Below are 72,089 nucleotides of genomic sequence, written 5' to 3'. Positions count from 1 at the left end.
TCTCATTTCGTTTGTCTGTGCGGTACATGGGTCATACCAAACCTGGGCTTGTGATAGTTTTAGGAAGGTGTGGGAGGCTGTTAAAATTGAATACAGCCTACATGCTGAATGTAAAGCAGGCCTGGTGTGATAAAGCAGTTTCATAATGATGAATTCACCTATTCTGAATAAGTGACTCTCACATAGTTTGATTTATAGCAGAGAGGCAGTTTAGGGTATTGTTTCAGTTGGTTGGTTCAATCAAACTCATTTCTATTCACATTCTTTTATGCAATACAAGAAGTATCTACACTCATCCCTTCTTTGATCCACAGTAATGTGCAATACCTCATTTAGTACCACTTCCATTTAGTGTCTTTTCCATTTTCCACTGTCTTTTTTATAGACAAAAACACAGCTTTCCTTTTAGATTAAAGTTTTAGTTTCTTTCCTGAAACATTTTCTAACTTAGTAAGCGAATAAAAGGTCCTTTACTCTTCTCCACTCTGGGCCCAGAGTCAAGAGCATAACTGTTAATTTATGATTTGAGGAATGGAAATGGGATGCTGTTTTGAGCTCTGGGGTTGGCTGGCAAAATGCTCGGTTGCTAGGAAGATACCAAAACCATTTTCATTCAGTATTGTACAATTATTAGTTGGACTGTAAAAACAGAAGTTCTGTAGTGGTTAGCATACATACATACATACAAACAAATAAAGTTAGCTTCATTCAAATTTTGTTTACATTAAGAGCTAAATACTGTTGTAAAATCACATTCTACACTGTGTAGCCACTGTGTGAGCAGCCCTCCTAATTATTGAGTTCAGGTGTTTTTACAGGTGGATACAATTTAGCTCAGCTTTGCAGTCTCAATAGACAAACACTGGCAGTAGAATGGGTCATACTGATGAGCTCAGTGACATTAAACATGGCCCTGTCATAGCTCCATAAAGACATGGTTTAATTAACCGTGTGGAGGCTGTTTGGAAACAAATTCCCACAAACACACTCCAAAATTTTGTGTAAAACCTTTTTGGAAAAGTGGAGGCATTTACAGCTGCAGGTGGTGGGGTGGCAACTCCATATTAATCCCCATAGTTTTGGAATAGGATGCCCAACAAGCTCATGTAGGTGTGATATATCGGTGTCCATGTACTTTTGGCCATATAATGTATCTGCACATTATTCCTTTCATGAGAAAACATTGTGAATTGCTTTATAAATAGCCTTTGTTCATCTGATTACCACCGCTATAAGTTAGCACCAATGCTACCTGTATGGGATGTGTAGTGTTATGGTAGTGCACATTGATATTGCACAGCAGTAGGGTGACATTTGAGGATTTAACAGACAGTCAGGTACATATAGCTTCAATTGTATTTTATACTTTTAGAATTACTCTTTCACCCGTTATCTCCTGTTACAGAGAATATCGAAGCACAGTGAGAGAACCTCCGACTGAAGACAGATACAGCCCAAGGTTAAATAAACAAACATTAATCAGCGCTGCCCTTTAAAGGTGCTATTGCATCTGTTAGAAATGTGTTATTTTTGAGAACATTAATTGGATTTTTCTTTTTTACTCCATTATTAATATTTGCACCATATATTTAGTGAGGATGCATCCCCCTACACTCTCTTAGATTACGCCTTGCACTGAGTAAATGTACTGGTGCGATAAGGTAAGCAGCAGCGCTATGTTCTGCAGAAGCGCCCCCTCCCCCCCTCAAAGGGCAGGCCTAATGTCATCACACCATCAAGCCTTATGTTACTATGGGAACCTCTCCAGCTGCCGTATTGCTCAGGTGAATGGCTAGAGACATGTGTCTCCAAAGCGCTGTATGTGTCCTCCACTGATCCTGCTAGTGCCATTACCTTGAACTGAGTGAATGTCATCTGTTGGTAATTGATGAAAGAATCTCTAGAGACCTTGTGTTCCGTCGCAACCACATTGAAAGGACATTAAAGCTCTCATCTGGCTTTTACCATTCACCCTTCTATTTTCTGTACCCTCTGTTTCGTTCTTGATTGCAACTGAGCAGGTTTGATTATGAAGCATAGCAGCCTGTACTGTTAAATCTGTCCACAGAGAAGTATAATTTTCAGTGTACAGTGTACTTTCCCTCAGTCACTTTCCTTTCTCCCAGTGTCAACGTTTTACTCTATTGCAACACTCAACAGACACCATAGCCTGCCTAAGACCTGTCAACACCATTAATGACCTGCTGCTTTACCTGATTACAGGTTAAAATAGCTTTTCAGCGCTGTGGCTATGGGCAGTGTTTGAGTGTGTCCCCTGAATGACTCCACTCAGGGCCGGAACTCTGGAGGGGCCACCTGAGCCGTGAAGGACATGGTGATGAGGTGTGTCACCTGCTGCAGAGCTCCCCCCCTTCCTCTAGCGCCTCCTAAGAGAAAGGCCTTCAGAAGAGGTGCTAGATGGAATGAGATCCTGACACCCAGCAAGGGTGACGATGGAAAGCCTTTTTGCCCCCCACAGACCAAACCACCATGACTAATAATACCAAGAATATTTTGATGTGTGAACCGCTGTGATGAGCGCTTGCAATTTGACTTTCTTCTTGTCTTATTTATTTATTTTAGTCATCAAGCTTTGACCATGCTGCCCAAAAGGCTTTAGGCTGCATTCACAAGGTTATGTTTCAATGAAAAATTATACCTCTTACCACTGATTTCAGTTAAAATGGTGTGTTGATAGACAGTGGACAGTAAGCAATGGAAATAAATGACACCAATTTCTGTTAAGAGAGTTCACCAAAGTTGAACATTTGATGGAGCATACGCTGACGTATGGAGGGCTTCAGTTACTCACAGAAATTTCAAACATCAACAACCACCACTAGTTTTCGCTTATGAGCTTAAATGTTGAATGAGTTTCCCCTCTCACATTTATCTCCACCCACAAACATACTCAAAACAGACAAAGTGCGTCAATGCATTTTTTAATGGATATGAAAATGTCTTGTGAGCACAGCCCTGGTTTGCTGACTTCACAATTTAGTTGCATCAAATCTGATTGCCTGGCCCACATTCACCAATATTTCAAGATTGATCTTAAAAGTGTTCTTGGGAAGGATCCTAAGACAAAGTCAAATGTCAGAAAAATGTCAGATTGATGACATGTTCCTAAACCAGCTTTGTGCTCTTGAGTGTGTGTAGATTTGGTTCTTCATAAGAAAGGTTGGTGAATGAGGCCCAGTGTTGACTTCCACTGTGACTAGTACAGTCTTAATTCAGTGTTTATGAGTTTTTCAAAGTATTCCTGAGCTCATGTAGTGATATCCATCACAGAAACATACTAGTTTTCAGTACAGTCTGAAGGTGATGGGTAGTCATTTGTGGTTTATAGTCTCGTCCTTTACGCACGGAGATTTTTCAAATTTCTTGAATCTTTTGATGATATTGCAGCATAGAGGGTTCTCAGAAGAAACTCAAAAACATTCTGAAAAGGTTCTGGTTCATAACTCGGCTTTAATGAAAACTTGGCAACAGCATTTTGGTCACTTTGACCCCTTCTGCTAGTCTTAGTCCACCCAGAAGTGTCTGAAACGCGTAGGAGTGTGTTGCCTCTTAAGGGCACCTGGATCCTGCATCACTCCCTCACTGAATAGCTAGCTACTTCTTTGTTTACAACTCTGCCCTGGGAGCTTTGTTACCACACACACCTGCCCTTCAAAGTAAGAGTCCATGCCAGAGAACCTATAAGCCTTTCTAGTAAGTTAAATAACCTCAGATGCACAAATATTTTTTTACTTATAATCTAAATATGACATTGCATGGCCTAATACCACAATATTTGCACTGTAGAGGGTTAAATACCTAAAATCCCTGCAACTACTCGCTGATAAACATTATTTTAAACTCTTGGATTATTTGACATTTTTAGCAAAGTGGTGAGCCTCAACCATCCTTGCTAATAAAGAATTGGGCCTTCCCATGCATGTTCGCATTACCTGTTAATAATGTTTCAAGCTTTTTTTTTAACATTTCGCAACCTTCCTAGTCTTAAATTGCCTCTGTCCCAAACATTATATATCTTGTGTTCACCTTATTTTTATTGAAATACAGGTCAAAGTAGATGAATAAATCACAGCTTTCTAGTTTCATTTACATTTTAACTACTGTCCCAATTTTTTTTGTAATTGAGTTTGTAAAAGCAATTAAATATTTTGGGTAACATTTCATTTTGTCATTAATAAAATAATCAGAAAACTGCCAAAACTTTACCAAATGTTTTGGTAGTGACTGTTTCGGTAGTAACAACCTTAGCTAATTTTCAATATAACTAAAAATATGTGACGGTTGTACACAAAAAAAATCATATTTTTCTCACTAAAACACAAAAAAGTTTACTGAACTGTGGAAAATATATACACTATATTTCCAAAAGTATTTGTTTATCTGCCTTCACACGCATATGAACTTGAGTGATATCTCATTCTTAATCCATAGGGTTTAATATGATGTCGGCCCACCCTTCACAGTTATAACAGCTTCAACTCTTCTGGGAAGGCTTTCCACAAGGTTTAGGAGTGTGTTTACGGGAATTTTTGACCATTCTTCCAGAAGCACATTTGTGAGGTCAGACACTGATGTTGGACAAGAAGGCAGTTTCTGCTCTAATTCATCCCAAAGGTGTTCTATCGGGTTGAGGTCAGGACTCTGTGCAGGCCAGTCAAGTTCTTCTACACCAAACTCACTCATCCATGTCTTTATGGACCTTGTGTATTGGTGTGCAGTCATGTTGGAACAGGAAGGGACCGTCCCCAAAGTGTTTCCACAAAGTTGGGAGCATGAAATTGTCCAAAATCTCTTGGTCTGCTGAAACATTAAGAGTTCCTTTTACTGGAACTAAGAGGCCGAGCCCAACTCCTGAAAAACAACCCCACACCATAATCCCCCCTCCACCAAACTTTACACTTGCTGCTCTAGAGTCTCTAGAGTCCAGTGGCGGCGCTTTATACCACTGCAATCGACGCTTTGCATTGCACTTGGTGATGTAAGGCTTGGATGCAGCTGCTCAGCCATGGAAACCCTCTCCATGAAGCTCTCTACGCTGTTCTTGAGCTAAGCTGACGGCCACATGAAGTTTGGAGGTTTGTAGCGATTGACTCTGCAGAAAGTTGGCGACCTCTGCGCACTATGTGCCTCAGCATCCACTGACCCTGTTCTATCATTTTGCGTGGCCAAACGCTTTCGTGTCATTCCCAATCGCTTCTACTTTGTTATAATACCACTGACAGTTGACTGTGGAATATTTAGTATTGAGGAAATTTCACGACTGGACTTGTTGCACAGGTGACGCCCAAACACGGTACCATGCTGGAATTCACTGAGCTCCTGAGAACGACCCATTCTTTCACAAATGTTTATAGAAGCAGTCTGCAGGCCTAGGATCTTGGTTTTATACACCTGTGGCCATGGAAGTGATTGGAACACCTGAATTCAATGATTTAGGTGTGTGACTGAATACTTTTGGCAATATAATGTATTTTGATATTGATTTTCAGAACTAGGGGCACATTTACATTAAAACCATGAGATCTAATTGCTCACCATCGCTCTTTATGTTCCAGTAGTGACAAAAATGTGGGACAACATTGTTTGAATAAAGTTTTTAAGTGATTTATCTAAATCTACCAACGTTAAAAGAAATAAAAAACATGGAAACCAATAGAAAGAAATTTAGATAGATAAAACTGCGGATAATATGTCTACATATATTAAGTAATATGTCTACAAGTTGAAAATGAGGTTTTTTGGTTTGAGTCATCCACTTCCCAATAGAAAGTATCACATAAATGATGATTTTGTATGTTTTTAGCTTATTATTATCTCTTTTAATGCTGTTAAAAGATTTTGCAGTTTAAACTGAAATGGTACAATAATATATGAACCATTTTAACAATTAAGAACAGGTTGATTGCCTGTCTAAACAAGAGGAAAATGTTTAAAGGAGGTAAAATATGAACAGATTTTAATACCATTCACACATTGCCTTACTCTGAATAACAAGTCTCAGGGTTCTCAGTATGGCACTTGCTGGCTGATGCTTTATTCCAAGCTCTGCGTCATGGTCTGAGCATGGGATACAGTTAAAGTTTGATCATATAACCAAGGAAACCTGTGCCCACCTTGCTGAGTTGTAACATCAGGAAACTAAAATAATTTAACTAAAAATAATAATAAAACTAAAAATAATTAGTCTAGAGAGACACTCTCAGACAAGGCCTATAGAGATTCTATAGGGAGTGAATGACTGAAATGCTGCCCACTGTTAAAAGAAACCACAATCAGAAATGTGTTATGTCCATTTTCTGCTTAACCATCGTGACTCGGTTTAGTATCCTCTTGTATATTTAGCACATGGTGGGGTGTGATGATGGTTCTGGTGTGTGTGAGTAGTCACTCTGTGTTAACTTACTGACCTGGGCTGAGTCATCATGACGCACATCATCAGGAAGTGCAGTGAGCATAGGTTACAGTAAACTCTGCATATTAAACACAAGACTGCTATGGGTCACCCGAGCTGAATGCATCACAGCATCCCTTAGCATAGCAGATAGCACTAAGCATAGCTATACCACACAGAATGCTTCACAGTGAGAGCCCTGATAAAGTCAAGCTAAAGTTCATTTACACTCTATTTGTATAAATGAAAAGGAATAAATCTTCTCACGTTTGCACAAAGTGTGCCTCTTGTACTTAAAAGAAGCAGAACATGTTCCTTAGAAACCCATTTAACACACAGATTGAAAAGTAGGTAAACACAAACATATGATAATTAGAAAACACATAATATAGATAGATAGATAGATAGATAGATAGATAGATAGATAGATAGATAGATAGATAGATAGATAGATAGATAGATAGATAGATAGATAGATAGATAGATAATGTAACAAAACTTACAAATAAAGCAAAAAAGGCAAGAATACAATTTATTGTGTTTGAAAACTAGTTGAACAAAAAACTAAAAAATTGAAAAAATAAAAATTGTTCTGTGTTTTTATTCTTTAAAATAGCTTAAATATTGGAAATATTTGAAAGCAAAATGATTTATTCCTAAAAATGAAGTGGGGGTTTTAATAAATTGTTGCCATATGACAACAATACATAATCGCAACATACCCCCATAAAATAAAAAAAAATAAAATAAAATAAAATATAAAATAAAATTTATCTCTAAAAACTTTATTTTTTTTAAACAAGAACAAACAAATCTTACACTTAATTAAATGTATGGCCCAATACTTACAAATGTTGGAAATTAATTTCAATTGCTATTTGGAATATAAGGTAATAACAACAATGTAATTAGACTTCCTGGTCATGTGATGTCATGAAGTGTTTGTCCTTTCAAAGTAAAAGACCCATTTTCCATAATTAAATAGGAAAACACAAATTTTATATTACTGCCTTTTAGAAAAATTGAAATAAAGTAATTGTTGCCATTTGGCAACACTGTGCAGTTGAGGGTTATGTGTCATTATTTGAATGAGAGGTTTAACTCAAGTTCAGTTCTGCCCTGTGTGTGTATGTATATATTGTGTATGTATATGTATATGTGCGTTCTGGTATCAACTTGTCAGTGCGTCATTATATTGGTGTGCATTTGCTTGTGTTCACAGGGGCATGGTTAGATGCACTTGACAGCTGTGTGTTTCTATGACAGCCATGTGTGTGTATGTGTGTGTACGCGCCCCGGCAGAGGGGCCTCTGTGAAGGTGTGTGTTTTAGTGCTTCCACTCTGCTGGGAGGCTGGCTCTCAGCTGTTGTGCAGCTGCTGTTTGTATTAGCTGCCCTCAAACCCTTCACATTTACCCGTTCCTCTCTATGACACATCACACTTCTGTTTCCAAAAGCCCCCTGCCTAATCAAAGACATCCACACACTGTACGGGATGAGTCAGGCCTGCGAACGCTGCACACAACTGCTGGTTTCATATTCCTGTAATGAGTAACCAGAGACTGGGGGAAATCTGCTGCTCTGGCTGCCCTCTTTGTTACCTGAGCACCCCCCCCCCACTCCAGTTATTAACATAGGGGCCTGGGAATTCAGGCCAGAATGCTGCTGCTCCTGCAGCACATGCTAAACAGAGCCCATCTTATTTGCTGCAATAATGGTGCCATTTCACTGAGTTAGTAAGACACTGAAAACAGTAATGCATTGATTTTACTTCATGTTAAATAATTCCCACATTAATAAAATACCACCATTTTTGTGACAAATCATTGTATCTCTAAAATACTAACTATATAGCAACCAGGGAAAAAATCATGTACATTGGGTAATTTTAGATCATTTTTGCTGGTCGATTCATCATGAAATTTTCATATAATACAAAAGACAGTTGGTGTTTTCAAATGGCTATCAGGTTTTGATGTAGAAGTGATCATATGTTTCTTGACTGCAGTCTTTCACTTTATCTAATTTTTAATGGTAATTGCGATGATGTGATAGACTTTATTTATGTGGAATTGAAATACAAATTTGAATCAAGTAAATTCAATTCATTCATTTAATTCAGTGGTTACAATAAACAGAAATGTGTGCTATTCTATAAGAAAACTTCTATTAATTCTGGAAAAAGAAATTGTGCATCAACATTTTGACTCAAATTAAAGCCCACATTTCCATGCTCCAGCAAGGACCTTTAAAAAAGCTTTAATTTATAAGATTTTAAAATAGACATAATTTCACCTCTTGCCCATTCATGTCAGTCATATACTAAGTAAATGTTTTATAAAGGATCTGAAACCATCACAGGGCCTGATTATGAGTTCTGATTGGAACCCCCACTTTCTTAGATCAGACGATGGTCCCCCAGGTCCTCAAAATTACCCACATGCCCTTGCAACTCTCCTGGCCGTGCGTCTCTAGGCCCTAAGAGGGATTTTGGATTATCCTGCCTGGCTTTAGGGATTGGAGTCACAATGTGCTGGATGGCAGAAATCTTAATTCTGCATGGTAAATAGATTATTGGGCATGTGAGGGGATGACAGCACGTTTGGGTGAAGATAGGTGGGTGTGGTCTTTACACAAATGAGCATGTTTCTTAGCTCCTACTGCTATTTCCCTCCTCATTATTTCCCTTCCTCTTTTTATTTTGCCCTTAGTGACAGTGAGGCTGAGACGAGTACGAGCGGAGAATGAAAGTCATGAGGTTGTGTGCTGGCACTATAGTGCTGTAAAGTTTGGCTGCAGTGAAAGGCCAGCAGCATTGGCCTCTTCTGCTTCACACTGTTTCCTGCTGAGGTTTTCTGGGGATTCACATTTGCTCCCACTCTCTTCTTTTCTCAGCACAAACTGTGCTCATGCTGCAATTTCCTTGGACATTCAGAACCAAAAGTAGCGATTTTTAACCTGGAGTGTGTGAAAAATGAGCAGCAGTGGGATTTTGTTTATATTAGCAAAATTATTTTTTTGCATCATGCATTGTGTTGGCTATGGTGTGGCTTCTGCTAATCAACAAGGATGTACCTGAACAGTACACTGTCTGAGGTGTGACTAATAGGGATGTGTCATGGACAGCTGTGGTGGAGTGCCTAAGAATGACGAGAACACTGATCTCAGGCGAGGACTGCAGAATCATCTTAACAGTCGTGCACCCATCTCTGCAAAAGAAAATAAACCCATTGAACTCCCTAGTCTTTTCAACTACTGTCATTGTAAAAAAATGTAAGAGGGCAAAAGTTGATTTGAAGTGAACATTGAGGTTTGAGGTTTGAACTGCTACACAGTATTGCTTTTGTTAATCTAACCCATTTATTTTGCTTTTGCTTCATTTGCCTTTCATTCTGCATTAAAGGTATTTATTGAAGTTGATTCAAAAACAAATTGTACAGCATATTACTGCATGAATTTTTTTTCTCATTTACTGTTACTTATTATTTAGTTATTAATCTTATAACTTATACAGTAACTAATATAAAACTACAAAACTCAATATCATAAATGTTGGGACAGTATTTGAAATGCACATAAAAATAGAAAGCAGTATTTTGTTCACTTTGACCTATATTGTGACAGTAACCGTACAAAGACAAGATATTTATGATTCACCTCATCAACTTCATTGTTTTTAGTAAATACTAGTAGATACATTCTGAAATTGATGTCTGCAAGATGTTCCAAAAAAGTAGTGACAGGAACAATTTAAGACTAGTTCGGTGTTGTGAAATGTTCAAAACCATCTTACATGGGCGATGCATTTATGCTTGGGTATAAAAGGAGCATCGAGGACAGGCCTAGTCCTTCATGAGTTAGAATGGATCGAAGCTCACCGCTCATCAGCACATTAGTGCTCATTGCCCAAGTAATTTGCACTGAAACATATACACTTTGGAGCAAGATGTCTTCTAGATGACATTCAGGGACATCCATACTTATTTCAAGCCTCATTTTGCACTTGTCATGTAATCAGAGAGTGCAGGCGCCACACTGGCCTGCCTGCAATTCAGCCCTGTCTCTCACTGAAAATATATGGCACATTAATAAGTGCAGAATATGACAACAAAGGCTTTGCACAGTTGCACAACTAAAGGTTTGTGTAATGGAAGAATGACAAAAATTCCTTGCTTTCTGTGTTTTCATTTCATATTTAAGGTGCACAAGCCAAAGGGAAAAATCACTGTTTTCTGTTTTCTTAAACATTTCACATACTGTCCCAACCTTTTTCGACTGGCGATAGTGTGGTTGGATAGTGTAGTGGTTAACACCTCTACCTTCTACACTGTAGACTGGGGTTCAATCCCCACCTGGGCAAAACACCCTACACTATACCAATAAGAGTCCTTGGGCAAGACTCCCAACACCGCCTTGGCCTACCTGTTTAAAAATGATCAAATTGTAAGTCGCTCTGGACAAGAGCATCGGCCAAATGCCGTAAATGTAAATGGAGATTTGTAATAGGTAAGTCATGTAGTTATGAGAGTACCGTTATGTAGTAGTTATGACACTCTTAAAAATAACGTTTTTCAATGGTTCTTTCCTTGGAGGTGCAGCCATAGGAGATACCTTTACATTACCTTTGAAAAGGTTCTTTACACTTGTGCATCTCATTTTTAAAAATTTCCTTTAACAAATCATCCACAGGTTCTTTAGGGACCCAAAAGTGGTTCTTTTAGCAGTGGTGGTCACCAACCCATCTGGGCATCTACCTTCCCAGTGCAGGTTTACACACATTCAAATCCAGTAATAAAGGACTTCTACAGGCAATCATTTGATGGATCAGGTAGAGTTGATTAGGATTGGAGCTAAAGTCTGCAGAAAGGTAGATCTCCAGTTGCAGGACTGACCACTGCTTCACGGCATTGCTCTACAAAACCCTTTCTAGCATCAAGAGTGTACACTTAAACACGTAAAACAATAACTTGTGGCGTATTACTCCAGGTTTCTCACTGGGAAAGGTAAAGGTAGAAAACAACGTCAATCTATATGACAGCTCCAGTACACCAATCACAAACATGACTGATGGTCAGGTAACTGATCTCAAGCATGCAACAATACACCTTAGAGCGCTATAATCAAAACCTATAGCCTCCCCTTGCCAACGGCTGAGGGAGTCTCTGTGTGCAGCCTTCTTCTCAGGGACGCCCCAGACATGGTTTAATAATGCATGTTAAAAGAGGGGAGAGCTCATAGCGAATTCTCTTTAATCTGATCAGCTGTCACATGTGACACTTCACCCAGCCCTATAGCAGGACTGGGACAGCAAAGCTTACTGTGTGAATGCAAACCAAAGAACTAGCCTCAGCCTGTGATGGCCTCAAAGGAAACAGCAGAGTGAAAGGCCCTGCGGCCTCTATCCAAATATGTCTACACCCTTATCTTCCTCCTTCTCTCTTCCCCTCTCTCACGCTCCTACACCTACACCCTATCTTAAAAAGAAGAAAAAATGGGAACAATTCATATTGTCTGAGGTGGATTCGGTCCAGGAGTGGTTTTAGGAGTCCTAACGGCTAACGGGTGTTATCTTTTCTCTCCAGGCCTTGTGAAATATGACCAGCGCAGGCATGATCACATGTGAAAAGGAGCCAGAGCTGAGTGGCTGCTGCTGCCTCTGCTGCGTTTTTGCAATCGATCCTTCCGGCAGGCCAGGAGTCCTCCCACGGGCTGCAGTCAGTCCGCATGAGCAGCTCCAGTGTGATTAGCATCATGGGACGGTGTGGAGCTCTAAAAAACAAACCCATTGTGGAACGCTCAGAGCATATGGCGTGTCCACCCACAGTGAGCCGGCAGGGGAAGATAAAAAAAGGAAGAAGAAGAAGAAGATGGATTGTATTCAGATCTCTAATTGGTCACAAAGTGTCGACAGCACTGTGTGTGTGAGTGTGTGTGTGTGTGTGTGTAATGAGTGGATGTGAGGGGCCGTGGGAGGGGAAGGACAGGAACGTTACACTCCATAAATAAATGATGAGCTTCTCTTGGAGACTGATGACTTTCCCCTTCTTCTTCTTTTTCTTCTTCTTTTACCCTCTGGCCCCTTCCCCCCTACCCTACAGCTATCTCCTCCCCACCCCCAAATTCCACTATGCTTTAATGGGATCTCTGAGCCTGACGCATCACAGGGCAACCCGTAACAGTCGTCACCACTTCTGTCATCCTCTGGTTCCTCCAATTCTGCCGTGCAAGAGAGCTGTATCAGATGTGGGGGGGATTTGCGATGACTCGCCGCTGTTATTCTGGTGGATGTGTTGCCATGGCTTTGAGGCATGCCTTCCATCACCTTCCACCCAGCCTGCGGTAGGTCTAGTGAGTCAGGCAAAGGCTGTGGAGTTTTTACAGGAAGGCCACATATTCCAGTCACGCCTCATAAAGCTCAGCAAACAGTAACTACATATTACCAAAGTCATAAACAAATGATTAAACTGCCTGACAAATGGTTAACTGCCTCTCAAACATGGCCCCCCAAAACTGTCTTTATAAACAGAGACCAGTCAAAAGATGAAATCCAGAGATCACCAACTGACAAATTTCCAGACAATGTAAGACACAGGCCTACTGCCTGGTACAGCAGAGGATTCTCTTCTAACCAATCCATGCATCATAGAAGATCTATATGAGTGTATACCAGTCACCCGCAGGGCCTTATAGGCTTTCAGAGAAGGACTAATGATTTCATGTGAAAAAAGGAAAAAAAAAAAATTTGTTCATTTTTGTGATGTCAGTTGTATTTAGATTCCGCAAATACTCTATTAATTCTCTTACTTCATAGTTAAATTTTGACTGGAAACCAAAAAAAATTAACCAACAAAAATGATCCAATCAGGATTTTCTTTACAGTATCTGTGTACATACACCCAAGCGAACTCTCCCTTTGGTCAGGTCTTCACGAACTGAACTGAAGTCCTAACGTGTCAGATAACATAGGAAGGTAGGAAGCTTTTTTTTTTTTTGGAAAAACGTTGATATACGTCCCTGACTGCATGTAGAAGTGGTAGCTTAGACCAGTGCGCTTCAGCCAGAGGAACATCACTGTAAAACTGCGACAAGTTAAACTTTATGTTAATATGTCTGTCACAGCCTTCAAATAAAACTTGGAATGTATTTTACAAGCTTCAAATGTCATGTTTAATCTGAAACAGCCAAAAAATGTTGATATGAATCACTTTTAGTTTAGCATTAACATACTACTAAATCTTCACTAGCGCTATGTATAAATTAGCAGTATGGTAGAGGTTCTTTATTCCTTGTTTTTTTACATTTTTTGTTTTGACATTTATGGCCCAAACTGAAGCCTTAGCTCTACTAGTCACAGTTTGCCACTGGTATATACATAGCACTGCGCAAAAGGCATCTAAGCACATTATTTAAAACAGGTTATCTTGGCAGTGTGTTTATGCTTGTAAAAATACCATATCTTATTAGAATAAATGCAAATGAACACAGTAAATAATAACAAGAATTTCTTGTTGGTATCTTGTAAACTAGTTTGAAGAACAAGGTTTGGCTCCAGATTTCTCCTGAGCACCAGCAGCCACTGCATAGATTTATTAAATGTCCATCACCAGCACGCTTGGTACTACAAAATGAAGGACTGAGTAGCCAAACCAGGTATTAGATGATAACTTCAATTAATACTGGGCTGCTGAGGGGAAGGCTGAAAATTTTTGAATGAACTCATTGACCAAATCGCTACTCATTTTATTAATGTTTTGTGATTATTTGTAATATTAGCGTTTTTCTGAGCAAATAAGCATTTACTGAGCAGTTCAATGACAACTTATTCTATAATTTTCTCATGTGCCTAAATCTTTTGCACAATACCATACATATGAATATCTCTGAACACAGAAGACTAATCTTCATTGTTGATTCATGTGATGTGCTTTGCTAGGAAAACAAGAGGCTTCAGCTCAAGGACAAGTTGTCAAGGAGATATCTCAAGATTGCAGTGAGTCTAAAGTACAGCTAAGCATTTGTAGTGGCACAAAGCCATTATCCTGAGGGGAAAAGGAGATCAACAGTATGCAGCATGTAGCTTAGTGCAGTTAAAACAATGCAGACATATATAGAGCCTAAATGATGAGATCTAATAAAGTTTAAAAATGATGAAATGTCATATTTAGTGTTGAGAATTGAAGTCAGACCCATGAACACCACGCAGATCTGACTCAAGTAATTGCTGTTTATTTTTTGTTTTTAGATTAGAGCCAGAATTTTTGTGTTGCACAAAATATGTACAAAAAGATTGTACTGTATACATTTGTTTCTCAACCAACATTTAATACTCTTTTGAAGCACAATGAACTGAATTTCAGAACTTTAGCAGTCCATGCTGTTCTCTCGTATAAAATACATGGAAAAAATGTCAACAGCCATTTTTCATAGCCAGACCCAGTTTAGCCTCTTGGAGTTCTGGGTGCATGGAAAGGCTTCTTGGGACCGCTTACGACCCACAAACAGGAAGTCCACAGATTTTCAGCATGTTCTTGACAATCAGTGCCACACAGGGACCACAAAGCCCCACGGGTTCTACCGAAACTGACAAGGTTTTAAAGCAGAAGGAAATGTGATCAACAAGCGAGTGCAGTCACTGATCCTCCTGAACATGCCTTACATGTGCTTTGATGCAGGAAGTAACCATACCCAACAGGAAGCATAATCCAGGAAAGAATGTTTCAGGTGCTGTAGTTGGAAAGAGAAGTCCAGAGAAGTCTATGAAAGGCCCATGCCTACTGGGAGTGCTGTTTGAGAAGCTTTCCAAGATTAGAACCTGTAACCATGCTGTTTGATTCCTTTAGGGTGTTCCTTCCTGAACAGAATTAAGACAAAACCTTCTCCACCTCCTGTCAAATCATAAAAAATATGAATATGTAATTGTAAACATGATAGAAAAACAACTATATCCTCTTTCCTTTTAGACATTTAAGTAAGAGGTCAATCCCAGCTCACCGCCCCTCTGCATGGAGTTAAGTTACACGTGGTTTGGGCTTAGAGCAACCAGCCACACACTAACTTGAGCTGCGGTCGAAGTGAGTTATAAAAACAACGGCATCCCTTATCTTTTTTTTTTTTACCCCTCTTTCTCTTTTTCTTTCACCAGTAACACCTTTCCAATAACCAACCATTGTTGTTAATAAAAATAACAAGGAGCTTAAAAATGTGTAAACGTAATAAATGAGATGCCTTTTCCCCACAGTTACACAGTGAACAACAGGCCGAATTCGTGACGAAAAAGAGGCTTCCTCCTCCCCAGACACCCTAAAGGCAGGAAGAGGGGGCAGGGAGAGCACTTTAACTGGCCCCATTTACAGGCTAACATTATCTGCTTTGGGTCAGCAGCATCTGCAATTATCCAAGATCTGTTTGTAATTTTAAAAGCACAACCGCATCAGTTCTTTAGAAAGATTCCCTTTTTTTAAGAAAAGAAGCTCCGCACAGGGGCAGACAGGGATTTCAGAAGCTTTTTGTGACTTAAGATGGAAGATAATGAGATATGTGGTTGGGAAGGCGACATGACTGGCGTCAGCTAATATAAAAGGAGACAAAGTGCCAAAATTTGCCATTGAAATGTACTGTGTTATTCATTTCCTTATTAAAAACAAAAAACTAAACAAAAAAAAAAACAACAGAAAGAAAGTGAGTGAGTCAATGAGTGAAAGAAAGACAGAAATGGAGAGGAATCAAAAGTGTGCTCCTGATGCTGCTGGAAGGTTAACTGGCGACGTAGTGTTTGGTAGAAGACTGGCTGTACAGCCCATAGAATTCGGGGTGCCTGTGGCTCTGCGAGGGGTCCATCCAGTCGCGCATGGCCAGGCTCTGCAGAGGCTGGGCCATGGATGGTGCTGAGGGCAGGGGGTGGGAGTACTCCTGCGTCCAAGGGAAAGAGCCCGAGCGCGGGTAGGGCGTGTGGCCGCGGTGACCTGATACTGAGGGCACACTGGAGCAGTAGCAGTTATCCACTGTGCACATGAGGATCTTGCGACCACCATACTGCGGCAGCACGGCCTGCTGTGAAGAACCAGCGTTGGGGTAGTGCGAGGGAGTGAAGACTGAGCCGGAATGGTGGGCAGCTGGAGCAGCGCTGCTGCTGCCACCGAGGCCCACAATGTGCTGGGCTGAGCTGCAAGGAGCCATTGTGGGTGGCTGGGAGGACGGACCATCGGCAGAGCTGGAACTGGGACCCAGAAACTGCTGCTTGCTCACAGATCCGGAGGAGGAGGACGAGTCTAGGAAGTTGCTGCCGCTCTCAGGGAAGGCAGTCGAGTGCTTGCGTTTCTCAGGTGCTGAGCTGTTCACACCACAGGGGTAGACGGGAACACTCTGGAGGAAGTGTGTAGGAGTAGAGAAGGGTGCTGGACACAGGACCACAGAGACAAAGGAAAGATTAGAACAAAACTGGTAGCCAGTTAGTTTAATTTAGCCAGCTATAGTTAACAAGACAGCCGTTTTAAAGGCTGCTTACACCAGTATTTTTTCTGCTTTGTTATCCTTAATTTTACAGTTATAAATGAGTTATTAATTTTTCCGGCAAAAAGAATTATATAAACATGAAAATTATAGGCCAACCAATACAATGCATGGTTTTATATAGTCTCAGTAATACGACAAAAAAAAAAAATACTAGCTACCAATTTTGCTAACTAGTGTGCTCCATGCACATCTGACTATACTGCTTTGTGCAACAGAAACCGTTTCAGGCAGCTTGCAACAAGCAACTAGTTGTGAAGCAAGCAATACAGCCTTACTGAGCACTGGCAAAAATCCCATTAAACTGTGTTTTGTCAAAATGCCTAAATGTAGAGATCACTGTTCATTTCAAATAATATATGGATTTTGCAGAGTGGGAAAGGTCATTGTCTTGGAATAAATAAGGTGTAGCTTTATTTGCATAATCCTGGGGTCATATTGCAGAAAAATCCTAACTCTGAAATTTGATCTAATCTGTTTAGTCACCATGACAACTTCAGTTATGACAGAATATAAGACAGCAGCTATTACAGAATAACAGTTCCCAAGTTTAAAATCTTATCCTAACTCCAGGTAAGAAAATAGTATTCCAGCAACTTCCTAACTAGACAAAATTCCCTGAATACTGCCCTAACTGGGTGACCTAACTTCTGTTTAAACTTCCATCTATGTTGTGTTTAGGCAGTGATAGACAGCATAGGTTACCAGCATAATGATGTTACATTTATTTATATTGCAAAAGTGTTTTGTTTTTAACTCTATTAAATACTTTTAAATCTCTGACACTGCAGATATGATTGTCATCATTCGCTCTTATTACCTTTGTTAAAGTTGATGAAAACTGGTCAGAGTTGAATGTGTGGCTGTTTATTAGGAGCTGTGCCGCACTGTAATTTAAATGTTTCAAATTTTTAACATTATATTGATGATGTGTTTTGATTTCAGCTGTGCCTGTCGCCGGTTGCTTGGTAACAGACATAACAGTTGATTATCGACCTCAAGCAGTTTAGGATTTCCTAACTTAAGATAAGATGCTGTAAGATAAGGTATAATTCCTAAATTAAGATAAGATTTGCGTCAGTTTCTGTAATACTAGCTCAAGTTTTTGGGCACAAATATCTAATTGACGGGCTAGGATGAAAATTTATTGGCTGTTTTGAGTGTTCCTATAGCCTACACCTACAGTAGCATGGTTTACATTACTCTAAGGCAGTGGCCACCAACCCTAATCCTGGAGATCATTTGCCTCATTCTAAACACAATCTGTCACAACTGCTCCAGCTATTTAACTTGTTCTTGACTGGCTGAATCAGACACATTAGTGTCACGTATGGAGGGCAGTAACCTGTTAGAGGCAGATTAGAACTAGACTCTGCAGGAAAGTAGATCTCGAGGAGGAGTGTTAGTGACCAATGCTCTGAGGAATTGACTCACATTTTCCTTGTTGTACTTCCCATATATTATCATCATGGAAAAAAGCAGGAAGAGTGACAATATGCTGCCTTAAGCTCTGTGACTAAAGTCAAGCTACTTGGTGACAGCAACAGAGAGAGAAAAAAAGGTGAAGATCTCTAGTTGATGAAAAAGATAACCTACATAGAGTCTCTATAAAGAAGTGAGATGATTTAGTGATGCACGCTTGCTGTAGCTGTAAGGCTTTACATACACCCTCCCCCACAAAAAAACCCTATTCTAACAGTGTGACCTTCCACATGCATACAAAATACATGTTATAAATCTCTATTTTGAGCTATATGTTACAACTTCTCATTAGATGAATGATTTTTTTCCATAATGCATTTGTGAGTGGAGCATGAACAAGTCTAGAATGAGATCAAAGCAATTTGTATAAAGCTGATTTCCAGGCATGAAGTACCTTCCAGCACTTTCCGTAGGCTCTTTTCCTTTTTAGAAATCTCAGAGAGAAAGATTTTGGAGTTAAGGTGGCCTGCTTTGTATGGAGGTAGTGCACTGCCAGTACATGTCTGAGATCTGTGAAAAGAAAAAAAGACAGATCATCTGACATTATGCGATATCAAATAACATCTGACCATAAATACACCTCTTGGCATTTTGTAAATGTTAATATGTGAGGAGCGACTTACCTATCCATGAGTATTTTCACGGATTTTGTGTTCTGAAAGAGAAATAGAACAGGAAGAGGCATTACAGGACAAGTAGTCTACAAGCTGTTGCATGACTGCCTCTTTGTCCGTGAGCATGGAGAAAAAAAAAATCTGGAAGCTCAGATCTTGTGACAAACACACGCTGTGCCGAAGTATTTCTCACAGGTATGGCCACATTCACACTGTGCATTTATGCAAGCGATTGCGAGCATGTGGGCGTTGGCGTGTGCGGGGGAGATTTACAGCTCAAGGCAGAGTGAGTGAGAGAAAGAAGAAGGGAAAAAATGAAGGGGGGTGAGCGAGGGACAGAGAAAAGATGTCTCACCTTCATGAAGTTGATATCGTCAGCCTTGTCAAACAGCACCTGAACGGAGCTGAGCAGTTTCTTGGCCTCCTGGCGCCGCTCGTTGAGCTGCAGGACCTGGCTGGAGTTTTCCTGGCAGAATTTGGAGCGCGCCTTCTCCAGCACCTCCAGCGTCTTCCCCAGGTCCTCTTCCAGGAGCTGCTGCATCTTCTGGTACTGCACGCGCACTTCCTCCTTCAGCTGCTCCACCTTATCCTGCACACAACACGAAATAAAAGCACACATGTACAACCGCTCACCCAAAAATGCACAGAACGTGACACAAAGAGGTGTCAGAAGTTGTTTTGCCAAGACTAAGCTTAATCTGTTGCTGGGAAAACAGTCCAAAATGTTTTACATACACCCACAATCCCACGCTATTCTCAAGACTCTCAACGTACTTGTTTTGAAAAGAAGTGAAGATCAGACTAGGCCTACATTCATAATCTCACTCATTTTAAAGCAAAAGGGAAAAGCAATTAAATGACTTTTCATGAGTGAAATACACTGCATTTAATACACCACAAAAAATATGACAAACAAATGATGCTTTTGATAGCAAGAAAAAAGCATTTGTTGGGCTGGCAACTGAACAAAGCTTTGATGGTTCAAAGGCTTTGCCTAAGCCCAGAGAACAACAGAATTTGACCAGACTTCTCCTCGATGCAATAGTACTTTGTATCAACTTTTTTCATTCAAAGTCTCAAAAACAAGCAAAACACACAGAGATTTTTTTCCCCCCAAAGATGAATGCAAGTAAACAACAAAGGATTGGGGGAAAAACAAAATGATAAGGCTTTGCCACAAAGACAAAACATTTCATTTTAAAACATATACACACACAGTACTGTGCAAAAGTCTTAACAGTATAATATTAGAATAAATTCAAAAAACATGAATGCAGTAAAAAAGGAATTTCTACAGCAATGTTCTTGATCCCTCCTTGATGCCCCCAGCCATTGCATGGGTTTGTTAAATTCCACCACCAGCAAACCTGATTCCACTTAAAGGGGCCATATCCAACATTTTGCTTATTTTTCATTTTTTCTCTTAGGTCCACTTATGACATATGTATGGGTTTACATACCAAAAAAACAGTAATAGTAATAATAACTCATTTTTACATGATTTTCATTTTACATGTCTTTTTAATGTCATATGTAAATAACCTCCCCTTCTGATTGGCTGCCCTATATTCTGCCTCATTTAAAAAGCACTCCAGGCTGATACACTCTTTATAACTTTAGTATAAATGGGTGGGGTTAAACTGCTATAGGCTGAGCAGATAAATCCATTGGTTTGGATTGGAGGCTGAACATCACTTTATGAAACTTCGTAACAATGTTGAAACACTACATCAAAATCTCAGAAAAGTGAGAAAATCTGTTTTTCTATTATATTGACCCTTTAATAAAGGACCGATAAGGTGTTGGATGATATCTATGAACTATGAATAATATTGGGCTGTCACAAGAAGAGGTTAAACAAACACACTGGCAGACATAAAATCTTTGCTTATTGTATTAATATTATTTGTATTTATTGTAATGTGTTTTTTTCTGTGCAAATAAACAGCCCAGTTAGCTTTTTAAATAAATGTTCAATATATAAAACACATCAACACACCTCTGCACATTTTAATGCATAATTACTGTTTATTTGCTGAATTTAAAGCATAAAATGTTGCTTGTTCAAAAGTTATAACACATTATACACACACACACACACACACACACACACACACACACTTTTATATGTTTTCACATTCATGCTCAAGACATGCATTAAACTTATGTATACAAGAAGACAGAAATATAAGTTTTGTGTGTGCGTGTCATTTTTTACCTCCACCTGCCGCTTGTCTGACTCCAGCTTGTACAGCTGCTCTTCTATGTCCTGCACTCGATAATCGATACGATCCTGATGCTCCATCAGCTTTTGCTGCAGGACAGAAAAAACAGAGAAAACTATCACTTTACTTGATCGGTCAACCTCATTTATAATCATACATATAATCAACATTTAAATGTAATTTACATATGGTATATAGTAAACTATTACTATGAACAGTATATACCTATAATATCAATTTCATTCATAGATGGGAATAAGATACACAGCCAGCACGAGGTCAATACCTAAAGGGAAAGCCTCGCACAACTGACCGACCATAAACACAGCATTTTTGGTCACTTCTGCAGAGCACCCTCCAATATCCCGCTGCCTGTCTCAGAATCTCTATGACAACCAATTCCAGCAGCCATATTACAGCAAATGAGAAAAACAAAAGCTGCCAACAATGAGACTAATTAATCTGAATCACCCTCCATTTTTGAGCACACAAGCACATTTGCCCATCTGATTCTGCCCCCTATTAGATGTCTGGACGGGTTTTAAATTGGATTCGGAAGAAGGCACTAACCCCCTGCATCCCCCATCCCCCAGCCAAATCAAAGCCTGTCAAAGCCTGGCTTTTATAATCCCCTCCATTCTCTCGCTCTCTCCCTCTCTCTCTCTCCCCCCATGGCTAAGGGGAAAACACTGTACCTAAATGCAAGACTCCACAAAACACTAGAGAAAATACCAGTTCATTTTCAGTCTGATAAACGTATATGCTGTACATGCAATAGGTAAGGTTTGGTTGGGAAAAGGGAATGTAGCTGTCATGACAACAAACCTTGCATGCACGTGTGTGTTTGCATAAATAAGCGTGAACACCGGCAGAGAGAGAGAGAGAGAGAGAGAGAGAGAGAGAGAGAGAGAGAGAGAGAGAGAGATCTGGCTGTCTTGTGCTTTCTTCGTTCCCTTGGTATCTCCCCCTTTGTTTGCACTGGTTTCAGTGTCAATGACAGATTGTCATGTTGGTTGTGCAGAGCGGCAGGCCCTGCCCCGTAATGCATGTGTCACGGCTGCAGGGTCACTGCTTTTCCAGGCAGCTTGTGAGGGAAAATGCATTCCTGGGGCCCCTGAAAGGGGATGGGCGATATCACTGATTTTCTTTTCGACCTGATAGTGAATAAAGCCAGGACTAATATCCTGATACCAATAAAGATACAGATGTTTTTAAAAGTCTTTAAGTAAAAATAGAAAGCACAACAATGTTAAGTACAAAACAATGAATATGCAGATATCAATAAAAACACATTTGAAAGTCATGCTCGTCTTAAATAAAATGTCCTATCTAATGTGTGCCTAATATTGCAAAATTGTACTTGCTTTAGATGTTAAATGCTTAAAATAACATAATATTAAGCCTATTACTATACATATGAATAGTGTGTGTATGTCCCTGCCCTCATTTATTCACTACTACCATTATTGTATATCCACTTTCAGTTTCATATATGCAAATTATTGGATAAAAATTCTCACAAGGGAAACATCAGCAGGTTTGCAAGCACTAAAACGGATTCATCCATCCATCCACACCTCTGAAAACCTCATCATAGGAAAATCATACAATTTTTTTGTTTCGAATCCATTAAACTTGTTACAAAAACACACATACTGTGATATGGTGTTGCTGCATGGACAAAAAAACTGGTCTTGAGAACAGCTGATGCTTATTATTGAGGAATCCACTCATTAGCAAAATATTCAGGACATAAATGATAGACATTATTCTAAACTAAGAGCTATTTCTGTGTTTTGTTTCCGTGGCTCTTGAGAAAAATTAATGATACCTCTGCCGTATTTTCTCTCACAAGCCGAGCCCGGTGCCGGCAGCGGTATCAGAATCAGAATTAGTCAACGGTTACTCAACAACCATAAACTGAGCACAGGAAATTGTATATCATGAGCTCAACAATAGCTGAGTCCAAGAACATGACAAATGCGCTCTGATTGTGACGGGAAGTTAAAGAAAATTACGGCTCTCCTGGTACCACGCATAGCGGTGGTTAAAGGAGGTGCTTTTCTGAAAGGAGGGTGAATTTCATTCTACAGTTAGAATAGGCTGCCGGTGTTGGTGTTCAGACGAGTGCATCCATATACTGTATTTCCATCTGTGCCGGTTCCTCCTATTTCAAAACCTCACAGATGTGCAGACACGCTCTGTGTGTTCCTTTTGTTCGAGAAGCTGAAGGTAACATCTAAAGTGTTTTACACAACCAACAGCAAATGCCTGTCTTTATGATAAATATAAGCATTTTAATTGCAGTGATGCAGCTCCTAATGAAAGGACTTTTGAAGCCATTTTGTAGGGTTGTTTTTGTTTTTTTTTAGCTTTTAAAGCTGAAGTACACAAGAGTTCAGGCACGGACCAGAATAATCTGGTTTCCGTGAGCCAGTGTGAGGGGTGCCTGTGAATTTCACAGCTAAATGCTGAAGAGAGTTGATTTATTTCTGCAATTTGTCAGTGAGTGCTCTGTGACTCAAAACAACCCACATACACGCAGAGCAAAGACAAAAGGTCATGCATCATTACAATGCAATGTTCTGAAGAACTGAATATTTGCAAGGAGCTTGAGCCACATAGAGCGTACAAAGTGAACTGTCGCTTGTACAGTACTTTCTATACTGTACTCATTCATAACTAGAGAGAGAATGGCACTTATAAAAAAAAATTGTAAAAAAGCACTACTTCCTGACTTTCCTCTAATGAATAGTAACCATGACTGCCTGCTCAAAACACATGTCCAGAGCCCAGTGCAGAATTAAAGAAAAGGTCAACACATTTCAGACTCTTCCTCCTCACAACAGCGGGCCAGTGGGAAGAATCCCATCGATCAGCCAGCTCAACTGACTTACAGCCTCTGGCATGTGCGCTGTGTATTCATGGATTGACAAAAGCTTTTAAGAGTAGATTCTAAATGGAAACTACATCAAACATGAGCTGTTACTGTCCGCAAGGACACATTCGGTCAGTGCTGGGTAGTACTGTTAAATTCAATATCTCAATATTTTCCAAACCCTATTGCATTTAATAATATTTTTATTATTACATATGCTGTGGTGCTGATTCAGACTTCTAGTGACCATATGGGTAGAATTTCTCCAGAATATCCCATCTTCTGTTTGGGTCCTTAGGCTTCTTAATGGCTTGCCCATAGCTCCTCTGATTAGCTCCATCCATCTACTGGATATATTACAACCAAAATAGCTCCAGTTTGTTTTTCTGGGCTACTAATGAGAGATGCGGCTTGATTTAGGGTCCAGGATCCATAGATCATGGTACACAATATGGCCAAAAGTATGTTTACACCCCCCTTCTATTTATTGGCTTCAGGTGTTTCAGCTACATTCATTGCTAACAGATGTATAAAATCAAGCACATAGCTTTGCAAACTCCATATACAGACAGACATAGACAGTAAATATGTTGCATTGAAGAACTCAGTGACTTTTAACATGGCACTGTCACAGGATGCCACCTTCACCACAAACCACTAAAATTTCCTGCTAGATCTGCCCTGGTCAACTGTAAGTGCTATTACTGTGGAATGGAAACACATAGAAAACGTATAGAGCGATGTCACAGAGTGCTGGAGAACATAGTGCATAAAAATTGTTTATGCTCTGTTGCATTAGTAACTACAGAGTCCCAAACTGCCTCTGGAAGAAACATTGGCACACTGTGTGCTGTGGGTTAACGTAATGGGTTTTCATGGCCAAGCAGCTGCACAAAAGCCTAAGATCACTACGCTCAATGACAAGCATCTGGAGTGATGAATCATGCTTTACTATATGGCAGTATGATGGATGAACTGGGGTTTGGCAGATGCCAGGAGAACACTTCCGACCGGAATGCACAATGCCAGCAGTAAAGTTTGGTGGTGGAGGGATAATGGCCCACAGCTGTTTTTCAGAGTTTGGTCTCGGACGCTTAGATCAAGTGAACGGTAATATTAATGCTATAGCATGCAAATACAGTCTAGACAATTATATCCTTCCAACTTTTTTGGCAACAGTTTGGGAAAGGCTCTTACTTGTTCTAGCATGACTGTGCCACTGTCCACAAAGCAAGGTCAATAAACACATAGTTTGACGAGTTTGGTGTGTTTGACACAAATTCTTTAATGACACTTGTTTCAATACCATCTATTAAATATAAAATATTATATTATTATATTATATATTAATATATTATGATCAGAAGACTGCAATGTTAGTGCTTCAGTTAATCACCAGTCTGCATTTTGGAACAAGCATGCTTTTTGGCTCACTGATCCGGATAAGGCTGACGACTTAGGCACTGAAATTTTATGTAGAATGAAAAAAAGTGATACTCGTGCTGAAATTATTTTATCAGTAACATAAAAGTAATTAATGTCAATATCTTGTCCTAGGCATAGCAACAGGGAATTCTGCATTGAAGCTTTTGTTAATAAAAATGAATGAACCTATACTTCCTGAGTGCTGGTACTATAGGCTACAAAGGGTCTCACAAATCTGACATAGTTTGTATCAGTTAGGCTGCTTTGTTTTATTTTATGTATAGAAAATGACATTTAAATACTTAAATACTGATTTTTTTTCCCAGCAAAATTGACATCCAGCATCACATTGTTATGGATTTAGACACATGAAAACATATCTTTGATGGTTTGATGATTAGCTCAGTCTCACACTGAGAATATGAGAAAAATCTAACCTCTAATCGCAGATTCATGTCAGTTATTAGCGCCTCTTCATTTAGTACTTTGTGTAACTTCCTTTTGTTTACATAACAGTAATGAGTCTTCTTCTATAATGCTTGATGAAATTGAGACTGGAGAATACAAAGCAAGGAATCCAAGACCACTCCTCAATACACAATTTCGCCAAATCCCCCAGGGTCCTAGTTTGATTCTGTGGTCCCTGTACCATTTTCATGTGGATTTGAATGTATGTTTTGGATCACTGTGCTGCTGGAAGATTCAACCAAGATCCAGTTTTAGCTTCTTAGGAGAGGCAGCCAGATTTTCATTTAAAATCTCTTGTTACTTTTTGGAGTCCATGACGCCATGTATCCTAACAAGGTTCCCAGGGCCTTTGGAGGAAAAACAGGCCCAAAAAAAAATTCTCAGATCCTCCACTATACTGAAAAGAGGGGATGAGGTTCTTTTTTGTACCCAGCATTTTTACACCAACCCCACCAGCTACTGCCAAAAGGCTCTTTTATGGTCTCATCTCATCATAGAACAGAGGGAACTGCAGGAGGTTATGTTTGAGTTTAGAAAAGACCTTCTTTTGGCATGTCTTACAAATACTTTGTTGGCATGTAAGTAGTGTCTAATTGTGGTTTTGAAGACTTGGTGGCCCCAAAATGCTACTGTGTTCTGCAAATCTGCAACTGTGATGCTTAGAGAAATATTTGTCTCTTTGATCATAATCCTTACTGTGATTGGGGGCAAAATACACATGCATCCTCTCCCAGGCAGTATAGTTCACTACAGTTCTGGTTGTTTAAAACTTACTGCCCTAACAGTGGATATGGGCATTTTCAGGCTTGTAGCTATTTTAGCCATTTCTTAATTTATGAACATCACCACACATTTATCTTATTTCATTTGAGCATTCTCTAATCTTCCTCGTGTTGATGAACGACTAAGAGAATTTGGCCTCTGTGTCACTTCATATTTATACCTAGGGGTGGGCAAAAACTTTATCATGATATTTTAAGAAATGTTCACGATAAACAATATTTATATGTTCAGACATCTAATCAGTTGGAACCAGTAGTGCCAAATAATAAAAAAGCCATCCATGAACTGAACTGTGAAATGATTTTTATTCAATATTTCACATATTGTGTTTCAGTAAATCCAGTTTTGCTCCCTTTATAAGGAAACATGCAGTTGGTCAGGGTCCAACAAGTAAATGATGATTATGACAATTATATATATTGTCACATTGCCCAGCTCTAATATACCCCAGCTAAATAAAACTTCTGGGTGGATGCCCACTTAAGGGTTCTTGGGACTCTTAAAAATGTTCCTGGTGAACATTTGATAGGAGGGGTCCCAATAATTATGCCAAACATAGTTTTCTTAAAAAGTGTATAATTTTGGTGAGACATCTTGGTTTCCTCAACAAATTTACTTCAATAAAAAAAGATTTGATATTTGTATTTAATCCTTGAATCGATCTAAACTAAAAATCAATGTCTTTGTCCAACACCAGTACCGATACACCAGTACAGATGATATATTGGCCAGCACCAGTAACCTCAACTAAACATTCTGATGCTGATATGAAAATGAAATTGACCATGAGATTCAGATCCAAAGAACACAGAACATTCAATATTTCGTGGCATTTACTTTTTCCCATGCACACAAAATTAAAGAGGTCGCTGGAGAAATGAAACAAATGTGTACAGTAACACATGAGGACTCTCCACAGTTCCAACAGACACACACATGGTGAACGTGCAGGGAAAATGGAGGTGGTATGACATGTATGTATGATATGTGAACCATCTGAGCAAGAATAAAGCCTGGCCAGTGTCCATATGAAACAACCCAAACTGCTCCCACACATTTGTGTCCACTGCAGCAGCAGCTTTGTCTACTTTAATCCCTGTCACACAGGCCATGGTTTGCATGGCTGATGAGCTTACACACTCAGACTTCCTGTGTGTGTGCCTGCTGATTTCTCCTTTGCATCTTCCTCATTTTCTTACCTGAGCAAGGACTATTTTGCCTTTTGCTTCTAACTCAAACAAAAAGGCAGCTCATTTCCAAGCCTCAAGCTCAGTAGAAAACAAAGGAGAATGAAAGAATCAGAAATTGTTTCCTTAGACTTTGCCATTAGCTGGGCTGAGCACAGCCAGCAAACAACAATAATTTCATAATCTCCATTCCAGACATCATGAATTCTGCAATCATGTTTGAAAATGGCAGAATTTCATTTTAAGTCTGAGACTGAAACTGATTGATAGCAAGCACCATATGCGTGTCATCAATGAGAAAACTTGACTCGCAGCAGAAAATACAGCCTAGCCACACCTTTGTGGTTATTTCATTTGCTTGAATAAATGAACCAACTCATCTATAACGCTTGCTCCACCTTCCCCCTTAAAAGATACTGATGTGTTACATGTTCAGGCAAAACTGTCAACTTGACGTCAAGGCCTTGCCTTTGATAAATACCTGTGATTCTTAAGCTCCAAGCCAACTAAATTCAGAACTGCCTTACTATTACAAGTGCAACACTGTCTGGACTTGTCTTGTTTGCAGATTTGATATTAATTCCCTTAGAAATGATCTTCTGAAATGGAAAAATTCTGAAACTTTCCACAGATGGATGGAACACTGATGGATAAGCTTTTGATAATCCTGCCAAAAAATATAACAATGGCTCGACTGAGAAATGGTTAAATTTATAGTCGATTGGCTCTCCAAACATAGCATCATAACACTGTCTTAACCTGAAAACATACTTCATCTCAAAGTGCCTGTGTTAAGAGTCAATCACAGATTTTATATCATCCTTGCTGACTCTTGCCTTGGCTCCTCTTCCTACCATAGCTAGCTGCAAAACGAAGCACAGTGAAACAGGGAGATGGAGGAGAAACAGATAGGGAGAGGGCAATGGCTCAGCAACACAAACCCCACTTCCTCCAGAGGCTCTCGTATGATGTCATCCCCCAACCAAGAAGAGAGAAGGCACTTGTGTTTGGAGGGAAGAGGAGAGGGAGAGGGGACTGGGGTCACACCCTTCCTGCCTCGGCCTGGAACTCACATCCTATCCCCCACACGAGGGCCAGAGACTACTGCGGGACTGCTTGAGTCACTCTCTCTATATATATATGTACTTGTGAAGGAAAGAACAGAGGGATGTGTGTGTCTTTCAACAGCAGCTGTGGGTAAAGCAAGCTCGTCCCCCTCCCAACCTCACCCCACCCCTATTTGCGGAGTCTTGGCCGCCTTAGGAGCCATGACACATTGGCCATCTGAAAAGCATTCCTCCACGCATCCAGGAGTTGGCCGTGCCAAGTCCAGCAGCAGCTCACCTCACAACAGCTCATTATTCTTTGGGAGGCAGCTGCAGAAACACCATGCAGTCCTCATACTCTCCAGGAGTGTCTTAGCTACTTTTTATCGTCTACATATCAATCATTGTATCATGCCTGAATAAAAACACAGACCTACATTTGTTAGGGCTTAATTTTTCTTGATAGCTGTGAGAAAACAAATGTCTACATTACAGTTGCTTTTGGTATCGGATTATCAGCCATGGCCTAGTTAAAAACCTGACTAACCAGAAAAATGGGTGTCTCACTAGCTAAATGTTTTTATTTTAAAGGAATATTATGGGGTGCAGTGGCCTTTTATAGTTAATGCTTGAGGTTGGAGTTTCCGAACAGAAGTGTCCTGCTTCTAGCCAATCAAGCTTATCCTTAACATAATTATCCGAACTGACACACCCGTGCCCTTCCCAAAAACGCATTCTTTGGTAACAACTGTTGCCAGGGTGGACTATAGAAAATTCCAAAAACCCACATATTCAGTAACTGTGTACATCCTTCTCTATGGGCCATGACAATGCTCATTTAGTCGCTACATATAGTTAAGTTTCCAGTTTAAAATGCTACCAAGCTGGACTGTGTTGTTGTGGTTAACCAGAAAATGAACTATCCTAACAACACACCCTTTCCTGTGCATCCAAAACAGACATAAATTTGAAATGAATAATGCACTGAATTTATGTGTTTTGAAACAACAACAAAAAAAGTTTCTCTTGGTGAAAAACTGCAGCATGATTTCTTAAAATGTCTTTATAAACAAAATAATCATATGGACAAAGTTATTCCGTGTTCTCTTTTTCAATGCTACATCTTTAAGAAACATAATGAGTCAGAATTGTTCACAGTGGTGGTGGTGGGAACCGGATGACTGAAGCATTTAATGGCTCCAAAAACTAAAACATACAGAGCTATTAGATTAAATGATTACTAACAAGTTGCCAGATGTCAGAGACACCGTTTAACAATATGAATTTTTAAAATCCACTCATGGCAGAAAGGTACATGAAGGGTGTGGTAATGCAAAACAGTACCCAAAAAGGTTTTCGGATTCACCACCATTTCACCACTATCAACACTGCACATAAAACTCGGAAGATGTGTAGGTGCACTGGTGTTTTTGGATAGTGAATAAAATAGATGTATTTGTGTTGTACTGTGACCCTTGCTTCGTCCACTAGAAAGAACTGGAGTCAGTACGTTTCACATCAAACCACCCTACATGACTGTTTACATCTCTGCGACTGGTTTATGAAGGATTTTTAATAAAATCAGTGGTTTTCTCTTTTAGGCTGAAGGAGGATTTTGCCAATGTTCTGTAAAAGCCAGCAACAGTTGCTACCAAAGAATCTATGGGAGGGGGCTAAATTAAGGGCGTGGTAATGCTGGACGAATCCATCTTCATCCGACAAGGATGAAAACATCAAGTGAGGCAACCGCCAGCTAACGTGCATAGCTAAATTAGCAAGGGAAGTTAAAAAGAGTGATCCTTGTATATAAATTTAACTGCTATTGTGGCGTCTTCACTGCCTTCTATAATGTAGTTATCTTGTACATTAGCAGTTTAAATCAGATATCAGCTTTGACCAGCTTATTTGCAGGGATGAAATGGCGAGCTAGGTTACCTAGTTACCTACAACCTTGCCTGCATCACTCTGATGCACCTGAAAGCAAAACAATGCAGCGTCATTTAAAAGCACAATCCACTCTGGTCCATGTTTTTAACTGTTTCTACTGACTTCTCATATTTCATAACAGACCTGCGAGCTAAAAACTTACCATTAACACGTGAACCGCAGAAGCCACATCACTGTGGATAAAAGGCTCATCTACATTTGTCTGATATTAACTCCCTGCTTAGCTGAGCTCAGAGCCTCCTTGAGTCAGAAAGCCAAGTAGGCCCGGTTTACTTAAAGGACTAGCTCAGTCAAAAAGCATCAGCTCCTCAGAAAAAACCCTCATGTTTTATCCCCAGCATTGCCTTCTCAGTGTCTTGGTCAGAAACATGCACTCGCACTTGGTGCACTAAGTTGCTCTCTTGAAAAAGATGGTTCTTAAAGGGTTCTTTAGGAAAAATAATGTTTCTGTTTCAAACCATAAGTCCTGTATAGAACCAGTTCATGCTTAAATGGTTCCCTGCAGGGTGCCATGGTTCTTCTGATCGGTAGATGTTGCATGCGGTTCTGTACGGCACCAAAAAGGTTCTTCTACTGCTACACAAGCCTGATATTGTGACAACAGCAGAACCCTTTCTGGTTCCATATAGAACCGTATACAGCACATTCTCCACCAGCCTGAAGAACCATTTCACCATGCGTTTTTCTGGTTTCTGAACAAAACCATTACCTTTACTAAAGAACCCTTACAGAACCATCTTTTTAAGAGCGTACCAGTCTGGATCCTTAGGCTGGCCTAAGGACACGTCCTGACGCAGGCTGACCCACACTTCAGCCAAGAACATTTGAAGAACTGCAGACTGACCACTCTACTCACCCTTATATCATTTCGTCGTAGTTCCACGTCGCGGAAAGCGTGGCCTTGGATCGCCGCACATCTGGAGAAGCAGCAGTACTGGCAGACGGCCACCTGTTCCGCCTCGCAGTGATACAGTCTGTATTCGTCGTGCTGCGGGCAGCTCCAGGCCCGCACGTCCTCGGCGTCCACCAGCAGGTGCCCGGGGTTCGGGGAGGGCTGCTGGAGGTGCGTCTGGATGTGCGACTGGCAGCAAGGCGCGTTGCAGCGGAGGCACACTTTCTGCGCCGGGAGAGGAGGTCCCCGCCTGCACAGGATACACTGCAGCACCGCCGGGGCTTTCTCGGCGTTCAGCGCGTTGAACTTCTCCACGATGTTAGTCAGCTTGATGTTTTTCTCCAGGTTTGGCTTCTGGTTGTAGGCGTGGTTGCACTCCGGGCATCGCACCAGCCCCGTGTCTTTGGCCCACGCCTCGCTTATACACCCGCGGCAGAAGTTGTGTTTGCAGGGCAGCTGGATGGGCTCCACGAACACATGCAAGCAGATCGGGCAGATCAGCTCCTCCTCGAAACAGTTTTTCCAGTTCTCAGCCATCTCAGTCGTTTGGGTAGACATCCAGGCCTGTTGGGTCAATTATCCCTGATGAAAAAAACCCATAGAAACCATTAAGAGTTTCTGTTGGTTCGGGTTGCGTTCCCAATGTAATGGTTTGAGAGGTGACCAATGGCTGATTCTAAACCTATTGAGTGGTTTCCTAATGGGATCTAAAGGTTTTCTATAGGAAACGATTTGGAAACCATTAAGCCAGTTCCCATTAGAAAGCAAAACCTTTAGGGTTTAATCCTAATGGTTTCTAATGTTTTTTTTTTCAGCAGGGATGGCTATCCTTTGAAACAAAAAAAAGTGGTTTAAAACGAGCCTCGAGTTTGATGCACCCCTACAGTCATTCTTGTAGCCCGTTCTAAACAACTTGGCGTGTGGCTCTGGTAGTCCACGCAGGCGTAGAAGTGAGAAGCAGCAGCTGCTGAAGAGCCTCCATGAACGTGAACACGCCAAAGGGAGCGCCTCTTCCGCCCCTTCTTCTCCAACTTGTCAGCAATCAAACTCCACAGCACAGCAAGAAATCAGTAATCCTGATGTTGCAACGCGATTGCGACGAGCGCGTTACTGCAAACTTGCGCTGATGTGTAAGAGACCAAACCGGAGACGTAGGTTACGTGGCTCCCCAAGTCACGAAGGCGACTGCGCTCCGAGGAGAAACGTCCTTCTGGCTGTATGTCTGTGTTTGTGTTTATTAGATCAGAGCCGAAGTGCGCAGAACAGAACCCTGACATTCCAATCGATTGTGAGGTCAAATAATAAATACATCACTACAGGGGGAAAAAGAACGTCTGGAAAGTTGTTGAACGTTCTGAATGCGTCACTAAAGCGCATTCAAGATCAGTTCATAGCAGTTAAACCTCCCGATCTGACGCCCAGAGTGCAATGAAACAACTCAAACATCCTTTAGCGCGTCTAAAACGTCAATGAACGATGCGCTGGAAGTTGGCAGCGTTATTAAATCTGCATTGTCCGCTGCTGCATAGTCTAAACCGTTTCTCTGAAAACGGGGTCAGCCTGTAAATGTGAACGAGGCATGCATAATCATTTACAAAGTTCAAACTCGCATGTGACCCCTCGCTGTCCGTGCCTGGAGTTCAGAAAGATCTCCAAATCCTGTTTGAAGCGCTGGGAACCGCACGAAAAAGTACCGAAAGCCCCGCTCAGAAAATCACATACGAATTCAGAGCTGAGCCCACAGCATATGACATTTGCCCCGGCTTTATAACAGGCCTACTGTGTATCTGAATGCTGCACACGGTGCGATGAAATACTAGCCTGTGGGAGAAGTGCGCCTTTATCTCACCCCTAAGATAAAAAACGCAGCACTGCTTGTTTTGATCCAGTTCGTAATTATAAGGAAGTCGGTCGCTAAAACGAGAACAAACTGCCGCTGCGGTCTACAGTCGCGATGCGATTTCAGTATAAACGCCTGAAACCTTCCTGCGCATTTTGGCAGCGCTTTTCTGAAGCTTTTCTTTTCTACCGCTCACGCTTTACGAGCGTTCACACGAGTCTCGTTTTAACCGAACCGAGTTTTAGGCTCTTCTCTATCTGTAGCCGTTAAACGTTAAAGGTTGTTCCGAGACGTTCAGCCTGTCCATGGTTCGTCAGGCACCGCGCTTACCTGCCCTGCTCTGATAGCCCCGCTCCGCGCTCATTCTTCTTTTAGTTAAAAATAGTCGAGCTGTTTTTTTGTGTTCGAGCGAACTCGCTTAAAATATTGATGTATAACAGCCAGATATCCACCTTCCTCGGTCTTAAAGGGGACGATATCGTTTCGTCCTTGTTATCGTTTACTGTCATCAGCCATCTTGTTTTCCCGTTTAAAGCGCATTTTAAACGACGTATCTGTTTATTTCTCTTCTCATCTGTGCAGTCCTTTCCTGAAGCTCAGTCAGTTCAAGCCTGGAAATATCCGAGCGTTTCGGCGATCGCCCGTTTTGAAAAGGCGTGTTTGTGATCGGGAAGTCCTCCAGGCGTCCGGCGGGTCTGCGCTGTATTCCAGTCTGCGTCTGTGTTATTATTTATGATTTCTTTTCTCTCTCTCTCTTTCAAGCAAATCCTTGATGAGAGGAATGCAGGCACAGGACTGCAACTCAGGATACAGTTCACATTTACACCCCCGTCCTGCGTCACGTGATCCGCCACGGACCTGCTACATTTCAGGGGGCGGGGCTTGTAATGGGAGGAGGAGCCGTGCTTAAAAGGGCAAGTCCTCCACGCTTAAGCATCTTTTCTCGAGATGAAAGCGCCGAGCAGCAGTATTAGCGGTGTTTTTGCAGGATCTTGATGCGTGTTTGCCTGTATTACACAAGCAGGAAGATTTTGTTTAGCATTTCCAGTTTGGTTGGTGACACAGAGTTTGGCTACGGAGCCGCCGGGCTACACGTTTAACTCCGTGCTAGGTGGAAAGACGTGTGTCGTGGGCCCCACTGTACAGTAACTCAGTATCTTATCTATGTCTCAAACGTATAAGATCCGACCTTTTTTGCCGGTATTCTGTACGTTTGTTTATAATTTTGGTTTGTGTTGGTGCCATTGATTTGGCTATGGGAGCAACGAGGCTTTCCATTTAAAGGGGAAACTCCATGGTCGAGATGAAAATGTCAGTGGTCCCCACCACATAGTTACAGCTAGTCAGGTCATATCGGATAACCCCTACATGCTAGGCCATTATCACTTATTTTAGACAAAATATAATCTAGACGATTTGCTGAATATTCTTACTGGCGGTGAGTGCCTTCGTTCTACTTATCGTCTGTAGTCAATTTTCAGTTCACTAATGATGTGCTGTGTCTCTGGGTATTAGTAAGGTCTTATTTATGGCACTTTTACTGCTTTGAACTTTTTACATCTCCAAAGAGGCAGTCATATTACAGAAATACTTCCTACTTGTGACTGCAAACAGCAGCCAAGCCTCTGTGTGTGTGTGTGTGTGTTTATGTGTGTGTGTGTGTGTGTGTGTGTGTGTGTGTGTGTGTGTATATATATATATATATATATATATATATATATATATATATATATATAAATATATATATATATATATACACACACACACATCCTAGCTCTCATTGGGTGAAAGGCAGGAAACACCCTGGACAGGTCGCCAGTTTATATATATATATATATATATATATATATATATATATATATATATATATATATATATACACACACATACATATATTATATATATATATATATATATATATATACACATATAAACACAGTATGTTATCAACTACATATATATTATCAGAACTAGTATCCAGTAAGTAAAAGCACCAGAAAATGACAACAGTATACACACACAAAAAAAATAGGGTTCATTTAGTTTATATTGGTGATTTTACTGAGTACTGTTTCTAGTTGAACTTTCATGGCAAGAAAAAATTATTTGCTATGATATTTTAACACACAGTCTTAATTTTACAATATGAATTGTAGTGAAACTGTATTACTCTGAAAATAAAGGTTAATTAATTTACATAGTCAAAATTTACAAAAGTACACATGCTTGAAAGGTGTTTTTAAATAGCAGATAAGCATGGTGTACATTTAGGCTTGCAATTTGAAATGAAACATTTAAACAGTTTGTCTTATAAAAAATAAAAATTCAAGACAGAAATTTTGATTTTTTTTAGTCTTCTACGCTGCTTAGGGGCTCTGTATGTTTTGTACATTGTAACATGCTTTTCTGTAAGTACTTGTGAAATAACTTATTCGTTGACCAGAAAAAGATGTGTTTTTCCTTTCATCTTCAACAGGACATGTTAAAATTACATAATTTTCATTGGCTTAGAGCTGCAGCACCACCTGCTGAATAAAAACTCACTTGGGATGCAGGGGACATGACCATTCATCAAGGCACTAAGTATAGAAATGGTATGATTTACTCTAAATTAGTGTAAATGTATGCAAGACATATTTAACAGTGCTCTAGCAGCAGATTAAAATAATATAACCACACATTACATTTATGTAAATAAACTTTAATGTATTTATGGGTAACAAACACAGGCAGCTTAGTGATTCAAGTGAATATAAAAGACAATGTACTATTCTTGAACTCATCTCTTAAAAAATGATGCACATACTCAGCTCTATTTTACATTTTGAAGAAAAAAAAAAGGAAGTAGTGTACTTTGCAACAACATAATTCTCTCTTCACACTTTAAGTTTACATCTACATGGAGGCATGGAACAAAACAGGAATGTCATGTGGAAATATTAACCATAATATATTGATTAAGGGAATCAGGAAGGTCATGGTAAAATGGGCTATAGCTTGCCTATACACCCTATACAAGAGAACGGTAGTTAAATACTGACTTTGGTATAGACGAAGAGTCTCATAACTAACAGCATTATCAAATTATATCAAGAGATATAGTGTTTGCTTACAATAGCTTCAAACAGGCACTAATGTGTTTCACCTTCGAGGGCAATTTAAACCAGACCTTGCAGTTCAGGAATTTGTCGGCTGAAATGGTTGGCTTTGTCGTAGTTTGACTCATTAGTGTACTTTCCTTCACATGAGAAGCAGGTTTGTGATGGTAACAGTTGGCCATCTCTGTTCATTTTCACACTACACAGACAAGCAGCTATAATCTGTTCTTGCAAAACCCCACGCCATTTCTTACAGCATGCTTCTTTAACAAGTAACCAAATGTTTTGTATTTCCTTTCAAAATGAAGTGATAAATGACTGTTTTTGAAAAGGACAGAAAAGGCAAATTCACTGGCTTGTTGTGAGAGGAAGTTCATTTCTCTATCACTGAAAATAGGCAGTTTCTTTTTGATTTGCAATCACAACTTTGGCATAATTAACCATTATACATAACATGATGGTTCTATAAAATTATTAAATAATGTGATATATAAAGAAAAGGTTTCTCCACTCTGAAAGGAACCATTATAAAGGTATTTTCTTACAGCACAGAACATCCATTAAAGGGGAATTCTATCAATTTTACAAAATGTCTGTTTAATTAAATGGTTAAGATGTAAATAAAGGCATTAAGAGTGGGATGATGTGATATGCTCCATTTTAGAGAAACAAAGAGATTGAAAAATGTTCATGGTGGTGGTGATAGGAACCAGACATCCAAGTTGTTTAGTCATTACATGACATGGATATAAATACTTTGCCTAATGCTGGACACATTAATTTACAATAGTTCTGAGATTTTGGTCTAACATACTTTAAAGGGCAGACAGGTTACAGACAAACTATTCTAAGGGAAAACATAATTCTTTCAGATTTACAAATATTTTACCATCATCCACACTACATGAAAACTCAAGACATGTATATGCTCGGATGGTAAATAAAATGGCTATATATCTGTTAGAGACAGCTCGTTGCCCATCACCACCACTGCAAAGAAGGTCAAGTCATTAAGTTTCTTTACAATGTACCATTTCTTATCAAACCACTCTGAATTACTGTTTATATCTCTGCAGATTTTTTAAAAATAAACATCTGTGGAATTCTCCTTTGACCATCATCAAAAGTATTTTTGGGACTGCTATAAACTTGCAATGCCCACCCCTTCAAAACAGTGTAAACATGTTTTTGTCTAACCCCTTCTACAGCAGTATTGCTCTTTAAGATATGAGAGCCCATGTATAAACAGATTTGGAAAAACAAACTTTATAAACTTGTTCCTTTTGCACTTTGAAAGAATTTTAAACCAGGGTGAAGGCAAGACTGTGGATTTGGGGGACTGATCACATCATTTGTGAACATGGTTCACAAACTCCAAACACCATGGAAAGCTAAATGTAAATTTCTTACATGGCATAAATTCAAAAATTCAAATAGAATCCTTCTACATGTGAAAGCACCGATTCAGGCTGCAGGCACTTGTGTGCAAGCATGAATTTGAAGGCAAAAAGAATGAGGCCTGCCTTCTGGAACAAAACACATCCAACAGAAACATTCAAATGGCAAGTGGTATAATGGACTCGATACTTGGAGAAAAAGGCATATTCTGTGTAGTGTGCCAATAGCTGTCCGAGAGGGAGTGAAGTGTCTGCCTGTCCGTTTCCTCCAACTGTGTGTAGGCACATGAGTCTCATTGGAGCCCTGTGGCTCAGCTCTTCCCTAGAGATGTGGGGGTAGTCACAGCCTCAGTCTTATTGCAGTGGGCTGTCAAACACTGTATCAGGCAGGACAGAGATCTTCAGCTTCTTATCAGGCCAACTGTACTCCTTTGGTAGCTTGGACTGAAGGAGGAGAAAATATTGTACTGTTTAATAATACGATCATCACTTCTACAACAGGGTATTATTATTATTATGGAGTGAATTGTTATCTACCTCTTCATGAATACTTGGATCCTGGAGGTCCCCTAACATCTGCTCAACAAACTCTTCAGTGAGTAGAATCTAAACACAAGAAAATGGAATTATTATCTTGGCTGAATAACATGGGATTTACGTGTGCAAGAATACAGCATATGCATTACCTGTAGCCACGGCCCATGTGCTGCATATGGATGCTCCTCTGTGGCAAAGGCACCTTCCACTCCAGTGGATACAAAAGTAATAGCCGTGTCACCATTGATGCTTTTATATGTAAAGTGCCTCCCATGGAGCAGACGACCTCTACAACAGGTACAAGAAGGTGCAAAATAATATTAAATGACAAATTCATGAATTTCACAGTTAGAGACTACAACTGCAAGCACTCAGACTTTCTTTAATCTTAAACAAAGGACCCAGATCTCCTTTAGTCCTAAAACAAGAGCTCATCCACAAGCAGAGCATGTTTTGTCTAAACAAAGAGAGGTTACACATCAAAGTCAAGGTTTACACTGAAACAATTAAAGTGCCAGTAATGTCTGAGCTTGCCAAAACTAAAAAGATTTGTTAAAAAAAAAAAAAAGATTTGTTCAGTTCAGTTTAAAGGCTGGCATGTACATCAATCATGTAGTTAAATTTTTTTTCTCTCTCTAGAATAATGATGTGAGTGTGGAGGGGAAAAGGAACTTGTTTTGAAAATAAGTGCAAGTATATATTAACTGTGTAATGACTGCATACACATTCAGAAATAGCCAGGTGAGGGATTAAGTGGGATTTTTCTTAGTTGTAATATGCTACTAATGTACACTTAAATCTTGTCTATTAAACTCCTGTTAATCCTGCACATTAGTAGATAAAAACTTTTTTCCCCGACCATTAAACATGCTGGGCAGCCCACCCAGCCTTGCATGCTGCCTAGCTTGGAGAAGGAAACGAATGCAATTGAGTGGCTGTGGACACTGACCACAAGCGATCATGTTTTGATTTTTGATGGGTAGGACAAATTGTGTCAAGATGTCACACTAAGCTTTCTTAAAGTCCTAAGTACATCACTGACTACCAATACAGTACAGCAGTAGCCTGACCACTGCATTTAAATCAGTTGTTAAAAATGGTAAAATGTGGCACCTCTATGCCATACTATGATCTTTGCTGAAACACTTGCTATAAAATATCTACAAGGTAAATTTTAGGTTAATGTCTGTTATAAGCTTCAAATAACAGTATTTTTTTTTTACAAGCTTCAAGTGTCCCAAGTTTACATCTATAAAGCCCAACAATGTGAATGGCTGTTAGTTTAGCACTTCCAAAAGGGGCACTTGCAAAAATGAGCATCATTACCGAAGTGTTTTGTGTGTGGGTCACACTGAAGGCCTAGCTCCAATAGCTATAAAAAATAGCTGTTTTAGTGAGTTATAAGTTTGAGAACCTTCATATCTCTCCATAAAGAAAAATGTTATGAAGGTCTGTCTGCTGAACCCATACCATAAAGACCTTCATAACATTTATTGTAAACAATGTTAAATTATCCATGGATTTTGGCCCCCTAGAATAGGGAAAGTGTGAAAACATTGCTATAATAGGAGGATGACAGCACAACTTCACCTTATCATCAATGCATCAGATAATTTACAAAGTGCTAGATCCAGCACCTGGCCTGAAAATAAATCTCTGTTAACTGCTGTGTGTGTGAGTGAGTGAGACAAAAAGGGTGTGTATGCCACTAACCAGGTGTACATTACCTAAGGCACATTGGGAGTAGAGTTCCAGACTCATGGTTGAACTTGAGGTGTACACTCTCCAGCTGTCGTGTTCTCACCAGCTCGTGAGGGACAATGGCAGCAGAGCTCTCACTCTCCAGACTGTCCTTACGACTTCTGGAGAGGGTGGGAGGAGGAGTGGCAGAAGGGGCAAGGCAGTCAGGGAGAGAAAGAGAGATGAAGGGGCAGAAAATGAATAAATTTACATATGCAATTTGTTCCTCTGTGTTCTGCTGTCAAAAAGCTAGAATTCTCCAAAAATCACCATGCAGCAACCCAGCTCTCACCACAGAGCCATTTTTTTCTACATTCACAGAATCAGATATTTGATTTTATGATAAAACAATGGAGCTATGCAAGTAAAAGTAGCTTAATCATCAGCTTGTCTGGGTATGGCACAGTGCAGACATTTATTTTAGACTGCAGCAAAAAGTGGTCAACATATCTGTCCAGCCATACAGTGGCTTAAAGCAACAATATTTCCCACAACAGCATAACATTTATATGCCAGCTAAATTCAGTTCACATACTTATGAAGCTGTTAACAAACTGTAGTGAATATACTAACAATACGGAGTCTATTTGTTTCTACCACAATATTTGTTGTTTTGCTTTCCAAGCTGACTAAACAGAAAAAATATGGCAAAGGCTATTGTGGCTCAGGGTAAGCAGGGAAGAAAGGGATACTGTGCAATGTTGGAAGTAAAGGTTTAAAAATGGAATTTTATACTTCATCCCACTGAACAAAACACTGTGCATACTCCTGTTTTTAAAACAAACGTGGCCTGTAGATATTGAAGTCAGCACCCTCTATTAGTGAAAGAACTCTTACTGCATTGTGTTGAGTGCATTTCACTTTATCTCTTAGTTGGCTCTTACCTTGAGTTCTGCTTGCTCTGCAAATGTCCAACTGATTGTCTATGAAGAAATTAGGGGTAAATTTGTACCACAGCGAAGATAAATTAATGCATTTACCATTAATGCCAAGAGGCAAATCAATTTCATTCCTTTCAACAGCCCTTAAGTACAGAGACAACTGCTTCCCTCATTTTAGGGGTCTAAAATGCTTTCAGCTCACCATGGCACATTACGATATTCCAAGTTTAATTGATGTCATATTTGATTAGTCAATGGCCAATGGAAAGTTTTTTGAATTAGCATTGAAAGAAAGCAACAGTCAATACGATAGATCTATGAAGCTTAAAAACCTTCCCCCAGTGCCATCTGAAGCTCATGTTTGGGGAAAAAAAAAAAAAAAAAAACCAACAACATGAGCACTCTGGATTATTAAAATCCTAATATGAATGCCTGATAGCAAATATGAAGACTGCATTGTTTGTTATAAAATAAGAGACTAGAATCTCTCTCTCTCACACACACACACACATAAATCTTATCTTGAGGTAATGGCCTTTGCAGGACGCATGTATGAGGATTCATTTTTAGGGGCGTAAATAATGAACAACTTTCGATCTGGAGGTTCTAAAACTGGCTGATCTTGCAACTCCATACCATTCCAGCCACCTCTGTTAACACTGTGGCAGTCAGTCACTAAAACTAAAAACTAAACTAAACTAAAAATCAAGCATTACTTATTAAAACTTAGCTACTTGAGACAAACATCTATAACACTGAAGTTACCTTCTGACTCTTTCAAAAAGCAGTAAATGTACAAGTGTCATGCAGATTGAAAAACTGTCAACCAAAAATCATTAACACCTGTTACACAAAACTAAATCATGACAGTTCAGCTTCTGATCATAAAGTTTCTTTCTATTTGTATCCTATATGCATTAAAGGTTCTGCAAAACTGTTCCATCAAATTATTACAAATGCCATGATACCCATAAAGACTGAGAATGGAGCGTCTATGATTTAACATTACTGCTTGCTCTGCAATCACTGACATGCAAGTAGAATCTCAGGCAGCAGGTTAACAAAACATGCACAACAAGGCAGAGAACCTGGCAAAGATACATTAAAACAATTCAGCAACAGGAAAATAAACAGCAAATATTCTCAATCTTTATATTTGTGCTCTGAATTCACTTTTGTGTAATTAATCCAAAGATGTGTTATTACATAGGGCAGGGGGCAATGCGAGTAGGACAGTGAATAAGCAACAGGGGACTGAGATTAGTCCAGCCTGATGCAGAGGTGAGCACAATTGCAGTGAGATCAATGAGAGGAGAGTGGGGCGTCTAAAGTGTCTCAACTAGCTCCCAGCAAGGTCTAAAAAATCCTGAATCCACATCACACTGCTCACAGAGTATTTGCCATCATAACATTAAATTTGTCACAAGGAATCAAAGGCTAGCTAATTTTATGTTTTATGGAAGGTCTGTGCGATATGACAACGTAACTGAATATTGATGATGACTGTCAAAACTGTACACGCTATGACGATGCTTCAAAGGTAGTAATGGCTGTGCCTGGAAAGAGAACTGGGAGAACTACGGAGGACAAATTTAGCTTGTTAAATAACATAAAATAATAAACTTTATAAACAGATGTATTCTCCTCATTTACTGCTGGATTATTTGGGCCACTATAAGCCATTAGGCTACAGTAGAGAAATTTCCCCACCATCTTTGCTATGGATATTCCCAGCCAAACCATCTAAGGAAAATTCGAAGCATTTTTCATACAGCTTAAGTGTTTTGAGGGCTCGGAGGAGCTGTAAAACTATGACAACATAACACTCAATAGTTTCCTTGAGGCGTTTACAGTTGACTATAAGAACACCTCTGGTATAATGATAAACACACCACTCATACCTGAACTTTGGCTAGCAAGCTGCTTTATTGTGCACCATTTAAAGAAAGGAAACAGCTATGAACCTGCACCATCATGGACTCCTATATGCATGTCTGCACTAACAAACTTCAAAGCAACATGTGTTAAGTTACTCAGAATTATACTACAATGTATGATTTCACTAAAGATATTGATTAGCTCAATTAATGCTAAAAAGCATATAAAACTAAAAGGCAATCATTAATCCTAATTTTTAAACAAGAAATATTGAGCTACCCCCTTTTTTATATTACACATGCCTAATTATGGTTGATAAAAAAATAGTGTACAGAATCACTTGTGCCAAAACGGGTATGTACCTAATGAGTAATCATGTGTCAAATCACTAAGGAAAAAAAACAAAAAAAACATGCAATGTTCTTTTGCAATGTCGTTTTTTTTTCTTGCTTAAGTGGTCATTTTAAATAGACTTTAGGGTGGCACCCAGAGGTAAACAACCGACAAGTTAAAAGGTTACATTCCCTGATTTCATGCCCATACCTAACAGATTAAAAACAATTTTTAATTCTATCCCATTTTTATACATTAGACTAATATTGCTTGCTACACTTGTATACAGATTTCTCCCCTGAACAGCAAGATCCAAAATTTGCACTGTATATACACACAAACAGACGGCTCAATAAATCAACATCACATGTGCCAATTCCACCAGGCTGTCCAATGACAGTGCGCTTTGCTTTACTTTTTTCCCCCTAAATCAAGCCCTCAGTAAAGTGTAGTCTACCTTCCTCACCAACCATGATGTGCAATAATCATAACAATAACAATAGTAACAACAACAACAATAATAATAATAATAATAATAATAACAATAATAATAATGTAAGACCAGTGGTTTGCTTGAAAGATACAGTAATGCTCACGATTACCAGAGTATAACTGACAAAGCATGACTTACACTGGACGGTCTTGACTGTGTCTCTGACTGCTAATGGGGGGTAAGATGGACTTGCTATTAATCTCCAATCCTTTCCTTAGCGCCTCTCTGATCTGTTCAGTGTCTGCATGTGACACAAAAGCTTGTTAACCATCTTTAAGTCACTCAAACATAATGAAGGCTCAAGGCACCAGGAAGAGCAGAAGATAAAGTTACAATTAATAGAAGAACAGATCAAGAACAGATTAAACAGCCTACATGAAGACATGCAGCAATTTCTCTAACTGCCATGTTCTTCTGATTCATGGATTTATGTAATTCAGGAAATATGCTACCCTTAATCTACTGCCTCACCTTTGTCAGACAACCTGCGCGGTTGTGATCCAATACAGATGCTTCGGCTGTCGTCCTCATCCTCGGGAGGTCGACTCAGGTCATCCCAGGCACACTTAGCACTGACGCCACTAAGGTTGGATCCGTCCGTATCGATGCCTTTATCTACTCTCTCCTGCTTGGGATGAACATACCACATACTTTCACATGACCAGGGGGTTGAACACTCATGGCCGAACTGTAGCTGTAAAGCTGAACCTGAGCCAGCTATCTCGGAGTTGATCAACAGTAAGATAAATACACACATCAATACATCATTCAGTGTGGAAGCTGTGAGGGTTCTGTGTTAAGTTCATGTTAATGTCTAACAACCTTGTATTTTGAGCTGTTTTAAAAAGCATTAATCAGTTTAGCTAACTTCAGTTAAACAGTACTATGATGCAAGAGTTCTCCACTATTCCTTTTACATAATTCTTCAAAATAAGTGAGAAAAAAAATCAATTATAATGACTCACAAACTCCTAATCTCAAATAGTTTACTTTCAGAATTGTGGAATACACAAAAACAGCAGAGAAAAGAAAAAGAGGAAAAACAGCACAGTGTAAACTAAGGAAAGCCTTACTTGTAAGTGAGGATCAATGTCAAATATGGTCTCCCCTCTCCTCATGTCAGTGATTAACCACGGACCTCCAGCACTGCAAACAGAGCAAGAGGAGGGAAATGCCCATTTACACACGGTTAATGAGAAATGAGAGTAAAACAAAGCATCTCAGGGCCAGTGACCCATTTAACTTCAGAGGGTGGACGATTCTGAGAGAACAGTGTTTTTCAGCGTTCTCATGAATTCTCGACAACATCAAAACACCGTATACACTACACAATATACTAAGTACATGCCAAAGACAGTGTATTTAAGAGATTTAGCCATTTATTTCACCTAAATAGCCAACATTTGTAACCTGTGTGTGCCAGACATAGAGGCAGTTTCCACACAGAACTGCCAAGCCTCTGCTCTTTCTGAACATTTACAACCAGATGAGTATAGGTTTGTCCTGGCTCTGTCTAGCCTGATTTTGGGAATACTCACACATGCACTCCACGCAGCAGGTCCAGAATGCCCTGACCATTCCACTGCTGTGCTGCCTGCAGCTCCTCTGTGCACACACCCACAATCTGCAGAACAAAGAAAAACACATAATTAGCACTTTCACACAGATATTTGCATAAAAGGACACAGTTGACAGCTACTCCTTCCCTAGCATACAGGGCCTGTTCCAAATGCTCCAGAGCTCCTGCCACACTAACCTCATAATAGGAAGCATGAGGATAGAAAGAAACAACTACAAGGTAGTGGGAGGTTATGCTATGCACTGACTAGGCAGAGAATGTACATGCAAAACATGCAGTACCCAACAAAAATGTGGCAACTTACAGGTACTGCCTTTTATTCTGCCTCAAAGTTTAACAAACGCAACTGTTAGTTAATGATATGCTAACAAATGGCAATCCAAGTTTTTTTTTTTTCCTCCTTCTCTTTAGCAAAAATCCAAGTTTTACATTTCAAGAAAATCTCTGTTTTCCTGCATCCACTAAAATGTAATAAAGGTCATATGCAGCCCAATAAAGGGTTCATCAGATACAAAGAAAAAATTAATTGATTTGACTAGATTTTACAAGCCTAATAATATTTAAAACAATGATCTAAGTAATTATAATATCATTAATGCTATAAGCAAAAGTAATCTAAGATTCTTAGTTGAATTTGAATGAATCATTTTGGTCATTTACTTCCAAGAAAACTTCTAATGCTGTGATTTGCAGTTCTTATTTTCAGAAACTGTTTTTTAACGTAGTGAGTTGCTGTTATGCAAATTAAATTCAGCAACAATTTCTTGCTGTTACATAACATTTGCTTTAACATATTCAGCACAAAGTGTTTCATAATCACAGTATAAACAAACTATGAACTAAAAATATGCTTTCCTGAGTGCATTTACTGAGTGTTCTGTCTTAGAATAAACCAAAGTAAAAGTAACAATTACAGCTGTTTTTTGCCAACAGGTCTGGAGCGGAAACAAAATCTCCTGTTGAGAGATGTTCAGTAGTTTATAAGAATTATTATGAAAACTATTGTTTTTTGTAAAAAAAGTCAGTATTGCTAGAATGCTACAATGGCACTGTTCACAGGATTTCCAGCCCAAAATAATGATATCAGGTAATCCATGACTTCTCTGTATCAAAGCTGTTTTGGAAGATGTAATATACTTGCTGATGCTGTGCAAGGACTTATTTGTATTCTCTCTCTTTACTAAATGTCCACAGTGCAGCATGAAATTAGTGTTTTTTTATGTGATACTCATATTTGTGCTTGTATGTAGGCAACTCACTGTGAAATACAATGACTGCCTAATAAATTCTGCTCCATAATCTCTCACTTCTTAAGTTTGTAGGGAAGTCCAAGATTCTGCTATTCAACCTGTTTTACATTACAGCTGCAACTCACCTGAAGGAAGCTGACAAGTCCAAAAGGGGTCTGCACTGGTTGCATTTGGGGGTCCTCTGTAAGCAACATGTGCTGGATTCGGGACTCACTGTTGTCTAGTGGGCTGTGCCATGAGATGTGATCTCCACTGCAGAATGTGTTTTCTGTTCTCCAAAAGCAGATACACAATTACCAGTACCCCGCTCAAGTACAAGTACAACAGAATTGTTAAAGTACGCAGCATTTTCTTCAGCTTGCTTGGTCACATGAATTCTCATGCAAGCATAGCATTAACAGTAAACATAAACAAAAGCAGCAGCAATGGAGTCGAACAGCAGTTCTGGCTGGCGAATGTTTTAAACTTTTTTTTTTTATTATTGTTATATTTTTAAATGGTGGTCATCTGACTTCAAGTGATACTGTGTGACAATTCTATGAAGCCTATGTTTTACAATCAATGGCTTGCACCATTTTTAGCTCCAGTCATTTTTCCATTTTTCTCAGCATGCTTGGTACCCCAGCAAGAAAGGTAATGAAATTCAGCATGAGGATGGCACGGATCACATGGCAGTGCAAATAACAATGAAATGCATGGATTTGTAACCGTTTCGTGCAGTCGAGTGGAAAAAAATCTACTAGAATCTATCAGCACAAACTGATGCCATCTGTGATCAAAGCTGTACCCCATTCTAACCACAACATCACATATAAAACAACAATAACTCTACCATCAGAGTCTGAACCATTTTGTTAAACTTCTCAGGAGAAATGATGTGCTTCACAGTGAGTCAGTTCACTGTTTACACAAAAAAATCTTAATTTAAATCACTAGTTTTTCCTTTTCTTTTTTAAGTCAAAGCTGTTTTGAATAGTGAATAACTGTTTTCTGGTCAATCCTGCTCCAGCCCCTTCCAGTTTACTGGGACAAATGTGAGGCCCTAAAATACAAAGCCTTTCAACATTAACAAGCAGCTTCATACCTGATTGAAAGACATATCGGGCTAAACCCTGCATGAGCTCAGCTGGCCAAGTGGGGGGTGCCGTCTCCCCAGCTTCTCTCTTCAGTCGAAACGTAAGTTCAAATCCAAATCCACTTGGACCATCTTGACCCGTGAATCTATGAAAACAAAAAAAAACATGAATTATAAAAGACAACAGCCAGCATATAGAGTTGGGTAATGTTTTTTTTTTATTTCCAAATATGAAGTACACAATACCGGGAACATTAAAACATGCCAGTAAGATTAAAGTGGCTCTTATGTCACTGCTTTGTAACTGGAGAACTGCACAGAATCTTATTCACTCTTTGTGCCATGAATCATTCTTCTCAATAATCTAACATTAAAGATATCAGGGGTGAGCATAGAGTCCTCCTATTTTCATACTTACTCATGAACTCTGTTGTCTCCATACAGATCACTCAGGCCGAGACTGACATAGTGCCAGTGTTCTTGTACGTCCAGAGCAGGGCATCCCACGTTTCTGTACATGCTAATGTAGTCTAGGGGATCCGGCCCCCCTAACCTGTGTCAACATAATTAAAGGTCAAAAACAAGGGCGAAGAAATTGGTGTGAGAAAAAAAAACAAAAAAAAAAAAACAACTGTTCCAGCTTTTGAGAAATATGTTTCAAATAAAACACACGCGCTACATAGAAAATAATTTAATTAACGTTAGCACTGTAGTCTAGTTAACTAGCTACAGCTTGAACACTAACGTAATTGTTTTAACTGAAAACAAAAGACTAAAATTACAGCTGCTTAAACAAAACATCCCTGCAGCTAAATGCTAGCTAGAACACTAGCTAAGTTAGCTCGCTACATCGAGTTAGCGTTAATGTTCCTCAAAGCTAAGAAACGTTAGCTTGTCTCTTCTCTCCGAATTTGCACTGCTTTGATGACTAATATTTATCTCCAAACGTAACATATGCACATGTAAGAAATTCATACCAGTATTTAACGATGGCAGTGACCTGCAATGGGTTCGGCTGGTCTGGATAGATCCGCCTGCACTCCCCGTAGATGGCCTGCAGCCCCTGGGGGAACAGCGACGCGAGGCCGAGGTGGGCGCCGCTGTTAGGCCGCATTTCATCCATCCTGCACCTCGGCTCTCACAAAGAGTGTGAAATTCTTCGGAAAGCACGTAAATTGTGACGCTTCCTCAGGAACAAAGACGCTTTCAAATAAATATTCGCGCTGGAAACGTCAAATGTCGTGAATTTCCCTCATCTGTATTTCTCTTTTAAAACCCACTCGGGCCGTTTCCCTCAGGGTCTGAGGGATTGGCGGAGGCGGGGCCTGTAGTTTTGATTGGCGTGCCTTCTGTCCAATCAGACTGGTGAGATGGAGCGGCGCAGGAGGAGAATGACGCTGTGATTGGAGAATAGACTCGAGAGTCGCTGGCCTTCTCATGTTTCATTCAACACTTGGCTTTTCAGGTCAATAAATGAGTAAAAAGTTTTTCGAAACATACAGCAGCTATTAACTTCATTTCGTTATGCAGATTATAGGAAGTTAAAGCTGTAACTCGCTGCAATAATGTATTCATGATCAAATTACATTTATTAAACCGCATCAGAGTTTTGTTTACTGTGGAAAATCATGTGAATTCAAACGCCCACTGTGAAGACAACATGTCCATGATATTTTTGTTCTCATAGTTGTCTGCCTCGCTTTCTGTAGTTAGACATTAAACGTGTGGACTTTCAGACATGCTGTACATTGTAGCAGCTATTCATCTGTGGGGGAAATAGGCGCCACCTACTGTTTATCTGTGCGATGTAATGTTTGCATACGTCTTATCATTATGATGGGCAGTAATACACGGAGTGGATTTCTGGTGATCAATAAACATCACTGCTGCTTGTCCTAGACTACAGCAAATATAAAGTTACGTTGTGTGACCTCTTATCTCCCTGCGAACAGCTTGTTTACCTGCTGCTTAGATACTGAAAAACTCTGAGCAATTTGTGAGAGCTGACAGAGGAAGCAGTGCTCATTTACAACCATTCCAGGACTGGAGAAGAGTTTTGAAATGGGTAACTAAGTTGTCTTATTAATGTTCAGTTAATTTCATTATGAGTTTGATAGTGAAGCTCTGAAACCCAGCCAGATGACTTGCACACTTAGTCATATCCGGTTTATAAGATATTTTGTTCACATTCAAAAGTAAAATTTATTGCAGAATGTGATCATTTATTTAGAACCAACGTGCATCTCTGTACTGAACACATGTTTGTACTGAACACTGTATATTTTTGCAGGTATTACTTTAATGTCTACCCATCTTTGGATTAGCATTGATTCATTCATTCCAAGCAGATCATGAGCTTCCATCTTCCTTACATGAATCATTATTATGGTTCCATGTTCTTGGTTGCTCCACAGTGTGAGGATCTAACAAGCACTCAGCCACAGTCCTCCAGCGGTGAACATCCTTATGGAGAACATCATAAGCCCTCAGGACAAAGTCCTGGAGTACCACCATTATTATGGATCTACACCAGCTTTTCTACCCAGCCCCTGGTATTGGTATTACCCTCACCTATGTACACATCCTGACCTAAACCTGTCAGTAAACAAGACGCCTCAAGGCAATCCTTCTGACCCCCAGGATGGCTCATGGCCTGAGGGCTTCAGCATGAGAGGTGAGCTTCGTTGAGGGAAGCTGGAGAGAGTGTTTGGAGTCAGTCGGGAGCTTCCAGACTTTGTGAAAGAGGACCTGCGGCGCATGTATGGTACCTACCCCACCACTGGTGTGAGCATCACTTATCACAGAGGAGAATTTGTGGTGCGGGGAGACCCACTAGTAGGGGAATAGGAATACAGCATGGAGAAGAAGGTGGTCCGAAAGGTCGAGAGCCCACATTATGGAGAGAGTGTGAGTGACATTGCCAAAAAGGAGAAGAAGAAGAAAAGAAAGAAAGAAAGAAAAATTATCTAATAAAAGGGCTAGGTCAATCTAAAGATCTAATAAATCAACAAGGTTGTCAATTGCTTTCTTTTTATTTGTTGATTTTGTTTATTTGTATTTCGCAATTGGTTGTATTTTACTATGCAGATTTTCACAGAAGTGGGCAGAATCTTATCAGTGAACGTGGGCCAGGATTGTTGCGTCATTTATTTTGAACCCGATAAACCTTTGTGTGCTTTTAGCCCAGTCATTGCGTGTCTTTTCCCCAGAAAAGTATGAATCATTTTTTAATTCAAAGTTTAAACATGATGGATTTTCAATTGACTATAATTATACAAAACGATGAAAAAGCGTGGCTTTTAAATATACTCTTCTTCACCTCATCAAGCCTGCACCATTTTCATGTGGCTTGAGTGACAAAACATGTAATCACACTATACCTATTTTATCATTTTTACACTGTATTTTATCTCAGATGATTTCATGGATTGTCAGCTATTGCTGTGGGTGGTGAGTATTCTTGGTATGGTGTCCATGACTTCCAGTTTCCATGGAATGATCCTGAGTCATTTACCAGGAGTCAGAGATAAGACATATTTGTGGTCAGTGTGTGGGTGGACATGTAACATTTGCATACTTTAACTCACATTTCATTACTGTATTCCGCCTTGTGCAATAGTATGTACATACATGGGCTTTCTGTCCATAAATGAAACATGTACATAATACACCCTGTCTAGCATCCAAAGCTGTTTCTTCGTCTTGGTAGGAAAGTATGGTATCCAAGAGACTAGCTGTGCATGACTTACACTTTCAGGTGCCTTCTCCATAAATGAGTACACTAAACAACTGACTGAAAAGGCGTGGTTCAACTTAAGGAAGTTAGACAAGTAATGTACATACATTTCTAAGACCATTTGACTAGCACACCCACTCACATTCCCACTCATACATGCAAAGTGTGGTAAAAACTGGTGAAAAAAGAGAGAAAAACAGCACAGATTTTGTTTGGCAAATGTATTAAATTTCACATTTACACGCATTTAAAGGCCAGAATATTTCTCATGAAGACTCACAACAACAATAACAACAGTAAAAAAAAAAAAAAACAGATCTTCTCAAAACATTTACTTCAAATAAGAAAAGATCTCAAAACATCTTAATACACCAAATCCAATATAGATTGTTCATCTGTAAAGAGTTTGAAGATAGAGAGCACACTGCCAGAAGAACTGAGCCCATAGATGAGCTCCTCATGACCACCATCTATGGAATTCAGTTCTCAGGGCCAAGTGCTCAGGAGAACCATATATCAGCCAAAGTTCTGGACTGTTAAGAAGAAACTGGCCTCATATCTTCAAATGGATCACGTCGCTTAGTAACAGCAAAACATAATAGTAATTATACGTTGAAGCCATTTTTGATGTTCTGTGAAAAAAAATCTATGAAACATTTTCCTTATTATGTCAGTACACTCCAAAAATATGAACAGAATACAACATTGTTTCAGCATATTGCTTTCTTTTAAGGGTACTAAGGGCAGAGTTTTGGTCAATAACCTGTTTCAGGGAATCACTGCTGGAATCACATTTGCTGAGCTGAAAACAGACCTTACCGCTGCTCAAATCCAGTCTAACATTTTGACCATTTTCAAGCTCATCAGTGCTAAATAAAGCTTTTCTGGCCTGCGACAATTGTTTTGTTGTCCTATTCTGGCCCCGCTGCCAGATTAAGTGACATGACGTTTATTTTCTTAATGTTATCTCAATCACATATTTGTTTAATGTTTGATCATTACTGAATTCCTGAGACAGGCGCATTGCACTTCATGTCCCAATCTGAGGTCTAGCCACACCTGAAAAGTTTCAGGAAATTCTTTCTTTCCGTTAAATGGAACTGAACCAGTTGAACTGCCTAAATAAGAGCCTTGTTGGAAACCCCCCTAGGAGTCCAAACATGATCCATTATCTGCTATGATATAAGGAGATCACATAGAACAGGCCATATCAGGCCATATGTACAAATGATGAAACAGAGTAAGTTCATTCTATCAAATACTGTCAGTCAGTGCTCTAATCGGGCATTAAACAATGAAACGAAATGTAAGTTGTGCTGTGCAAAAACAACAACAACAAAAAAAAACAAATACAAACTAAAAAAGATGTTAAGAATAACTTCTAAAAAAAAAGGATACAAGGATGAATTGTTTTGGTTCCACCATTTAGTTATTACTAGCTTATCTCATGCAATATCAGTTCATGATTTATTAATTTATCTACTGTCAAATAAGAGCTATTTTGAGTATCAGATACTCACCTATGAGATGTCATCCCAGCTTGACATAACGCTCTTTATAAGTCTCCTTTTTGGAAAAGGCTCCTGCTTCAATATCCACTACCACTCAACCATAATCAGAGTTGCTGGCAGAGCTTCAAGGCCAAACACCCATAAGCAGCCTCTCAGTCCAAGACCTGGTCTTCTTATATATGACCTCTAAATTCTTTCAACTTAAATACCTGCGTCCCTCCGTTTTTCTGCCCCTCTCATGCACACACGCTCACTCATGCTCTCGGAGTACGGTAAGCCTGCAGTCACTTCCCAGTAAGAAGGAAGCAGTGGGAGGGAGTCTCCCGCCCCCTCGTAATGAATCAATACACAGCGCTTCTGAGGAAAAACATCTCACTGGTCCGGCCCTCAGTTCCCATAAAACAAAAAAGGGAAAAGGGGAGAGGAGGAGAGAGGGAGGGAGGGAGGGGGGGGGGGGGCGAGAGAGAAAGCCTACTCGCCTATGTAGGAACCAGGAATTCCCCTATTGCAAAAGAGTGGTTCCACACGACTAGAGGCGACACAGCACGAGCCGAGAGAAACCGAGACAGTCTCAACACATCTGTTTTTCCAAAGAGGAAATGGAAATCATACCTGATGAACACTCATTTGCAGAGTCATGTTTACTGTTACTGCTCCAGCACAATGAAAGAAAGAAAAAAAAAAGAAACGAAGAAGAATAAACAGATCAAGTTTCCTCATATGGAAGTTTCTGCTGATTGATACATGTACATTGCATCATACTGAGGTGTGGTGCTAAAACCATGAACACACTTCTTCCACCTTCCCACACTCTTTACTTCCATGCTTACTACTGCTTACTGTAAGGTGAAGTCATGGAATGTTTTCACACTCTGACTTACTGACACACTGATGTCTCATTTGATTGGCCAATTCTGAAATCACAGTGGAGATAATAGAATTGTTGCGCAGCCCTCTTTTCTTGAAATGAGAGAGCAGAAAGTTGCTGATAATGCATTGTGGTGGGTAGCTCATACCGAACATCATGACTTCTGTTGTCTTGCTGATTCAGCCTCACATCTATTAAGGTTAATGAGTTTTCATACAAAGATATTTACTCTGCCACAACAGGTAGACCCCAGTGAATCATATTAAGCATGGTAAGCTGGCAACAGCTGATGTTCTGTGATGTTCAGTGAATGACCTGCTGCTTAGATTACAGACAAGGCCTCTACGAGGCTTGTCTTGCCTGTCTTTATAGCACCAAATAATACCATTATCTGTGTTCTATACTGCAGAAAATTATATTTTGGCAAGTGAAATTACTTTAAATCTAGTAGATATATCAAACATTTCTCATTTTCAGATTGTTGTGAGGCTATTTTACTTACTTCCAGACCCATTTTACTTGTTTTAATCTTTTTTTAAATCTTAAACCTTTTTTCAAGTGAATCATACTATACCGACAGCATATTTCTTGAAATAAGCATTGAAGTGAGATAATTCAGCTTGAAAAAAAATGACTTCAAACATGTGAAAAAGTAAAGGAATCTTTTTTTATTCTTGCCAAGAGAAATATTAGACACATCCACTAGGTTTAAGATGATTTCACTTGCCAAGATGCAGTGTAAATTCCTGATCCTCTGTTAACAAACATGAATTTGCTTCAGGGAACATGTGGCACAGCTGGGAAGGACAAATATAATTTGGTGTATGGTGTAATAATTTTACTGTAATCCCCAGTGTGACCATCCTGATCAGCAGTCAATAAAAAAAAAGAACTTAAAGAAATAGTTTCACAATTTTCTTTTAAAGACGCTGGGATGCTGAAGAGTCTAGACGATTTCACAACACTTCTTTCCTCATAACTTACTTCTTACGTGTAGAAGCAAAACCATCTACCCGGTTCTTAGAAAGCGCGTAGTGCGAGGGGAGCCTTGGGTCAAACCATCTGTGTGCAGTGACTTAAAAGCCCAGGGCAACAATGAGGGAATCTACTTTCAGAGAAAATCCTTCTGCTGGTAGGATAAGTTGCAATTGACATTTTGCACAGGACTTCAGAAACAGTCGTGGCTTTCATGCTGCTGTTTGAACACGGGGGAAATTGGCTGCAAAGGTCACTGAGCCCATTTCCTTTCCCCCATGCTCACAGAGACAGACCTTTACAGCACCAGTTGCTTTTTACTTGCACTTTAACCGATAGTCACCACATTGAAACGCTCTACATGTGTGTTCTGTGAGGGTGTAGGTTACCCAAGGGGAGTGCTGAGAGGATTTTTCTTCCCCTCATGCAGTGCTGACCTCTCTCTGGTATCATTCTTGCTCCCAAAAAGCTCAGTTTCAGTTTGAGAAGGATGACTAAGCAGGAGAAAAAAAAATGCACATTTTGAAATTCACCACGGTGGGCTTTTCCGGTAAGCCATTTAGGCTCTAAAAGATTACACATGGCCTAATTTGGAGCTAAATGTACACTGTTGCTGTGACTGTTTTATGTCAACTCCTGTCCTCTAACTCAAGTAACTCCTTATTGAACTTATTCATATTCATTCATTTACTTCAAAAATGAAGTTTTAAAGCCTGAGAACACATAGACAGATTGCAAGTCCCAAATCCATGTAGACTATTTTTTCCATGAATCATCAGACACCAGCTACATTACTGTGGTTCTTGTCTTTGTTACAGTATTTCACTCTTTTGCCAGCATTTGGTGGAACTGCTTGACGTATTCAATTGTTTGTCTCTCTGCTGGTCACATGAATTACCATCACGTCAGTATAGGAAATGACCTCCAGTGTGAACCTGACCATTGTAGAAAAGAAGGGAATTTTACATCGAACACAGTCCAAAAGAGCCTTCAGTAGGTCTAGGTCAAATTTTGCACTTAGTAATAAATGCTTACTACCACTGTTGTTATTAACAATTAATATTTTTCTTAATAGTCCTAATGCTTCATGTATACAGAACATTATTTTTAAAGTGCTATTGAAATAATGAAAACCTTTATTTTTCAATAAGCTCAGCAACCCAACGGTACTCACAAAAGTGCAAATTTCCCCAATCTGCTCAATCCAAGATTATATTCCTGGTCGACGATAGGTGTCAGTAAGTGCGCAAGTAGGTTGTAGAGTTCTGTTCAAAGTAAACGCGCACTTACTCCCTTCCCCTAATCCCTTCTATTCTATAAAAGGGAATAAACAATAAGCAACAAATTTACAGCCTTTTAAACAGGTCTAGACTACAGTACTCAGCATTAGCTGGTAGTTGGACACCGTCTCATTGGACACTTCCAATTTTCTAAGGGGAAGTGAGTGAGGGAACATGTGTCTGAATCGGACGCGCCCAGTTCTCATTGCACAGGAAGAAGAAGAGCTGAAATGTCAGGCTCGTTCCTCCGTTTCCTCCTGTCATTAGTCTCCAAAACAAAGTTGGCAGTGATATTTGTACAGTCTAGTTTGCTGGCATGTCGAGCACAGGTTGTCGTTCTGCTCTCTTGTTGGTTTACTGTTTGAAACGTTTACCTTTTGGAGGAACTGAAAACTTCTGCCTCACTTTCGGTGTGAGTGAGCAGGCCGTGATGACATACACTCGCAGTCTGAGGCTTTACTGAAGCGACTGAACGACGCCGGCTTCCAAGATAAGCAATAAACCTTATTTTAAAACTAGATGTGCTGCTTTATGTTTTCTCACACTTATCAGACGTGTCAAGCAACCCTGAAAGAGGAGGAGTGAGCTGGACTGGGCCGGACCGAAACCACACCGAGGACCAATACGATAAGTGCTCACTGAACATTTGATTTGAGCGCTACGTTCAGTTAATAGACAACCAGCAAGCAAGGAACGACTGACCAGCCGACTGGATGAAGCTTTTCGAGAGCAGTGCTCGCCGTCCTCTGTCCATGATGTGACACAAGCCTCGTATGCTTGCTTGTTAGCTGCCAAATTTGGCCTCTGTGAATATGCTGCGCTTGGAGGACGTGGCCAATGTGGTCCTCAGGGTGCCCAGCATCATCGTGCTGGACCTGCTCTATAAATGCGACATCGAGAGCTTCACTTATCACCTCAGGGCGAGGAGTGAAGACATGCTCTTCAAGTACAAATACGTCCTGTGGAACATGTACTACCTAGGTACAAGTTTACATCCAACTCTTACTGCTGTTAGATATGCCACGATATGTGTGTGTTTACATTTACATTTACAGCATTTAGCAGACGCTCTTATCCAGAGCGACTTACAAGAAGTGCTTTGTCAATCTAGAGAAAGTATCTTTGCTAGTTACCAATAGCTTAGAGAAAAACACAGTCCTTTTTTTACATGCACTTAATAATCCGATAACTGCAGAAAAATTTGATTTTGTCAGTAATGAATGCGTTTACATGCCCTTGAGTGATCAGAAAATGGTGCAACTCCAGATCTACACGAATCAGACAGTAATCTAAAACTAAAAAAATGTGATGTAAATGTAAAACTCAGACTACATGCCGTGGCTTTTTTTGTTTAAAACATTGAGCCACTTCACCTGAAAATATGAACATGCATCATCTAGAAGATGAAGAATATCAAAATCTTTCATTTCGTCAAGCATGTAGTTGATTTATCTGAAAGTGTTTTGCTGCGTCTCGTGGCAATGCTGATTGCTTATTTCTGGTCTATTTCCGCGCATGCGCCGACTAAGAAATCCGAAAGAAATCAGAGTAAGAGTTTACGTGCACTGAGAAATCTGATCATCTCTCTTTGTCTCTTTTCTTAACCAGACCTCTAGACCTTACTGCAGTCTAAGTAATCAGAGTATGCTGTTTACAGCATCATTTGAATAATCAGACAACTGCATAAATCTGATTATGATTTGATTGTGTGAGTGGAGTGCATTTAAATGCACTCCTTGATAAACTGGAGAAGAAAAAAGAGTGCCATATTTATAAATGCTATCAAAACTGAATACAATGAGTTCTATCCACATACCATACTACACTAAGTCCAATAAAAAAGGACTAATTAAACTGTCTTCACAGTTAAACATGCAGTTGGGAAGTCTTTTTAATTAATAATGATATTCACGATATGCTCAGAAAATAACAGAATATATTAACATAATAATAGAATATAACACATGTTGGGTTGGGGGTAGGCAAATACATGTGTATGAGATAAAGCAGAAATCATATTTATTGACACACATCATGACTTTTATGAAATCAACAAAAGCGCTTCACCTTTAGAGTGTGGTGCAGAGCAGTGCTTGTATATTAGAGCTGTAGTCATGTTGTTGATTGCGTACAGTTGACAGAAAAGGCAGTTAAGTTGTTAAACCATGAGTAACACAAAGCAGTCCAGGGCCTGAATCAACAGAACTGAATTAAACCCCCCACAATAATTAAAAAGGAGTAAGGAACTGTGAACAACTACAGTGAAAAGGTAAAAGGATACTCACTTCCAATTTAGTCAAAGTAAAAGTGTTAGCCTTTGAAAAAAACTAAGAAGATTACAAATCCTTCAAATCTATACTTAATGACATGAAACTGAGTAAAGTGAAATAGATAAAACGAATACCCTACTGACCTTTGTTGGTTGACATGTTTCTTTCATATACTATATGTCCACAGGTCACTTAGTGAGTGCGGTAGTCCTGTTTTTGCCACTTGGACACATTGTGCAGCTCTATCTGCATATTCTCACTGCCCTTCTGCTGTACATGGGCCATCAGATTGCCAGGTGAGCACGTCTTTGAGATAGACAATGAAGATATAAAAGAGAGTTTACTTACCTTGTTTTACTGCTGAATATTCAATTTACTACCAACCAGCTTATTCAAACGAAGTTTGCTGTTTCGACTTGCACTTGGCAGACAAGGTAATTTCATGCAGTTATCAGATTGAAACCACCACCCGTTCAACCTTCTCCTGCTTGCTTATTCCCTGATCCTTAACTGATCAACAGCGTGGCAAGATCCTGCAAGGCGCTTCCTTTTCTTGAGAAATTTAGGTGAAATTAGTCAGAGGATGGAAAAAAATAATAAAACTTTTTCTTTTTTATTCTCAGATGTCAATGCATAACCTTTGAATGCTGTTCCACTCAAAACTTAAAAACTCAAACATTTTTTTCCTAAATGGTTAGCTCTTCTTGGATGGCTCATTATGATTATATAGTTTATTATGTGTTACCATACCGTAAAGTTCACATTTTTCCATTGAGAAATGGGAGTGGGTGGTCATGTAGACGTATTAGGTTGGGAGCTAACTGAGTGTGAAATTTCTAAATCAACCCAAAACAAACATGCCGTCTGTCCATGGATGTAACATAAGTTCATATGGTTGATAAGTTCCACTTAAAAATCTCAAATTAGTTTCAGTGCTGTGAAATTTTTTTGCCCCTCACTTGATTTCTTCTATTTTTGCTACTTTATCACATTTAAATGTTTTATACACTCCAGTTAACTATATTATAAGATAAAGACAACATGAGTAAACACAAAAATGCAGTGTTTAAAAGATCATTCTGTTTATTGAAGAAAAAGATTTATTCAAAACCTGTATCACCTATTTGAAAAAGTAATTGCCTCTAAACCTAATAACTGGTTGTGGCACCCTTGGCAAAAACAGTTGCAATCAAACGTTGGTGATAATACGTGATGAGTCATTTACAATGCCATAGAGAAATTCAGGCCCACTCTTCTTTGCAAAATTGTTTTAATTTGGCTACATTGGAGGGTTTTCCAGCAAGAGCTGCCCATTTAAGATCATGCCACAGCATCTGAGTGGGATTCAAACTTTGACTCAGCCTCTACAAATTTTGTTTCTTTTGAGCCATTCAGAGGTGGACTTGTGTGCTTTGGATCATTGTCCTGCTGCATAACCCAACTGCACTTTGGCAGACATTCTCTTTTAGGAAGCAGAATTCAGGATTCCATCAGTTATGACAAGTCATCCAGGTCCTGGAGAAGAGGCAGCCCCAGACCATCATACTACCACCACCATGTTTGACCGTTTGTAATGTTAGCTTTAAGCCACATGTAACGGGAGCCAAGTCTTCCAAAAAGTTTCCCCTTTGACTTATCAGTCCACAGAACATTATTGAAAAACCTTGGGGCCCATCTGGATGTTTTTTGGCAAATGTGAGACAAGCCTTTGTGTTCTTTTTGGTCAGCAGTGGTTTGGGCCTTGCATCTCTCCCATGGATGCTGTCTTTCTTATTGTCAAATCATGTACATGGAACTTGACTGAGGCAAGAGAGGCCAGCAGTTCCTTAGATGTTTTTTCTGGGTTCTTTTGTGACCTTCTGGATGAGTCGTTGTTGCGCTCTTGGTGAAATTTTTAGTAGGCCAGCCACTCCTGGGATGGTTTGCCGCTGTTCCAAGTTTACTCCATTCGTGAATAACGGCTCACGCTGTGGTTTGCTGGAGTCCTAAAGCCTCAGCAATGGCTTTGTAACCATTTCCAGACTGGTAGATTTTAGTGACTTTGTTTCATATCTGTTTTTAAATCTCTTTAGTATGTGGCATCATGTGCTGCTTTCTGAGATCTTCAAGCCTGCTTTACATTACCATGCAGGTTCTATTTAAGTTATGTTTAGATCATGCTTGGGTGTAGCTAGTGAAATTGTTTTAGGGGGGCATATCCTTTTTTGCCGCAATCCAGCACAAAGTGTTTTTCCCCAGACATGTATTCTTGTTACAAGATCAGGTCTGGCCCTGCGAAAATATTCATTATGTAGCAGCTTTGTGTGCCACAAGCACATTTGAACCTATAGTAGTCCAATATATTAAAATATGTTAAGGAGAAGATTACAACATGCTGAATGCAAACTTAAATCTAGGGAACATTCCTGTGCTAATGTAGCTAACTTAATGTTTGAGATGTTTGCATTTAATAATTATCTAAAACCCAAAATATTCAGTATTCAGTATCTAATAAATTGATGGCACAGTGGCGCAGTGGGTAGCGCTGTTGCCTCACAGCAAGAAGGGCCTGGGTTCTCCGGTTTCCTCCCACAGTCTAAACACATTTGGTCAGGCCGATTGGGCATACTAAATTGTGAATGTGAGTGTGTGAGTGAATGTGTATGTCTGTCTGCCCTGTGATGGACTGGTGACATTTCCAGGGTTTATCCTGACTTCCACCTATGGCAGCTGGGATAGGCTCCAGCACCCCCGTGACCCAGGAGGATAATTGGGTTAGAAGATGTGTGTGTCTAATAAATTGTTAAATATGGTGTGTAGATCTGCCCTAGTAGAAGTTGGTATTAGCTTAGCAAGCTACAGCTACGCAAACCCCCATGCTGGTTTTAATCCAGCTCACTGAAGCTTAATTGGCACAAGTTTAGAGGATTAACCTGGAGAACTTGTAGAGAGGAGAATAACCACTCTGTAATGTCATTTTAAACACTAGAGGGCGCTCCTGAGCAAGTCCAAAATTAATGGGTTAATATGGATGGAGCATTTCAGTAAAATCATAGTTTGTAAATGCTTAAACATTTTTAAGATAAAAGAATGCATTCATATCCTGAACACAGCATAAAACTCTGCAGTTATATTCTTTAACACTTTTGAACTCAAGTTATAGACGTTTAAAATGCCGTCTCATTTACATCCATGAAGCAGCACTCAATAGCAGTACTGGCCAAAACCTGTTTGCTGTGGAAAAAGAAAAGTTCTGGGAAAGTGATTAGAAACTATTTTAACTTTTTTCGTTTTTAGCTGTTTAGCTCCATTCATTGAGAACTCGCTCACAGGCACCCTTTATTGTTTTGCAGTAATGTTTTTGATATAACGGGGGAAATAGGAAGTGGCCAGGCTCCTCATAAACTGGCTCTAATAAAGCCACAACACTGAGTGAGTGAACCTGCTGTTGTGTGTGGAGCTATCAAATTAGCTACTCTTGCTCTGGACCATAGAATAGGGTTAGCTTAGTGTGCAGACTTAAAACACCTTCACACCCCACAATACAAGTTTGATATCTGCAAGTGTAGAGGAGAAAGTGAAGTTGACTTGTATTGGAGTGGCACAAAGAGAATCTAACCCCCTCTGTGGCATGTTGAGCTTAGTTGTCCTGATAAGGCTGCTAGGCTGGTGCTAGCATAATCTGCTGCACTGTGCTCTCTTTAGCACTGTTCAACATTTAGCAGTTGTTGATAAATTCATGGCTTTACATTTTTTTGGTGATGAGAAGTTTGGTATTTTGTAAAAAGTTACAGTGTACTGAAGTATATTTTGGTGTGTGCTCCCATCTGTTCTGTCTGTTCAAAGAGAAAGGGCTGCATTCCTTTTGCAAAAATTGAAAGCACAGCATGCAGGCTAGTAGGGGGTGGGGGGTTGGTACTTGGGTCTTGGATCCTGTCAGGCAAGGCGGTGATTACAATTGTGGACGTTCTTAACTCTGTGTTTTAATAAGTGTTAAGGTTTAAGGATGCTTTTTTTTTTTTAAACTGTTTTTTGTCTTAATGCTAGACATGGCATTAAGACATCAGACCATTTAACAATTTGTTATCAACATATATATTTATGGTTTACATTTAGACTTTAGTACGTTAAACTGACGTTTAAAGTTCTAAAATCACACATGTTTATTTGACTTGAAACTAGTGGATAGGTTTCAGATATTTTTATTATTATTTCAGAAGTTTTAATTAAATAAATTCAATCAACACTTTGTTCTGGATATTGAACCTCTGGACACAAAACTAGTAATGCAGTTAGTCTTCCGCAGTCATATTTACTGTAGATTAGAAACACTATAGTTCACATTATATATTCATTAGTATTCGCCATAAGAAATGCCTAGTAGAATCTTGTCATCTTGTAAAAACATCAGCTTCACATGAACTGCACAACTTCATGCAGCTATTCAAATGTATTGATGTTAATCTTTTTTTTTTCTTGTGTTAACAGGGAGTATGTGTTGGCAGAGGGTCAGTACGAGTATGAAAGGGCACTCTTTCTGGATCCTCTAGCTTTGAATCGTTTTGTAACTGCGCTAACAAGTAGGTACAAACTCTCACTTCCGCTTTAACCATTTCTAACCATAAAAGTGGAGATTCTGTCCCCAAAAATGAATAATAATCCAAACATTCCTCTTGTGTTACAAATTGGTCACTTCTAAAGCACATTAATATACATTCAATTCCTTTCAGGTCAGCCTATTAAGATCAGCCTAGGCACAGGTCCAGTCTGATAACGGCTGGAGATCAGCAGAGAATGCTGGATCGCATATCAGAGGGAAACAAATTAATCTGATCCAATCCTTTAACAGTTCTAGCCTAAAAAAAAACACATACTCACATTGAATAATGTGATGTTCGCCATAATCAGCCTGCTAGAGTATCATCTAACAATTTTGTTTTTGGGCACATTATTATTGTCTTCAGTAAAGGCAGCTCTAACAGAAGCTTTGGAAAACTGTTGAAAAGTTCCTGTTTGCAATTACTTGCAAAGCACAGCAGTTACTTGAGCAAGACCTCACATAACTTTTCTGAATACATGAATGAATAACCATAATGAATACACAATGACATAATGAATGCAGATACTCTGTGTGGTTGCTAAACTTATGAATGTTTCTAAGTAATTGTTATTTTTTTCACTTATGCACACAAATCTCTTTTGGTCTCAAAAGTCAAGGGTACCTGATAAATTCTGAGATAAACCAGTCATTGTGACCTTTTCTAGAAGTTTGGCTTCCACCCAAAGTTTGGCTAAATGTACACTGATTCGTTAGCTATGAATTTCCTATGAAACATGGATTAATAGATAATAGCTATAATTGAGTGTTTCAGGTTACATGTACATCCAAGTAAGAGTGTATAGCCAATACTATTTTGAACATAGAAAGAACATAGAAAAAGGAAACATGACCCAAATTCGAGAAAAATCAGCTGGACCTTCAGTATCAAGTCTTGATTTATCAAACTGGAAAGCTGGTTGTATTCTTTGTGTCAGATTTAGCTCTCATCTTCTGTATGTTTTTCTGTGTGTTTATACATTCCCAGGTCAGATTATTGTCACCACACTCTGTGCGTTCCTCATGCGCACTCGCCGAGTTTGGCTTTTTTCTGCTCACTTGCTCCCTCTGCTGGCGCGTGTGTGTTCAGTGTCTCGAGACACTATCCTCACGCTCACCACTGTTTCCATGGGGATAACAGGGGCAGAGGTCATTGTGTTCCTCCTCATGAATCTCTTTGTACCATATAGACTGGCCAGAGCAGCTTACAGTGAAATAGTGCAAGTAGAGGTAAAGATACTTTTAATTGCATTTGAGTCTCTGTTACGAGGATACACATATATTTTGAAATCAAACAGTGGGCTGCCAGATTTTTGCAATTCTGTGATGTCTCTATTGTAGATAAATGATTTGTACCGACTGCTGGCAGTGGGGGTGGCTCTCTGGCATAGTTTTGCAGTGCCTGTGTTGTTCAGTGTCTTCTGGTTTGTGCTGTTTGGAGTTCAGCTCGTCTCCAAAGCTGGTACCTCCTCTGCCATCCAAGAGGGGCTCCTTCTCTACCTTCTCACCAGGTACACACTACTAAGCTGATACTCGCTGATAGATGAATTAAGCAGCCTCATGTTTGACTTAAATGGGTATTCATCCAGCTTTGTAAAGATTTCTGCATGATCAAATTGTCAAGTTCTAAACACTGTCAATCAAATCATGGTTTCCTTAAAGCATCTTAGCACAAAGATGGTAGAGTGAGAATTACTCTCAATACGGTTTCTACCAGTTAGGATTAACTTTACACTAAGATGCTTTTGGGAAACTTACTGAGTGAAAATTGTTCATGTAATGGTGATAAAAACAAAATCAGAGAATCTGAAGTGTTTAACACCTCTAAAAGCAACTTTATTATTTAAAATTATTACAGAAAATGGTTTTGAATATTTGAATATGCTTGAGACCTTGTTTTATGACAGTGCGAGAAGCTTTTAACCTACAACGTAGTTTTTTTTTTTTACAATACATTCAGGGTCGAGAGGTACATGCATTTAATAATATTGAATATAAAAACTCACAACATGTAATTTCACTTGTCATTTTGGATAGAAAATGAATTGGAGGGCCTATTACCATCATTGTAAGAAAATCTCAGTGATTGATTATCCAGAAATTCTAAAAAATAAGTGGAATTCCCCCTTAATTTTTAAACTTTCAACTTTGAGCCAGTCTTTTATTAAATTCTTTTCATGGGTTGTGTTTTTTTTTTTTTCCTCTGTTCAAATGTAACATTTTAGGAAATTTAATACACAACAGCAGATCTACACAGGATATCTTTTAAGAACAATCCAGTAATCTTGTACGTTTGTATAACACATTGTTTTTCTTGTTACATGTGCTGATCTTCTGCTTTGTGTGTGTGTTTGTGTGTGCGTGTGTGTGCATATAAGTGTGTCTGAGTGCTGTGCAAGCCCTTACTCTTTGCTGGGCTTGACATTTGTGGTTTCCTATTTGGCTTTGGGACTCCTGAATCTCTGCAAGTTCTACCTGGGAGGTTTCACAGCTCTGCAGAACCACAATGTTATGCACAGGTAAGTGTGTGTAGTGTGTACATGCATGTGTTTATGTGTAAACATGTCTTTTGATGTGATTTGTTTGTGTATATGTGTGTGTTTTGTAGGGGTGTGACAGAGGGTGTGACTCTACTGTTGCTAGCTCTGCAGACTGGCTTGTTGGACATGGCAGCCCTGCAGCGCTGCTTCCTCCTCTTCATCATTCTCTTCATTGTTCTCACTTCCACTCTGCAGAGCATGAGTGAAATAACCGAGCCCATTGTGCTCGGACTTGGTGCCAGTAGAAACAGGTAGACATTAGATTCAGGTTCTTTTTCCATCAACTTTACTGTCATTCTTCAAAACATCTTCAAAGGCTTACTTCCCAGTCGGTCAATCCATCAGAAAGAGATTCTGTTGACATTTTTATTGTAGGATTGATATTTCACATGTTTTTAGTTAAATATCAGTAAAGTTGTTTAGAGTGGTATAGCTTAACCAGATGCCTCATGGCCACGTTGAACTTTTCCTACACTTTTCTCTTTTCACATGTGGTCATGTAATGAATTTGGAATAGGTGTCCTTCTTAGTGGAAGTGTTCATAGAGAACAAGACATACACTGGTGTTCAAATTTTGGAATTGCTTGCCATTTTAACAACTGTTCCTTTACTTACAATACAATCTTAGACAATATGTCTTTAAATATTACTAATTATTTGTTAAAAGGTGTTTTAGATGTTGTATTCAATATTTCAAGGAATTCTGTGAACAAGAAGTGAATAAAAGTATACTGTAATTATCTATTTACATACATTTTTGCCATCTTATCTACTTTGACTTGATTCTCACTGTTGAAATCTGATTAATTCTGGATGTTACTTGTATTATAACTTAATTTTTGATGTTATACAGCTTTCTCAGTAATTTTATAATCTTCCACAGAGCAGTTAATCACTCTGGACATATCTAAAATTACTTAATTATTAACTGGTTAAAAAGTGATTGTAAACTTTTGAACAATAGTGTATGTGATGCAGGGGTCTAAGAACAACAAGGTAGCTAGACACTGTATATGTATATACACTGTATAGGAAATAAGACCCCACCAGTTTAACCATATTTCAATTCTTGTGGATGTTGTCTTTTTCTAAGATGATTGTGAGATGTGAAACTAAAGATGTGAAGATAAAATTCAAACAATGAACAAACAAATCTAAAGCTGTGTTTCCATAGGAGTGTGTGGAAGCATGTACGAGGGCTGAGCATGTGTGTGTTTCTGCTGCTATTCCCGGCGTTCATGGCCTATAAGATCTCCCAGTTCTTCCACATGGACTTCTGGCTTCTCATACTGGTGTCTAGCTGTATGCTCACATCACTGCAGGTATTCTCTGAGGTCACAGCCTGGACATTCTGTTGTAAGAAAAGGCCAAGGACCAAAGCTTTGTGTGTACATGCAGAACATATTACATAACGTTAATGGAGCAATAACATATCCAGTCTCAGCTATTGTTTGGTATGTATTCCAGGTGATGGGCACTCTGCTGATCTACTGCCTTTTCATGGTGGAGGTGTGGCGCAGCACTGCTCTGCCTGGCCTTGATGAAGTGGTGTATTATGTGAATGGGGTTTGTCGGGTGCTGGAGTTTGCCGTGGCGCTGTGTGTGGTGGCTTATGGGGCGTGGGAGTCACTGTGGGGCGAGTGGAGCTGGATGGGGGCATCGGTCATCATCATCCACTCTTATTGCAATGTGTGGTTGCGTGCCCAGGCTGGCTGGAAGAGCTTCCTACTCCGACAGGAGGCAGCACGCAAGATCAGTTCACTTCCACGGGCAAGCACTCAACAGCTACAGGACCATGGTGATGTCTGTGCCATTTGTTTTCAGGTCAGCCTCAGGCCCAACTAGAGGGGGCTCAGTTATTTGGTATTGTTAGTGCATATACCTCTTAAGTTGTGTTGTCATTCTGTAGTGAGAATCATGCCATATTAGTGTCTCTTAATTGGTCTAACAGGTGTAAGCTGGTTTTCTCTATGACTCAAATGAATGGTGTTTTAGAAAAACACTACTGTTATGTTCTGTGTTAAACTAAAATGTTCCAAAACCAGTATGTTTTGCCATACAGACCTTGCCAGATCCTCTGAATTATAAGGCTGTTAAAGAGCTGAAATATGACTATTACTACATGCAAGGTAACACTGCTGCGCACAGAACTCTCATCATAAAACTGGCAAGCTCACCTAAGTACCCCACACGAACCAATAAGCTTTGTCAAGGGTGGAGGCCTTGGTAGTTTTAGACTGCAATTTGCATAGCTGGTGCTCATAATAGTGCTGAAGTTCAATAGGTTTATTATCATGCAAAAACATATACTGAAAAAATGCACACAGGACAGTGTATCTGCTTTGAAGCATTTTAGTTAGATTTTCGAAAACTGCATTTGTTTCAGTCATAGAGGAAACCAGCTTGGATTTGGAGTTCCTGATACAGGCATGATGGCAGAATTACACAAAACTGCACAGGTCTGTAGTGAAATACCCAAAAGGAAAATGTGGTACTTAACTAATGTAAGGTAATGGTCATCAGGACTGTTCCTTGAGATCTACACTGCTCAAAAAAATAAAGGGAACACTCAAATAACACATCCTAGATCTGAATGAATGAAATATTCTCATTGAATACTTTGTTCTGTACAAAGTTGAATGTGCTGACAACAAAATCACAAAAATCAATGGAAATCAAATTTATTAACCAATGGAGGCCTGGATTTGGAGTCACACAAAATTAAAGTGGAAAAACACACTACAGGCTGATCCAACTTTGATGTGATGTCCTTAAAACAAGTCAAAATGAAGCTCAGTATTGTGTGTGGCCTCCACGTGCCTGTATGACCTCCCTACAACGCCTGGGCATGCTCCTGATGAGGTGGTGGATGGTCTCCTGAGGGATCTCCTCCCAGACCTGGACTAAAGCATCCGCCAACTCCTGGACAGTCTGTGGTGCAACGTGGCGTTGGTGGATGGAGCGATACATGATGTCCCAGATGTGCTCAATCGGATTCAGGTCTGGGGAACGGGCGAGCCAGTCCATAGATTCAATGCCTTCATCTTGCAGGAACTGCTGACACACTCCAGCCACATGAGGTCTAGCATTGTCCTGCATTAGGAGGAACCCAGGGCCAACCGCACCAGCATATGGTCTCACAAGGGGCCTGAGGATCTCATCTTGGTACCTAATGGCAGTCAGGCTACCTCTGGCGAGCACATGGAGGGCTGTGCGGCCCTCCAAAGAAATGCCACCCCAGACCATTACTGACCCACTGCCAAACTGGTCATGCTGAAGGGTGTTGCAGGCAGCAGATCGCTGTCCACGGCGTCTCCAGACTCTGTCACGTCTGTCACATGTGCGCAGTGTGAACCTGCTTTCATCTGTGAAAAGCACAGGGCGCCAGTGGTGAATTTGCCAATCCTGGTGTTCTCTGGCAAATGCCAAGCGTCCTGCACGGTGTTCGGCTGTGAGCACAACCCCCGTCTGTGGACGTCAGGCCCTCATACCATCCTCATGGAGTCGGTTTCTAACCGTTTGTGCAGACACATGCACATTTGTGGCCTGCTGGAGGTCATTTTGCAGGGCTCTAGCAGTGCTCCTCCTGTTCCTCCTTGCACAAAGGCGGAGGTAGCAGTCCTGCTGCTGGGTTGTTGCCCTCCTACGGCCTCCTCCACGTCTCCTGGTGTACTGGCCATGTCTCCTTGTAGGGCCTCCAGTCTCTGGACACTACGCTGACAGACACAGCAAACCTTCTTGCCACAGCTTTCATTGATGTGCCATCCTGGATAAGCTGCACTACCTGAGCCACTTGTGTGGGTTGTAGAATCTGTCTCATGCTACCACGAGTGTGAAAGCACCACCAACATTCAAAAGTGAACAAAACATCAGCCAGAAAGCAGAAAGGTACTGAGAAGTGGTCTGTGGTCCCCACCTGCAGAACCACTCCTTTATTGAGTGTGTCTTGCTAATTGCCAATAATTTCCACCTGTTGTCTATTCCATTTGCACAACAGCTGTGAAATTGATTGTCAATCAGAGTTGCTTCCTAAGTGGACAGTTTGATTTCACAGAAGTTTGATTTATTTGAAGTTATATTGTGTTGTTTAAGTGTTCCCTTTATTTTTTTGAGCAGTGTACTTTCCTGCAGAATTTAGCTTCAATTTCCTATCTAGCTGTACTGGGTGTGTGAGATTTGGGTTGGGTGTGAAGCCTACAGGAAAGAAGATCTTAGCCTGTATCCACAAACTGTCTCAGATTAGGAGTTATTATTTATCATTACATTTTATTTATTATTACCTTACTGACAGGGAACAGGTCCTGGATCAGCACACTTACTCTGAGAAGCTTTGTGAAGCAAAGTCAAAATGTCCCAGATTTGGAGTGCTGATCTACGAACTGTTCCAGTCAGTAAAGTCAAGGTAAATAAGAGGATTCTGAGCATCAGTCAGTATTCCTACTGTAAGAAAAAGTAGGAAAAGTAGGAATACTGATCTGAGATTAGATTTCTCTCTTACTGACAGTAAGAGGTCCTAGATCAGCAGGATCACAAGCTTTGTGAATATTGGCTTAGACCACATGTCTGACATGATAATCATGATGAATATGTATTTGTAATCTGTGTGCTAATGTAATCAGAGTTTTCAAAGGATGTATTTGTGGTGTTCAGTAGCCTGTGCATTCTTGTGACCATTTTTATCCTGTCTCTACAGGATATGACATCAGCCGTGATAACCTACTGTGGTCATTTCTTCCATGGAAACTGTCTTAGAAAGTGGCTGTATGTGCAGGAAACATGTCCCATGTGCCACACCTCCATTAAACCACCGGTATCGACCCCAACAGCTGCTGCAGGTGACACCCGTCCTACCCCAGCTCAACCACAGCCCCGCCCACCTCAGCAAGAGCCTGTCCCTGAGCATGTAGACACCCATCACGAAGAAGAACAGAGCTTCCAGGGAGACGGAGCTCATTCACCAGACAAGGAGTCTGAGTCAGGGGGACCTTACAATAAAATGAGTCTGCATGACCTTAACTGTAGCTCCAGTGGACACTCCAAAGTGACTCCCATCTCTGCAGGTGATGCCCATCCACACTCAATGCAATCACAGCCGCACGCAGCTCAGCGGGAGCCTGCCCCTGAGCATGACAACACCCAGTGCAGAGAAGAACAGGGCTCACAGGGAGATGGAGTCCACTTACTGGACAAGGAGTCTGCATCAGAGAGATTGTACAAGAAGATGAGTCTGCAAGACCTAAACTGTTGCTCCAGTGGAGACTCTAAAAGATTGGACGCTGCTGTACCTTCTAGCTCCTCAGTAGGAAGCCCCTCCACATCAGAGTCCAGTGAGACAGACAGGGACTCTGAGCTGAGGACTAAGCAGCCCAGAGAGGCCAATTCAGTAATGGACTTGAACAAAGTGAGTACAGGACCAGCAGAGAGCCATGACTGCGCTAATTGTCCTCAGTCTCTCAGTGGTAGTTATCTATTCTGCGAGCCATCAGAACATACTTGATGAAAATGAAGAACTGTGAGAGACTTTTAGGAGACAGTGGAAAGGCACTAGGTCTCAAAGAACTTAATCACTGCCGCACTTATATCTGGGTACCAAAGACTACAACACTAGCATTTGTGGAGGAGTTAAGCTTCGTCTTATCATGCTGAACATATGCTGAGTCCTCCATCACATCATCCTGTCAAGCAATACCAAATGTATTTATTTTTGACATTCATGAAGCTAAAATTGTGTTGGAATGGTTTAACTTGCCTAGGTTGTTGTGAGGTTGTCCAGTTTTGAACAATTACAGTTGCCTTTAAAAAGTTGACCTGATTAACTGATGGAACTGACATTATTATGCTTCAATACTGTACACCAATTGAAGTAATTAACTTAATTCCGTTAACATTTCAGGGCAAGTTATTGTTCCTGTCTTTCTTATGCCAGTGGGGAACTGGCACTTATGAAATATCTTCTACATGTTAAAGCTTAAAATCTGATTGTTCAGATGAATGATGATTGGGTGACTGCTATTCAACACAAAGTATGTAGAAATCCGATAGTGCCTCAAAACATTTGTTTCGCTCAATCCTATTTCTCATACTTAAGTTGTGTCCTCATATCCATTGCCAAACGGTTTTTCTTCTCCTCATGTAAATGTTGTTTAGCTGTTGCACCGTTTTATTCTTTTGCTTTCAGTTAGTTTAATTTTCTTTCAATTTAATTTGTTCTTTTCTAATGATGGTACTTTCTCTATGCTTTAAACATATTACATACTGAGCCACTGTACGTCTTTTCAAAGTAGAATAGTGAAAAAGCAAATCCGTGTCCCTCTCATTTTTTTTAATCTAAACTATCATCTCTTACCATACCATAACCACACTCA

The 72,089-nt window shown here is 39.9% G+C and overlaps 3 protein-coding genes across 6 annotated transcripts in view; 1 reads left to right on the top strand and 2 right to left on the bottom strand.

Annotated features, from left to right (window-relative positions):
- Positions 1–14,615: 14,615 nt before the first annotated feature.
- On the bottom strand, positions 14,616–34,536 carry trim8a (tripartite motif containing 8a). Its single transcript, XM_017690506.2, has 6 exons — positions 31,832–34,536; positions 21,235–21,330; positions 19,372–19,605; positions 19,026–19,057; positions 18,797–18,912; positions 14,616–16,805 (listed from the first exon to the last, which is right to left on the bottom strand). The coding sequence occupies exons 1-6, from the start codon at positions 32,423–32,425 to the stop codon at positions 16,165–16,167; spliced, it is 1,713 nt and encodes a 570-aa protein (XP_017545995.1). The 5' UTR covers positions 32,426–34,536; the 3' UTR covers positions 14,616–16,164.
- A 3,519-nt stretch (positions 34,537–38,055) lies between these two features.
- sufu (suppressor of fused homolog (Drosophila)) lies at positions 38,056–49,306 on the bottom strand. 4 transcript variants are annotated; one of them, XM_017690508.2, is made up of 13 exons: positions 48,946–49,306; positions 48,387–48,521; positions 47,978–48,114; positions 47,019–47,161; positions 45,603–45,688; positions 45,138–45,210; positions 44,536–44,689; positions 44,203–44,305; positions 41,364–41,402; positions 40,467–40,601; positions 38,889–39,027; positions 38,740–38,808; positions 38,056–38,646 (listed from the first exon to the last, which is right to left on the bottom strand). In XM_017690508.2, exons 1-13 carry the CDS (start codon positions 49,089–49,091, stop codon positions 38,557–38,559), a joined length of 1,449 nt encoding a protein of 482 aa, XP_017545997.1. In that variant the 5' UTR covers positions 49,092–49,306; the 3' UTR covers positions 38,056–38,556. The 4 variants fall into 4 exon arrangements, with proteins under 4 accessions (XP_017545997.1, XP_017545996.1, XP_037394460.1 ...); XM_017690507.2 differs by having other exon boundaries at positions 44,536–44,692; positions 48,946–49,305; XM_037538563.1 differs by lacking the exon at positions 41,364–41,402.
- Positions 49,307–56,555: 7,249 nt separating this feature from the next.
- zmp:0000000662 (RING finger protein 145) overlaps positions 56,556–72,089 on the top strand; it is a 16,477-nt gene continuing 943 nt past the window's right edge. Inside the window, exons 1-10 of the mRNA XM_017690512.1 lie at positions 56,556–57,319; positions 58,796–58,904; positions 63,076–63,167; positions 64,173–64,414; positions 64,526–64,695; positions 65,563–65,703; positions 65,793–65,975; positions 66,899–67,046; positions 67,192–67,548; positions 70,418–72,089. The exon at positions 70,418–72,089 is cut by the window's right edge and continues 943 nt beyond it. Of these exons, the coding sequence (XP_017546001.1) occupies positions 57,151–57,319; positions 58,796–58,904; positions 63,076–63,167; positions 64,173–64,414; positions 64,526–64,695; positions 65,563–65,703; positions 65,793–65,975; positions 66,899–67,046; positions 67,192–67,548; positions 70,418–71,221 (2,415 nt within the window). The 5' untranslated portion in view covers positions 56,556–57,150 and the 3' untranslated portion in view covers positions 71,222–72,089. The remainder of the gene's footprint in view (positions 57,320–58,795; positions 58,905–63,075; positions 63,168–64,172; positions 64,415–64,525; positions 64,696–65,562; positions 65,704–65,792; positions 65,976–66,898; positions 67,047–67,191; positions 67,549–70,417) is intronic.

This window comes from Pygocentrus nattereri, chromosome 5 (genome assembly GCF_015220715.1).
Source record: "Pygocentrus nattereri isolate fPygNat1 chromosome 5, fPygNat1.pri, whole genome shotgun sequence".
NCBI lineage: Eukaryota > Metazoa > Chordata > Actinopteri > Characiformes > Serrasalmidae > Pygocentrus > Pygocentrus nattereri.
The sequence above is the reverse complement of the archived record's forward strand: the minus strand, read 5'-3'. Positions and strand labels throughout refer to the sequence as shown.

Excerpts from the sequence above, each read along its gene's own strand:
- trim8a (XM_017690506.2), bottom strand. The coding sequence starts at position 32,425 with ATGTCTACCCAAACGACTGAGATGGCTGAGAACTGGAAAAACTGTTTC. Across the intron at positions 21,331-31,831 it reads TACGACGAAATGATATAAGG|CAAAAGCTGATGGAGCATCA; the intron begins GTGAGTAGAGTG and ends TCTGTCCTGCAG. Across the intron at positions 18,913-19,025 it reads GTGAAAATACTCATGGATAG|ATCTCAGACATGTACTGGCA; the intron begins GTAAGTCGCTCC and ends TTCTTTTCACAG.
- sufu (XM_017690507.2), bottom strand. The coding sequence starts at position 49,091 with ATGGATGAAATGCGGCCTAACAGCGGCGCCCACCTCGGCCTCGCGTCG. Across the intron at positions 44,693-45,137 it reads ACATTGATCCTCACTTACAA|CAGGAGAGAGTAGATAAAGG; the intron begins GTAAGGCTTTCC and ends GTTCATCCCAAG. Across the intron at positions 39,028-40,466 it reads CTACTCCCAATGTGCCTTAG|AGGTCGTCTGCTCCATGGGA; the intron begins GTAATGTACACC and ends TACCTGTTGTAG.